The sequence below is a fragment of the Hypanus sabinus genome, unplaced genomic scaffold (assembly GCF_030144855.1).
Source record: "Hypanus sabinus isolate sHypSab1 unplaced genomic scaffold, sHypSab1.hap1 scaffold_1908, whole genome shotgun sequence".
Lineage (NCBI taxonomy): Eukaryota > Metazoa > Chordata > Chondrichthyes > Myliobatiformes > Dasyatidae > Hypanus > Hypanus sabinus.
In genome coordinates, this window is record NW_026780001.1 from 1 (window position 1) to 59638 (window position 59638).

At 54.7% G+C, this 59638-nt stretch overlaps 1 protein-coding gene across 1 annotated transcript; it reads right to left on the bottom strand.

The window, feature by feature from the left end:
• Positions 1 to 715: 715 nt before the first annotated feature.
• LOC132387483 (amyloid beta precursor like protein 1-like) lies at positions 716 to 52473 on the bottom strand (the record flags this gene model as incomplete). The annotated part of the gene is made up of 7 exons (XM_059959852.1): positions 716 to 852; positions 1670 to 1822; positions 7278 to 7377; positions 15001 to 15129; positions 17159 to 17317; positions 51144 to 51218; positions 52343 to 52473. Coding segments are annotated over 7 exons (788 nt in total), but the record flags the coding sequence as incomplete, so codon positions are not given.
• Positions 52474 to 59638: the final 7165 nt, after the last annotated feature.

Here is a 59638-nt window from a genome sequence, read left to right on the forward strand (position 1 = left end):
CTCTCTCATGGGGATTATCTGTACACTGACTAGTGAATCGCAGTCCCTCTCTCATGGGGATTATCTGTACACTGACTAGTGAATTGCAGTCCCTCTCTCATGGGGATTATCTGTACACTGACCAGTGAATCGCAGTCCCTCTCTCAGGCGATTATCTATACACTGACTAGTGTATCGCAGTCCCTCTCTCAGGGGGTTATCTATACTCTGACTAGTGTATCGCAGTCCCTCTCTCAGGGGGTTATCTATACACTGACTAGTGAATCGCAGTCCCTCTCTCATGGGGATTATCTGTACACTGACGAGTGTATTGCAGTCCCTCTCTCAGGGGGATTATCTGTACACTGACGAGTGTATTGCAGTCCCTCTCTCAGGGGGATTATCTGTACACTGACTAGTGAATCGCAGTCCCTCTCTCATGGGGATTATCTGTACACTGACTAGTGAATCGCAGTCCCTCTCTCAGGGGATTATCTGTACACTGACTAGTGAATCGCAGTCCCTCTCTCATGGGGATTATCTGTACACTGACGAGTGTATTGCAGTCCCTCTCTCATGGGGATTATCTGTACACTGACTAGTGAATCGCAGTCCCTCTCTCTCAAGCGATTATCTGTACACTGACTAGTGAATCGCTGTCCCTCTCTCTCAAGCGATTATCTGTACACTGACGAGTGTATCGCGGTCCCTATCTCTCTGGGGGAATTACCTGTACACTGACCAGTATTGCTTCCAGTTTGAGAAGGTGTAAACAGTACTTTGTCCAATTACTATTGGCTCATGCATCCACCAATGAAAACGATCTCTGATATCATTGTCGGACCTTACCTTTCTTGGGAGTGGGTCCGTCTCCTGGCAACATTGCAAGGCAGTCGTAAGGATTGAAGGCAGGTTGGAGAGAGGCGGGAGGTGGTGGAGGAAGAGGAAGGGAGGTTGAGTTAAAGGAAAAGGGAAAGAGGAGCAAAATTGGTTGAGGGTTGGAAGAGGGAAATGGAATGGGAAGGAATTGAGAAAGAGAGAGAAAGGGGGAAGCAGAGAGACGGGGAAATGGGAAAGAGGAGAGAAGGAGAAGGGAAACAAGAGAAAGGAAGAGTAGAAAAGGAGAAGGGAATAGAGGGAGACAGAGAGGTAGAAAGAAGGGTGAGTGTGGTAAGGGGAGAGGGGAAGAGAGAGAGAGAGAGAAAGGGAAAGAGGAATAGAAAAAGAGATGGAAGAGGAATGAAACAGTGAAGAGAGGAAACAGAAGGAGAGACAAAGAGAAAGAAGAAGGTAGAGAAGGAAGGAGGGAAAGAGACAAAAAGAAAGAAGAGAGAAGGGATGGGAAGAAAAAAAGAAAGAGGAAGGAGTGAGTGCAGAAGGAAAAAGGAGAGAAGTGTGGGGGAGGGATGGAGAATGTGGGAGAGTGGGCAGGTAGAGGGGGAGAGTGGTGGGGTTGGGGAGATATTTGGGGAGGGGGTGGAAAAAGAGAGGGAGTTGAGCGAGAACTGATGAACCATTGTCCCACCACCTATCCACCCCCACCCACCCTGGTGATCCCAGCCCCAGCCGCCTCCCCAACCTGCCCCCACCCCAAACAGACCGGGCAGCTGGAATCCACAGAAGGGCAGGGAGGTAGTGCGTTAACCCCTCCTGAACCAGTCCCTGGCCCAGCGCCAAGGACACAGCTCACCCTGGCTCTCAGAGTGAGGCTGCAGAGTATCGGTGGGGGACGCCAGGCTCACATCCTCCTCCTCCGACATCGAGTCCTCCTCCGATTTCGTCTCTGAGAGCGACGGCGCCAGCAGTTCACTGGCCTCCAGCCGATCAGCACGGAGGAGCTCCTCTGTGAGCGAGGGGAGGGAGAGGAGGAGGGAGAGGGAGAGGAGGGGGAGAGGGAGAGGAGGGGGAGAGGGAGAGGAGGAGAGGGAGAGGAGGAGGGAGAGGAGGAGGGAGAGGGAGAGGAGGGGGAGAGGGAGAGGTGGGGAGAGGGAGAGGAGGGGGAGAGGAGGGAGAGGAGGAGAGAGGGAGAGGGAGAGGAGGAGGAGAGGGAGAGGAGGAGGAGAGGGAGAGGGAGAGGAGAGGGAGAGGGGGAGGAGAGGGAGAGGGAGAGGAGGGGGAGAGGGAGAGGAGGGGGAGAGGGAGAGGAGGAGGAGAGGGAGAGGAGGAGGGAGAGGAGGAGGGAGAGGGAGAGGAGGGGGAGAGGGAGAGGTGGGGGAGAGGGAGAGGAGGGGGAGAGGGAGAGGAGGAGAGAGGGAGAGGGAGAGGAGGAGGAGAGGGAGAGGAGGAGGAGAGGGAGAGGGAGAGGAGAGGGAGAGGGGGAGGAGAGGGAGAGGGAGAGGAGGAGGAGAGGGAGAGGAGGGGGAGAGGGAGGGGAGGGGGAGAGGGAGAGGAGGAGGAGAGGGAGAGGAGGAGGGAGAGGAGGAGGGAGAGGGAGAGGAGGAGGGAGAGGGAGAGGAGGAGGAGAGGGAGAGGAGGAGGAGAGGGAGAGGAGGGGGAGAGGGAGGGGGGAGAGGGAGAGGAGGGGGAGGGAGAGGAGGGGGAGAGGAGGGGGGAGAGGAGGGGAGAGGGAGAGGGAGAGGAGGAGGAGAGGGAGAGGAGGAGGAGAGGGAGAGGAGGGGGAGAGGGAAGGGGGAGAGGAGGGGGAGAAGGAGGGGGAGGAGGGAGAGGGAGAGGAGGAGGGAGAGGGAGAGGAGGAGGAGAGGGAGAGGAGGGGGAGAGGGAGAGGAGGGGGAGAGGGAGAGGAGGGGGAGAGGGAGAGGAGGGGGAGAGGGAGAGGAGGGGAGAGGGAGAGGAGGAGAGAGGGAGAGGGAGAGGAGGAGGAGAGGGAGAGGAGGAGGAGAGGGAGAGGGAGAGGAGAGGGAGAGGGGGAGGAGAGGGAGAGGGAGAGGAGGAGGAGAGGGAGAGGAGGGGGAGAGGAGGGGAGGGGGAGAGGGAGAGGAGGAGGAGAGGGAGAGGAGGAGGGAGAGGAGGAGGGAGAGGGAGAGGAGGGGGAGAGGGAGAGGAGGGGGAGAGGGAGAGGAGGAGGAGAGGGAGAGGAGGAGGGAGAGGAGGAGGGAGAGGGAGAGGAGGGGGAGAGGGAGAGGTGGGGGAGAGGGAGAGGAGGGGGAGAGGGAGAGGAGGAGAGAGGGAGAGGGAGAGGAGGAGGAGAGGGAGAGGAGGAGGAGAGGGAGAGGGAGAGGAGAGGGAGAGGGGGAGGAGAGGGAGAGGGAGAGGAGGAGGAGAGGGAGAGGAGGGGGAGAGGAGGGGAGGGGGAGAGGGAGAGGAGGAGGAGAGGGAGAGGAGGAGGGAGAGGAGGAGGGAGAGGGAGAGGAGGAGGGAGAGGGAGAGGAGGAGGGAGAGGGAGAGGAGGAGGAGAGGGAGAGGAGGGGGAGAGGGAGGGGGGAGAGGGAGAGGAGGGGGAGAGGGAGAGGAGGGGGAGAGGAGGGGAGAGGGAGAGGGAGAGGAGGAGGAGAGGGAGAGGAGGAGGAGAGGAGAGGGAGAGGGGAGGAGAGGGAGAGGAGGAGGAGAGGGAGAGGAGGGGGAGAGGGAAGGGGGAGAGGAGGGGGAGAAGGAGGGGGAGGAGGGAGAGGGAGAGGAGGAGGGAGAGGGAGAGGAGGAGGAGAGGGAGAGGGAGGGGGAGAGGGTGAGGAGGGGGAGTGGGGAGAGGAGGGGGAGAGGGAGAGGAGGGGGAGAGGGAGAGGAGGGGTGAGGGAGGGAGGAGAGGGAGAGGAGGGGGAGAGGGAGAGGAGGGGGAGAGGGAGAGGAGGAGGGAGAGGGAGAGGAGGAGGAGAGGGAGAGGAGGAGGGTGAGAGGGAGAGGAGGGGGAGAGGGAGAGGAGGGGGAGAGGGAGAGGAGGAGGGAGAGGAGGAGGGAGAGGGAGAGGAGGAGGGAGAGGGAGAGGAGGAGGAGAGGAGAGGAGGGGGAGAGGGAGAGGAGGGGGAGAGGGAGGGGGGAGAGGAGAGGGAGAGGAGGGGGAGAGGGAGAGGGGGAGAGGGAGAGAGGGGGGAGAGGGAGGGGGAGAGGAGGGGGAGAAGGAGGGGGGAGAGGAGGGGTAGAAGGGGGAGAGGGAGAGGTGAGGGGTGGAAGGGGGAGAGGGAGAGGAGGGGGGAGAGGGAGAGGAGGGGAGAGAGGGAGAGGAGGGGAGAGAGGGAGAGGAGGGGGAGAGGGAGAGGAGGGGGGAGAGGGAGAGGAGGGGGAGAGGGAGAGGGAGAGGAGGGGGAGGGAGAGGGAGAGGAGGGGGAGGGAGAGGGGGGGGAGAGGGTGAGGGAGGGAGAGGAGGGGGTGAGGGGAGGGGGTATGGGAGTGGGGGGGATGGGTGAGGGGGGGGGGATGGGAGAGGGGGGATGGGTGAGGGGGGATGGGAGAGGGGGGATGGGAGTGGGGTTGGGAGAGGGGGATGGGAGAGGGGGGATGGGAGAGGGGGGATGGGTGAGGGGGGATGGGAGAGGGGGATGGGAGAGTGGGGGTGGGGTGTGTGGGGGATGGGAGAGAGGGGGGTGGGTGTGTGGGGGATGGGAGTGAGGGGGATGGGAGAGAGGGGGATGGGAGAGAGGGGGATGGGAGAGAGGGGGATGGGAGAGGGGGATGGGAGAGAGGGGGATGGGAGAGAGGGGGATGGGTGAGAGGGGGATGGGAGAGAGGGGGATGGGAGAGAGGGGGATGGGAGAGAGGGGGATGGGAGAGAGGGGGATGGGAGAGAGGGGGATGGGAGAGAGGGGGATGGGTGAGAGGGGGATGGGAGAGAGGGGATGTAAGAGAGGGAGATGGGAGAGAGGGGGATGGGAGAGAGGGGGAGGGAGAGTGGGGAGGGAGAGAGGGGGAGAGGGAGAGGAGGGGGGAGAGGGAGAGGGAGAGGAGGGGGGAGAGGGAGAGGGAGGGAGAGTGGGGATGGGAGAGAGGGGGATGGCAGAGAGGGGGATGGGAGAGGGGGGATGGGAGAGGGGGGGATGGGAGAGGGGGGGATGGGAGAGGGGGGGATGGGAGAGGGGGGGATGGGAGAGGGGGGGATGGGAGAGGGGGGGATGGGAGAGGGGGGGATGGGAGAGGGGGGGATGGGAGAGGGGGGGATGGGAGAGGGGGGGATGGGAGAGGGGGGATGGGAGAGGGGGGATGGGAGAGGGGGGATGGGAGAGGGGGGGATGGGAGAGGGGGGATGGGAGAGAGGGGGGGATGGGAGAGGGGGGGATGGAGAGGGGGGATGGGAGAGGGGGGATGGGAGAGGGGGGATGGGAGAGGGGGGGATGGGAGAGGGGGGATGGGAGAGGGGGGATGGGAGAGGGGGGATGGGAGAGGGGGGGATGGGGAGAGGGGGGGATGGGAGAGGGGGGATGGGAGAGGGGGGATGGGAGAGGGGGTGATGGGAGAGGGGGTGATGGGAGAGGGGGTGATGGGAGAGGGGGTGATGGAGAGGGGGATGGGAGAGGGGGGGATGGGAGAGGGGGGATGGGAGAGGGGGGGATGGGAGAGGGGGGGATGGGAGAGGGGGGATGGGAGAGGGGGGGATGGGAGAGGGGGGGATGGGAGAGGGGGGGATGGGAGAGGGGGGGTGGGAGAGAGGGGGGTGGGAGAGAGGGGGGTGGGAGAGAGGGGGATGGGAGAGAGGGGGATGGGAGAGAGGAGGATGGGAGAGAGGGGGAGGGAGAGAGGGGAGGGAGAGAGGGGGAGGGAGAGAGGGGGAGGGAGAGAGGGGGGAGGGAGAGAGGGGGAGGGAGAGAGGGGAGGGAGAGAGGGGGAGGGAGAGGGGGGGAGGGAGAGGGGGGGAGGGAGAGGGGGGGATGGAGAGGGGGGGGATGGGAGAGGGGGGGATGGGAGAGGGGGGGATGGGAGAGGGGGGGATGGGAGAGGGGGGGATGGGAGAGGGGGGGATGGGAGAGGGGGGATGGGAGAGGGGGGGATGGTGAGAGGGGGGGATGGGAGAGGGGGGGATGGGAGAGGGGGGGATGGGAGAGAGGGGGATGGGAGAGAGGGGGATGGGAGAGAGGGGGATGGGAGAGAGGGGGATGGGAGAGGGGGTTGGGTAGGAAAGAGGGAGGGAGAGAGATTGGTGGGGGAACGATGAAGAGAGAGAGGGAAGGAGGATGAGAGACGGAGAGGAATGAAGGTGAGATGAAAGGATGAGAAAGAAAGAATAAGTGAGAGGTGGAAGAAGGAATGAAAGAGGGAAGAGAATGTGGAAAGGGGGGAGGGAGAATGGAGAGGGAGGGGACAGAGGGAGGTGCAACAAGAAAGTAGAACGGAGGAAGATACACAGAAAGGAAGAGAGGGGAAGAGGGAGTAGATGAACGAAAGGAGGGTGATAAAGGGAGAGAGGAAGAGGAGGAGACAAAAATGTTAGACATAGAATGAGGCACCGTCCCATCACACACTCCCGGGGTCAGACACAGAGTGAAGCTCCCTCCACACCGTCCCATCACACACTCCCAGGGTCAGACACAGAGTGAAGCTCCCTCCACACTGTCCCATCACACACTCCGGGGTCAGACACAGAGTGAAGCTCCCTCCACACCGTCCCATCACGCACTCCCGGGGTCAGACACAGAGTGAAACTCCCTCCACACCGTCCCATCACACACTCCCGGGGTCAGACACAGAGTGAAGCTCCCTCCACACCGTCCCATCACACACTCCCAGGGTCAGACACAGAGTGAAGCTCCCTCCACACTGTCCCATCACACACTCCCGGGGTCAGACACAGAGTGAAGCTCCCTCCACACCGTCCCATCACGCACTCCCGGGGTCAGACACAGAGTGAAGCTCCCTCCACACAGTCCCATCACACACTCCCGGGGTCAGACACAGAGTGAAGCTCCCTCCACACCGTCCCATCACACACTCCCGGGGTCAGACACAGAGTGAAGCTCCCTCCACACTGTCCCATCACACACTCCTGGGGTCAGACACAGAGTGAAGCTCTCTCCACACCGTCCCATCACACACTCCCGGGGTCAGACACAGAGTGAAGCTCCCTCCACACCGTCCCATCACACACTCCCGGGGTCAGACACAGAGTGAAGCTCCCTCCACAGCATCCCATCACACACTCCCGGGGTCAGACACAGAGTGAAGCTCACTCCACACCATCCCATCACGCATTCTTGACACAATATTTGAGTCTTCAGTCCACCTTCTGCCCTTGTTCTTTAGATTTTTACTCAGGCTGCTGCACTTTCATCATCACTATCACCCTCCCTCCCTGAAACATCCAAGAAGCTCCCTCTCCCCTCCCATTTGCAGCCAGTGATGTCCGTGCAGGAAGGTGGTGCTGGGTTTTGGTGGAGAGAGGTTGCTGAGAAGTTGGGGAGGTGATGTCAGGAACTCACCCACGTCATTTCCCAGTGCCCTCGCCAGCTGGGGAATGTGAAAGAGCAGGGCCAGGCTCTGGTTCATCCGCTCCTCGATTACCCGCAGGTGGGTTAGGACCTGGGGAGGTGAGAGGGGAAGGGGAGAAATAGGAACGAGGGAGTGGAAAGGGGTATGGAGTGGGGAGGAGGGGAGAGTAGGGGATAGGCACAGAAGAGGGTTAGGGAATGAGGGAGGATGAGGAGGGAAAGGGTAGGTGGGAGGGAGACGGTGGGGAGGCAGCAGGGAAGGAGAGAGAGAAGTGGGGAGAGTGTGCGAGGTAGGGATGGGAGAAGGGCGAAAGGAGAGAAGAGGGATGGGGAGAGCGTGGTGGGGGAAAGGGGGAGAGGAGGCCGGGGTGAGGGGTGGTGGAAGGGGAGGAAGGAGAGGGGAAATGGAGAAAAGAGAGGGGGAAGGCCAGAGGGGTAGGTGGAGGAGGAGAGGAGGGAGAGAGGAGAGGGGGATGGCGAGAATGGGAAGGAGAAAAGGGGAGGGGGTAGAGGGGGAGGGGAGAGTGGGGCAGTGAAGGTGAGAGAGGGGGTTGAGAGAAATGGGGAGAGGAATGGTAAGGAGGAGGGGGGAGAAGGGGAAGTGAAGAGGGAATGGGTCGGGGGAGGGAGGGGGAGAGAGGAGGGGAGGTGGGGAGGGAAGGGAGGAGTGGAGGAGAGGGGTAAGAGGAAGAGAGGGTAGAGGATGAGGGAGAGAGGAGAGGCAGTGGGAATGGGGTGAGAGGGGCAGAGTAGAGAATGTAGAGGTGGGACATAGGAGAAGAAAGAGGAGGGAAGAAGAGAAAAGGGGAGAGGAAGGAGGGGAGAGAGTGAGAAAAAGAGGGGCGTGGGCAAGGGATGGGATGGAGTGGGAAATGAGATCGTGAGAGGAAAGGAGACAGATGGCGAACAGGTGAGAGAGAAAGAGCGAGAGAGATCATCACAATGAAGGGAGAATGAGGGAGGGGAAGGTGAGTCGGAGAGGGGTGAGTGTTATAGAACAGGGGAGGTAGGCGGGGACAGAGGGGGAGGGGGAAGAGGAAGGGAGAGAGTGGAGGGGGAAGGTGAGGGATGGCAAGTGTTTAAGAGGGAGATGAGGGTGAGGAGATTGCAAGGGAAGAGAAAAACGTGGTCAGGGAGGCCCAGAAGTGGAGTGGAGATGAACGAGATAGGGAAGGGGAGTGCGAGGGAAAGGGGTGGGAGAGGATGGGAAAGAGGTGGAGGGAGATGGGGAAGAGGTAAACAGGAGAGAGTGAGTGAGCTCTTCCAACCCCAAACAGACCCCCTCCCAAGCCTAACAGCTTCCTCCCCACTTTCCAACCATCCCCACCCTTCCCCAACAAACAGGCCAGTCCCACCAAAACCTCCAGCTGCCATGCAGTGTGAACATCGCTGTAACATCCTCTAGCCCCCTCCCCTTGACCCCCACTAACGTCCGAACGCCACCCACACAGGGGCACTGAGGTCCGGTCCCATCGCTGGACGAACAACTTGTCTTCTGAGGGAGGGTCAGAACAGAACAGAACATTCCGGAACAGCAGCGAGAGTTTAATGGCAGTTTAAACAGCTTTACATTCCTGACTGTGAACTTTGTGGGTGACCTGTCCCAGGGCCAAAGCACAAGGATGGTAGGCCAGCATCTTTATTTTGTCGGGTGGTTTAGCGTGGCGGTGAACACTAACCAACTTGTATGGATATCCTGTTGACAGATTGCATCATGGCCTGGTATGGCAGCTCTGGGTAGTGGTCTCAGCCCTTCAAACAATCAGCAGCATCTGGCTCAAGAAGGCGACATTCATCAGAGATCCCCACCATCCAGGCCACGCCATTTTCTCACAGCTCCCATGGGGCAGGAGGTACAGACGCCTGAAGTCCCACACCCCCGGGTTCAGGAACAGCGACTTTCCTCCAACCGTCCGTTCCTGAAACAACCGGCTCACCCCTAATCACTGCCTCAGTGTAGCAACGCTAGAACATTATAATGGACTTTTGACTTTTATTAACAATGTTCTTTCTGGATAAAAATATTATTTATGTGTAAAGTATGTTATTTCCCGGCAACGCTGCTTATATGATGCTCTGTGCCGGTGACGTTGCTCCATGTAAGTTTTTCGTAAGTTTTTCTGTGAAAACACATGTACTTATGCATCTGACATTAAGCTTGACTTTGACCTTCGAACATAGTACAGTATGGCACAAGAACAGGCCCTTCAGCCCACAATATTGTTCTAAACTAATTAAACTGGTAGTTAAATACCTAACTAAATTAATCTCTTTTGCCTGCACAAGTCCATATCCGTCCATTCTCTGCAAATTCATGGATGTATCTGAGAGCCCCGTAAACTCCTATATTACATGTGCCTCAACTAACTCCCAGTGTATCAACAAAAATACTTGCCCCACACATCTGCTTTGAACTTACTCCCTCTCAGAAGTGAGCGTAGCTACTATCACTATGGCGATGGTATCAGGGAATCACCGGGGCCAGATGGACTACACCCAAGGATTCTTAAAGAGGTAGCTAAAGAGATAGTGCAGGCATTAGTAATGATCTTTGAATAATCACTAGATTTGAGAATGGTTCAGTAATACCAGAAAATTTCACGTGTTACTGCCTTCTTTAAGAAGGGAGGAAGGCAGAAGAAAGGAATTTATAGGCCAGTTAGCCTGACGTCAGTGGCTGTGAAGATGGAGGGTCCATTATTAAGGTTTGGGGGTACTTGGAGGCACTGCAAAATAGGGGAAATCTTTCCTTAGGGGAAAACCCTGCCTTACAAATCTGTTGGAATTCTTTGGAGAAATAACAGGCAGGATAGGCAAAGTGGATGTTCACTTGGGTTTTCTGACCTTTGACGAGGAGCCGCACGTGCGGCTGCTGAGCAAGACAAGAGCCCATGGTATCACAGGAAAGATACTAGACGGACTCGTAGTCCACTGCAGTCAGGTCGCTTTCACTGTGTGCTATGTCTGTGAGGCTGGGTCTGACGAAGCTTTCACTGTGTCTGTGTCTGTGAGACTGGGTCTGACGGAGCTTTCACTGTGTCTGTGTCTGTGAGACTGGGTCTGACGGAGCTTTCACTGTGTGTTGTGTCTGTGAGACTGGGTCTGACGGGGCTTTCACTGTGTCTGTGTCTGTGAGACTGGGTCTGACGGAGCTTTCACTGTGTGCTGTGTCTGCGAGGCTGGGTCTGACGGAGCTTTCAGTGTGTGTTGTGTCTGCGAGGCTGGGTCCAACGGAGCTTTCACTGTGTGTTGTGTCTGTGAGACTGAGTCCGACGGAGCTTTCACTGTGTGTTGTGTCTGTGAGACTGGGTCTGACGGAGCTTTCACTGTGTCTGTGTCTGCGAGGCTGGGTCTGACGGAGCTTTCAGTGTGTGTTGTGTCTGCGAGGCTGGGTCCGACGGAGCTTTCACTGTGTGTTGTGTCTGTGAGACTGAGTCCGACGGAGCTTTCACTGTGTCTGTGTCTGTGAGACTGGGTCTGACGGAGCTTTCACTGTGTCTGTGTCTGCGAGGCTGGGTCTGACGGAGCTTTCACTGTGTGTTGTGTCTGCGAGGCTGGGTCTGACGGAGCTTTCACTGTGTGTTGTGTCTGCGAGGCTGGGTCTGACGGAGCTTTCACTGTGTGTTGTGTCTGCGAGGCTGGGTCTGATGGAGCTTTCACTGTGTGTTGTGTCTGCGAGGCTGGGTCTGACGGAGCTTTCACTGTGTGTTGTGTCTGCAAGGCTGGGTCTGACGGAGCTTTCACTGTGTGTTGTGTCTGCGAGGCTGGGTCTGACGGAGCTTTCACTGTGTGTTGTGTCTGCGAGGCTGGGTCTGACGGAGCTTTCACTGTGTCTGTGTCTGCGAGGCTGGGTCTGACGGAGCTTTCACTGTGTGTTGTGTCTGCGAGGCTGGGTCTGACGGAGCTTTCAGTGTGTCTGTGTCTGTGAGACTGGGTCTGACGGAGCTTTCACTGTGCTGTGACTGTGAGGCTGGGTCTGACGGAGCTTTCACTGTGTCTGTGTCTGCGAGGCTGGGTCTGACGGAGCTTTCACTGTGTGTTGTGTCTGTGAGACTGGGTCTGACGGAGCTTTCACTGTGTGTTGTGTCTGTGAGGCTGGGTCTGACGGAGCTTTCACTGTGTCTGTGTCTGTGAGGCTGGGTCTGACGGAGCTTTCACTGTGTGTTGTGTCTGCGAGGCTGGGTCTGACGGAGCTTTCACTGTGTCTGTGTCTGCGAGGCTGGGTCTGACAGAGCTTTCACTGTGTCTGTGTCTGCGAGGCTGGGTCTGACGGAGCTTTCACTGTGTGCTGTGTCTGCGAGGCTGGGTCTGACAGAGCTTTCACTGTGTCTGTGTCTGCGAGGCTGGGTCTGACGGAGCTTTCACTGTGTCTGTGTCTGCGAGGCTGGGTCTGACGGAGCTTTCACTGTGTGCTGTGTCTGCGAGGCTGGGTCTGACGGAGCTTTCACTGTGTCTGTGTCTGCGAGGCTGGGTCTGACGGAGTTTTCACTGTGTGCTGGATCTGCGAGGCTGGGTCTGACGGAGCTTTCACTGTGTGTTGTGTCTGCGAGGCTGGGTCTGACGGAGCTTTCACTGTGTCTGTGTCTGTGAGGCTGGGTCTGACGGAGCTTTCAGTGTGTGCTGTGTCTGTGAGACTGGGTCTGACGGAGCTTTCACTGTGTCTGTGTCTGCGAGGCTGGGTCTGACGGAGCTTTCACTGTGTCTGTGTCTGCGAGGCTGGGTCTGACGGAGCTTTCACTGTGTGTTGTGTCTGTGAGGCTGGGTCTGACTGAGCTTTCACTGTGTTGTGTCTGCAAGGCTGGGTCTGACGGAGCTTTCACTGTGTCTGTGTCTGTGAGGCTGGGTCTGACTGAGCTTTCACTGTGTCTGTCTGCGAGGCTGGGTCTGACGGAGCTTTCACTGTGTCTGTGTCTGCGAGACTGGGTCTGACGGAGCTTTCACTGTGTGCTGTGTCTGCAAGGCTGGGTCTGACGGAGCTTTCACTGTGTGCTGTGTCTGCGAGGCTGGGTCTGACGGAGCTTTCACTGTGTCTGTGTCTGTGAGACTGGGTCTGACGGAGCTTTCACTGTGTGCTGTGTCTGCGAGGCTGGGTCTGACGGAGCTTTGACTGTGTGCTGTGTCTGCGAGGCTGGGTCTGACGGAGCTTTCACTGTGTGCTGTGTCTGCGAGGCTGGGTCTGACGGATCTTTCACTGTGTCTGTGAGGCTGGGTCTGACGGAGCTTTCACTGTGTCTGTGTCTGTGAGACTGGGTCTGACGGAGCTTTGACTGTGTCTGTGAGGCTGGGTCTGACGGATCTTTCACTGTGTCTGCGAGGCTGGGTCTGACGGATCTTTCACTGTGTCTGTGAGGCTGGGTCTGACGGAGCTTTCAGTGTGTGCTGTGTCTGCGAGGCTGGGTCTGACGGAGCTTTCAGTGTGTGCTGTGTCTGCGAGGCTGGGTCTGACGGAGCTTTCACTGTGTCTGTGTCTGCGAGGCTGGGTCTGACGGAGCTTTCACTGTGTGCTGTGTCTGCGAGGCTGGGTCTGACGGAGCTTTCACCTTGTGTTGTGTCTGTGAGACTGAGTCCAACGGAGCTTTCACTGTGTCAGTGTCTGCGAGACTGGGTCTGACGGAGCTTTCACTGTGTCTGTGTCTGTGAGACTGGGTCTGACGGAGCTTTCACTGTGTGTTGTGTCTGTGAGTCTGGGTCTGACGGAGCTTTCACTGTGTGCTGTGTCTGCGAGGCTGGGTCTGACGGAGCTTTCACTGTGTGCTGTGTCTGCGAGGCTGGGTCTGACGGAGCTTTCAGTGTGTGCTGTGTCTGCGAGGCTGAGTCGGGCGGTGCCATTGAAGTCCATAGCGGGGGTATTCCCTTCTGCCGCCTGCATGGGATGACGTGTAAATCGGAACCCTGAGGACTTATGTGGTGGTTTCTTTCGAACTTATAGTCTTTTAACATCTTTGGACTGTGCTCATGGTCTGTTTTTTTTTAATCAGTTATGCTATTGTTTGCACTGTTGTAACCATGTGGTTTTTGTGCAGGTCTTGTAGCTTTAGTTTTTGGTCTTGTCTGTCTGGTGGATTTGGAGCTCCTTTCCAGGGAATGCGCTAAGATGGTAACGTGATATTAATACGCAGCAGCCTCTCCGGACTCTGGATTGGGGATTGCCAAACGTTGTGTGGATTTTCTGGTGTAGTCTGTTTTGTCGTGTGCTTTTGTGATATCATTCTGGAGGAACGCTGTCTCATTTTTTAAACTGCATTGCAGTTGTGGTTTCTAAATGACAATAAAACAATCTGAATCATTGATAGAAGATTGGCTGACTGGCAGGAGCAAAGAATGGGAATAAAGGTGGCCTTTCCTGATTTGCTGCCATCGCTAGTGGTGCTGTGCAGGTTCAGGGTGTAAATTGCTCTGGATGATGGAATTGATGGCTTTGTGTCTAAGTTGGGAGATGATGTGAAGCTGGGTGGAGGGGTAGGCTGTGTTGAGGAACAGGGAGTCTGTAGAAGGGTTTGGACAGATGGGCAAAGAAGAGAATACAGTGCAAGGAAGTGTCCAGTCATGCACTTTGGTGGAAGGAATAAAGGACTAGACTACTTTCTAAATGGAGAGGAAAGTCAGAAATTGGAGATGCAAAGGAACAGCAGGATTCCTGAAAGGTTCACTTGTGGGTTAAGTTGGTGGTAAGGAAATGTTAGCATTTATTTCAAAAGGACTAGAATAGAAAGCAAGGCTGTAATATTAAGGCTTTATAAGGCGCTGGTCAGACTGCACTTGGGAGTATCGTGAGCAGTTTTGGGGCCCAATTCTGCTCTTTTGTCTTATGGCATCTGGAAAGTGGGTAGTGAGTGGAGGACAGAAAGAAGGGTGGCAAGAAGAAAGGGAGACACACAACGCGCTGGAGGAATTCAGCAGGTCAGGCAGCATCCGTGGAAACGAAGAGTCAGGCTTGTGGATCTTGGGGAGGAGGTAAAGCCGAGCAGTGCAGGGTGTGGGAATTATGAGTTTATTGACTGAGGGAGGAAGGTCTCCAGGGTTGTTAAGGGTGGTGATGGTGCGGGAGACGGTGGATTGATGTTTTTTGGTGGGGTCCTGTTCCAGGGGTAAGCAAGAGGAGGTGTCGGAGAGCTGCCGTTTGGCCTCAGTGAGGTAGAGGTCCGTCCGCCAGACTACTACGGCACCACCTTTGTCTGTGGGTTTGTCGGTGAGGTCAGGATTAGTGTGGAGAGAGTGGAGGGCAGTGCGTTCAGAGGGAGTGAGGTTGGAACAGGAGAGAGGAGTGGTGAAGTTGAGGCGGTTGATTTCTCAGTGACAGTTGGAGATAAAAAGACTGACTGTTCGTTTCCATGGATGCTGCCCGACCTGCTAAGTTCCTCCAGCATGTTGTGCATGTTGCTTTGACCCCAGCGTCTGCAGAGTAGTTTGTGTGCAAGAGGAAAGGGAGAATGGGGGAAGAGGAAGAGAGAAAGGGCAAGCGGGTAATTTGGTGGAGTTAGATGAGAAGACGGAGAGGGAAGCTGGCAGTTTGAAGGAGTATATAAGGCTTTTAGACACACTCATGAACTGAGAATAGAGGGACGTGGACACACGAGAGGAGAGTGTTCAGTAGAAACTGACATCACAGCCTGGTGGGTCAAACGGCCTGCACAGTTCCCTGCTGATCTATCTTTGGTGTCCCTAGGCTGCCAGGTGTACCCTCCCCCTTGCCACTTCCCTGTCCCCCACCCACCTGGAACTTCATCTGCTGCGCACGGTTGGGGTCAGTGCTGAGCACGTGCTGGTAGTGGCGCACCGAGTGCCGGCGGTCCTTCTGTTCCGCGCGGACGTAACGCAGCAGGGCCTGGAGCACGTGGCTGGGCTGGAGGAGAGAGGCAGCTGGTCAGACTGAGAGGAGACAAGGCACGGAGGGAGGGAGGGACGGTGAGATGGGGAGACAGGGGGAGAAGGAGAGGAGGAAGGGAAGGGGGAAGGGGGATTTGGGGAGAGGGGAAGGGGGATTTGGGGAGAGGGGGAGGGTGAATGGGGAGGGAGGGAGAGGAGGGAGATGGGAGAAGGGTTAGAGGGAGGGAAATGGAGGAGATGGGGAGGGGGAGAGGGGAAGTACAGGGAGGGGTAGGGGAAAGGCTGAGGGGGCGAGGAGGAAGGAGTGAGTGAGATGGGGAGATGGGGTGAGGAGAGAGGGGGAGATGGGGAAGGGGAGGGGAACGGGGAGGGCGTGAGAGGATGGGGGAGATTGGGGAGAGGGCAAGATTGGGAGGGAAAGATTAGGGAGGGGGAGAAGAGGAGCAGGGGAAAGGGGAGGGGGGAGGGGAAGGGGTAGTGGAAGGTTGTGCAGAAAGGAAGGAGGTGTGAGAGGGAGGAGATGGGAAGATGGGAAAAGGGGGAAGTGGTGGGGAAAGGGGGAGGGCATGATGGGTGGGGGAGAGGGGAGAGAGAAAGGAGAGGGAGAGGGGAGGGGCTGGGAAAGGGAAGAGGAAATGTGGAGATGGGGAGAGGAAAGAGGAGGGGAGGGGGAGAGGGGGAAGGGGACGAGAAAGAGGTGGGCATTGGGTAGGAGAGGAGGAGAGGGGAGGAAGGGGTGGAGTGAGGATCAGGGGAGAAGAAAAGCAGAGTAGAGAGCTGGGGTGAGGGTGAAGGGGCTGGAAGGTGTGTGCAGAAGTGCATGAATGAGTGTGTTATTGGTGGGAGGGGTGAGGGCAATGGGATTGAGGGTATGAGGAGTTACAGAGGGTGGAGAGGGAGTGGGGAATAGGGAGTTGAGGCATGAAGCCTCACCTGTAGATGGTGGATCTGTGGGGGTCGGTGGATATCTGACTAGATGGAGGGAGAGGAGAGTGTGTCAATGTGAATGTAGAGGTGAGGGGAGCTGGGGGAAGGCGGTGTGTGGGAAGCATTGGGGATGAGGAGGAGGAGGGGCATTTCTGAGCTGAGGAAGCGATCTGCATCGCAGTTATGGTTGGGGAAAGGGAGGGGGTGAGGGGGCGTCTGGAGCATGATTGGGGGTGAAGGATGAGGGGGTGAGAGTTGAGGGTTGCAGGTTGAGGGGTTGAGCAGGGTGGGGATGGCTGTAATTGACCTGCGGGGGTGGGGTCTGCAGAGTGAATGGGGGTGAAGGATGAGTGGATTGAGTGGTTGAGCTGGTTGGGTGGAGGGAGGGGGTACCAGGACGTAGCTGACCTGCGGGGGGGGGGGGGGTCTGCGGTGAGGTTATGGTTGGGTGGAGGGAGGGGGTAAGGGGACGTAGCTGACCAGCGGGGGGTGGGGTCTGCGGTGAGGTTATGGTTGGGTGGAGGGAGGGGGTACCGGGACGTAGCTGACCTGCGGGGGGGGGGGGGTCTGCGGTGAGGTTATGGTTGGGTGGAGGGAGGGGGTAAAGGGACGTAGCTGACCTGCGGGGTGGGTGGGTCTGCGGTGAGGTTATGGTTGGGTGGAGGGAGGGGGTACCGGGACGTAGCTGACCTGCGGGGTGGGTGGGTCTGCGGTGAGGTTATGGTTGGGTGGAGGGAGGGGGTAAAGGGACGTAGCTGACCTGCGGGGTGGGTGGGTCTGCGGTGAGGTTATGGTTGGGTGGAGGGAGGGAGGGGGTAAGGGAATGTAGCTGACCTGTGGGGGGGGGGGGGTCTGCGGTGAGATTATGGTTGGGTGGAGGGAGGGGGTACCGGGACGTAGCTGACCTGCGGGGCGGGGGGGGTCTGCGGTGAGGTTATGGTTGGGTGGAGGGAGGGGGTAAGGGGACGTAGCTGACCTGCGAGGGGGGGGTCTGCGGTGAGGTTATGGTTGGGTGGAGGGAGGGGGTACCGGGACGTAGCTGACCTGCGGGGTGGGTGGGTCTGCAGTGAGGTTATGGTTGGGTGGAGGGAGGGAGGGGGTAAGGGGACGTAGCTGACCTGCGGGGGACGGCTCTGCAGCGCGGTGAGGTAGTTCTCCAGCGCCATGCGGCGGTCGTCATTGAGCAGTGCCAACACCCGCGAGAGGTGGGTTTCCGTCAGCCGCTGTCGCTCATTCGCTACCTGCTCCTCCAGGGTGCCCAAGATCTGCTGGAAATGCTGCGAGTGGGGACACATTGTCAGGGGTGGGGTACAGAGTACAGTCAGACGCACAGCCGTCACACCACACACACACAACCCACAAACTCACTGACTCTCGTTTGTCTTGACTGTCAATTGTAAAACTGCTGTTCCCTATCTCCACTGCATAAGGCTTCCCGTTTCAGAAGATCTGAAAGGTCCCCCTTCCTCAATGCTGCTCTCAGCCACATCTCCATTTCCCTGATATCCACGCTCACCTCATATCCCTGCCTCCATAATAGCGAAGGGGTTCCCTTCGTCCTCACCTGTCACCCACAAGCCTCCAAATCCAGCACAACATTCTGCCTTCTACAAAGGGATCCGACCACCAAACACGTCGTTATCTCCACCCCCACTCTCCGTAGGGATCGCGGTCTCTGTGATTCCCCTGTCCATTCGTCACTCCGCACTGGTCTCCCTCCTGGCACTTACCTCTGCGAGCAGCCAAAAAGCTACACCTGCCCCTACACATCTACTCAGGGCCCCAACCAGTCCTTCCAGACGAGGCAACACTTCGCCTGTCAGGGTCATCTACTCTATGGCTCCCGGAATGACCTCCGCTACCTCGGTGAGACTCAATTTCACTATTTCCGTTACAAAAGGCACGATTCCCAGTGGGTACCCATTTCAATTTGCCCATTCGCATTCTAAAGCCGCTACTGTCACGATGAAGCCAAGCTCATGTTCCATCAGGGAAACCGACAAACCAAGAATTGACAATCATTTCTCTAACTTCCTATAATCACTGCCCTCTGTCCGCCCCTCCCACTTTTCCCATTTCCCATTCTGGTTACCCACTCACCTCTTCTCTTTTCCTCACCTGCCCAGAACCTCCCTCCGGTTCCCCTTCTCCTTCCCTTTCTTCCATGGTCAACAATCCTCTTTCATTGGAATTATTCTTCCGCCCTTTACCCTTCCACTCACAGTTACACACACACTGACCCTCACTGGGGAACGGGTCACTCACAGTTACACACACACTGACCCTCACTGGGGAACGGGTCACTCACAGTTGCACACACACTGACACTCACTGGGGAACGTGTCACTCACAGTTACAGACACACTGACCCTCACTGGGGACCGGGTCACTCACAGTCACACACACACTGACACTCTCTGGGGAACGGGGCACTGACAGTTACACACACACTGACCCACACTGGGGAACGGGTCACTCACAGTTACACACACACTGACCCTCACTGGGGAACGGGTCACTCACAGTCACAAACACACTGACCCTCACTGGGGAACGGGTCACTCACAGTTGCACACACACTGACCCTCACTGGGGACCGGGTCACTCACAGTTACAGACACACTGACCCTCACTGGAGACCGGGTCACTCACAGATACACACAGACTGACCCTCACTGGGAACGGGTCACTCACAGTTACACACACACTGACCCTCACTGGGGAACGGGTCACTCACAGTCACACACACACTGACCCTCACTGGGAACGGGTCGCTCACAGTCACACACACACTGACCCTGACTGGGGAACGGGTCACTCACAGTTACACACACACTGACACTCACTGTGGAACGGGTCACTCACAGTAACACACACACACTGACCCTCACTGGGGAACGGGTCACTCACAGTCACACACACACTGACCCTCACTGGGGAACGGGTCACTCACAGTTACACACACACTGACCCTCACTGCGGAACGGGTCACTCACAGTTAAACACACACTGACCCTCACTGGGGAATGGGTCACTCACAGTTAAACACACACTGACTCTCAATGGGGAACGGGTCACTCACAGTTACACACACACTGACCATCACTGGGGAACGGGTCACTCACAGTTACACACACACTGACCCTCACTGGGGAACGGGTCACTCACAGTTACACACACACACTGACACCCACTAGGGAACGGGTCACTCACAGTCACACACACACTGACCCTCACTGGGGAACGGGTCACTCACAGTTACACACACACTGACACTCACGGGGGAACGGGTCACTCACAGTTACACACACACACACACTGACACTCACGGGGGAACGGGTCACTCACAGTTGCACACACACACACTGACACTCACGGGGGAACGGGTCACTCACAGTTACACACACACACACATTGACCCTCACTGGGGAACGGGTCACTCACAGTTGCACACACACACACTGACCCTCACTGGGGTACGGGTCACTCACAGTTACACACACACTGACCCCCGCTAGGGAACGGGTCACTCACAGTCACACACACACTGACCCTCACTGGGGATCGGGTCACTCACAGTTACACACACACTGACATTCACTGGGGAACGGGTCACTCACAGTTACACACACACTGACCCTCACTGCGGAACAGGTCACTCACAGTTACACACACACTGACACTCACGGGGGAACGGGTCACTCACAGTTACACACACACTGACACTCACTGGGGAACGGGTCACTCACAGTAACACACACACACTGACCCTCACTGGGGAACAGGTCACTCACAGTTACACACACACTGACCCTCACTGGGGAACGGGTCACTCACAGTAACACACACACACTGACCCTCACTGGGGAACAGGTCACTCACAGTTACACACACACTGACACTCACTGGGGAACGGGTCACTCACAGTAACACACACACACTGACCCTCACTGGGGAACAGGTCACTCACAGTTACACACACACTGACCCTCACTGGGGTACGGGTCACTCACAGTTACACACACACACTGACCCCCACTAGGGAGCGGGTCACTCACAGTCACACACACACTGACCATCTCTGGGGAACGGGTCACTCACAGTTACACACACACTGACCCTCACTGGGGAACGGGTCACTCACAGTAACACACACACACTGACACTCGCTGGGGAATGTGTCACTCACAGTTACACACACACTGACACTCACAGGGGAACGGGTCACTCACAGTTACACACACACACTGACCCTCACTGGGGAACGGGTCACTCACAGTTAAACACACACTGACCCTCACTGGGGAACGGGTCACTCACAGTTACACACACACACTGACCTTCACTGGGGAACGGGTCACTCACAGTTAAACACACACTGACCCTCACTGGGGAACGGGTCACTCACAGTTAAACACACACTGACCCTCACTGGGGAACAGGTCACTCACAGTTACACACACACACTGACATTCACTGGGTAAGGGGTCACTCACAGTTACACACACACTGACCCTCACTGGGGAAAGGGTCACTCACAGTTACACACACAGACCCTCACTGGGTAATGGGTCACTCACAGTTACACACACACTGACCTTCACTAGGGAACGGGTCACTCACAGTCACACACACACTGACCATCACCAGAGAACGGGTCACTCACAGTCACACACACTGACCCTCACTGGGGACTGGGTCACTCACAGATACACACAGACTGACCCTCACTGGGAATGGGTCACTCACAGTTACACACACACTGACCCTCACTGGGGAACGGGTCACTCACAGTCACACACACTGACCCTCACTGGGGAACGGGTCACTCACAGTTACACACACACTGACCCTCACTGGGAACGGGTCACTCACAGTTACACACACACTGACCCTCACTGGGGAACGGGTCACTCACAGTTACACACACACTGACCCTCACTGGGAACGGGTCACTCACAGTTACACACACACTGACCCTCACTGGGGAACGGGTCACTCACAGTTAAACACACACTGACCCTAACCGGGGAACGGGTCACTCACAGTTACACACACACACTGACCCTCACTGGGTAATGGGTCACTCACAGTTACACACACACTGACCCTCACTGCGGAACGGGTCACTCACAGTTACACACACACACTGACCCTCACTGGGGAACGGGTCACTCACAGTTAAACACACACTGACCCTCACTGGGGAACGGGTCACTCACAGTTACACACACACACTGACCCTCACTGGGGAACGGGTCACTCACAGTTAAACACACACTGACCCTCACTGGGGAACGGGTCACTCACAGTTAAACACACACTGACCCTCACTGGGGAACAGGTCACTCACAGTTACACACACACACTGACCCTCACTGGGGAACGGGTCACTCACAGTTACACACACACTGACCCTCACTGGGAACGGGTCACTCACAGTTACACACACACTGACCCTCACTGGGGAACGGGTCACTCACAGTTAAACACACACTGACCCTCACTGGGGAACGGGTCACTCACAGTTACACACACACTGACCCTAACCGGGGAACGGGACACTCACAGTTACACACACAATGACCCTCACTGGGGACCGGGTCACTGACAGTTACACACACACACACACACACACATTGACCCTCACTGGGGAACGGGTCACTCACAGTTACACACACACACTGACCCTCACTGGGGAACGGGTCACTCACAGTTAAACACACACTGAACCTCACTGGGGAACGGGTCACTCACAGTTACACACACACTGACCCTCACTGCGGAACGGGTCACTCACAGTCACACACACACTGACCCTCACTGGGGAACGGGTCACTCACAGTCACACACACACTGACACTCACGGGGGAACGGGTCACTCACAGTTACACACACACACACATTGACCCTCACTGGGGAACGGGTCACTCACAGTTGCACACACACACACTGACCCTCACTGGGGTACGGGTCACTCACAGTTACACACACACTGACCCCCACTAGGGAACGGGTCACTCACAGTCACACACACACTGACCCTCACTGGGGAACGGGTCACTCACAGTTACACACACACTGACATTCACTGGGGAACGGGTCACTCACAGTTACACACACACTGACCCTCACTGGGGAACAGGTCACTCACAGTTACACACACACTGACACTCACGGGGGAACGGGTCACTCACAGTTACACACACACTGACACTCACTGGGGAACGGGTCACTCACAGTAACACACACACACTGACCCTCACTGGGGAACAGGTCACTCACAGTTACACACACACTGACCCTCACTGGGGTACGGGTCACTCACAGTTACACACACACTGACCCCCACTAGGGAGCGGGTCACTCAGTCACACACACACTGACCATCTCTGGGGAACGGGTCACTCACAGTTACACACACACTGACCCTCACTGGGGAACGGGTCACTCACAGTAACACACACACACTGACACTCGCTGGGGAATGTGTCACTCACAGTTACACACACACACTGACCCTCACTGGGGAACGGGTCACTCACAGTTAAACACACACTGACCCTCACTGGGGAACGGGTCACTCACAGTTACACACACACACTGACCCTCACTGGGGAACGGGTCACTCACAGTTAAACACACACTGACCCTCACTGGGGAACAGGTCACTCACAGTTACACACACACACTGACCCTCACTGGGGAACGGGTCACTCACAGTTATACACACACTGACCCTCACTGGGAACGGGTCACTCACAGTTACACACACACTGACCCTCACTGGGGAACGGGTCACTCACAGTTACACACACACTGACCCTCACTGGGGAACGGGTCACTCACAGTTACACACACACTGACCCTTACTGGGGAACGGGTCACTGACAGATACACAGACACTGACCCTCACAGTGGAACGGGTCACTCACAGTTACACACACACTGACCCTGACTAGGGAACGGGTCACTCACAGTTAAACACACACTGACCATCACCAGAGAACGGGTCACTCACAGTCACACACACTGACCCTCACTGGGGACCGGGTCACTCACAGTTACAGTAACACTGACCCTCACTGGGGACCGGGTCACTGACAGATACACACAGACTGACCCTCACTGGGTAATGGGTCACTCACAGTTACACACACACTGACCTTCACTAGGGAACGGGTCACTCACTGTCACACACACTGACCCTCACTGGGGAACGGGTCACTCACAGTTACACACACACTGACCCTCACTGGGAACGGGTCACTCACAGTTACACACACACTGACATTCACTGGGGAACGGGTCACTCACAGTTACACACACACTGACCCTCACTGGGGAACAGGTCACTCACAGTTACACACACACTGACACTCACGGGGGAACGGGTCACTCACAGTTACACACACACTGACACTCACTGGGGAACGGGTCACTCACAGTTACACACACACACACACTGACCCTCACTGGGGAACGGGTCACTCACAGTTACACACACACTGACCCTCACTGGGGTACGGGTCACTCACAGTTACACACACACTGACCCCCACTAGGGAGCGGGTCACTCACAGTCACACACACACTGACCATCTCTGGGGAACGGGTCACTCACAGTTACACACACACTGACCCTCACTGGGGAACGGGTCACTCACAGTAACACACACACACTGACACTCGCTGGGGAATGTGTCACTCACAGTTACACACACACTGACACTCACAGGGGAACGGGTCACTCACAGTTACACACACACACTGACCCTCACTGGGGAACGGGTCACTCACAGTTAAACACACACTGACCCTCACTGGGGAACGGGTCACTCACAGTTACACACACACACTGACCCTCACTGGGGAACGGGTCACTCACAGTTAAACACACACTGACCCTCACTGGGGAACGGGTCACTCACAGTTAAACACACACTGACCCTCACTGGGGAACAGGTCACTCACAGTTACACACACACACTGACATTCACTGGGTAAGGGGTCACTCACAGTTACACACACACTGACCCTCACTGGGGAACGGGTCACTCACAGTTAAACACACACTGACTCTCACTGGGGAACAGGTCACTCACAGTTACACACACACACTGACCCTCACTGGGGAACGGGTCACTCACAGTTACACACACACTGACCCTCACTGGGAACGGGTCACTCACAGTTACACACACACTGACCCTCACTGGGGAACGGGTCACTCACAGTTAAACACACACTGACCCTCACTGGGGAACGGGTCACTCACAGTTACACACATACTGACCCTAACCGGGGAACGGGACACTCACAGTTACACACACACTGACCCTCACTGGGGACCGGGTCACTGACAGTTACACACACACACACACACACACATTGACCCTCACTGGGGAACGGGTCACTCACAGTTACACACACACACTGACCCTCACTGGGGAACGGGTCACTCACAGTTAAACACACACTGAACCTCACTGGGGAACGGGTCACTCACAGTTACACACACACTGACCCTCACTGCGGAACGGGTCACTCACAGTCACACACACACTGACCCTCACTGGGGAACGGGTCACTCACAGTCACACACACACTGACACTCACGGGGGAACGGGTCACTCACAGTTACACACACACACACATTGACCCTCACTGGGGAACGGGTCACTCACAGTTGCACACACACACACTGACCCTCACTGGGGTACGGGTCACTCACAGTTACACACACACTGACCCCCACTAGGGAACGGGTCACTCACAGTCACACACACACTGACCCTCACTGGGGAACGGGTCACTCACAGTTACACACACACTGACATTCACTGGGGAACGGGTCACTCACAGTTACACACACACTGACCCTCACTGGGGAACAGGTCACTCACAGTTACACACACACTGACACTCACGGGGGAACGGGTCACTCACAGTTACACACACACTGACTCTCACTGGGGAACGGGTCACTCACAGTAACACACACACACTGACCCTCACTGGGGAACAGGTCACTCACAGTTACACACACACTGACCCTCACTGGGGTACGGGTCACTCACAGTTACACACACACTGACCCCCACTAGGGAGCGGGTCACTCAGTCACACACACACTAACCATCTCTGGGGAACGGGTCACTCACAGTTACACACACACTGACCCTCACTGGGGAACGGGTCACTCACAGTAACACACACACACTGACACTCGCTGGGGAATGTGTCACTCACAGTTACACACACACACTGACCCTCACTGGGGAACGGGTCACTCACAGTTAAACACACACTGACCCTCACTGGGGAACGGGTCACTCACAGTTACACACACACACTGACCCTCACTGGGGAACGGGTCACTCACAGTTAAACACACACTGACCCTCACTGGGGAACAGGTCACTCACAGTTACACACACACACTGACCCTCACTGGGGAACGGGTCACTCACAGTTATACACACACTGACCCTCACTGGGAACGGGTCACTCACAGTTACACACACACTGACCCTCACTGGGGAACGGGTCACTCACAGTTACACACACACTGACCCTCACTGGGGAACGGGTCACTCACAGTTACACACACACTGACCCTTACTGGGGAACGGGTCACTGACAGATACACAGACACTGACCCTCACAGTGGAACGGGTCACTCACAGTTACACACACACTGACCCTGACTAGGGAACGGGTCACTCACAGTTAAACACACACTGACCATCACCAGAGAACGGGTCACTCACAGTCACACACACTGACCCTCACTGGGGACCGGGTCACTCACAGTTACAGTAACACTGACCCTCACTGGGGACCGGGTCACTGACAGATACACACAGACTGACCCTCACTGGGTAATGGGTCACTCACAGTTACACACACACTGACCTTCACTAGGGAACGGGTCACTCACTGTCACACACACTGACCCTCACTGGGGAACGGGTCACTCACAGTTACACACACACTGACCCTCACTGGGAACGGGTCACTCACAGTTACACACACACTGACCCTCACTGGGGAATGGGTCACTCACAGTTAAACACACACTGACCCTCACTGGGAACGGGTCACTCACAGTTACACACACACTGACCCTAACCGGGGAACGGGTCACTCACAGTTACACACACACTGACCCTCACTGCGGAACGGGTCACTCACAGTTACACACACACTGACCCTCACTGGGGAACGGGTCACTCACAGTTAAACACACACTGACCCTCACTGGGAACGGGTCACTCACAGTTATACACACACTGACCCTAACCGGGGAACGGGTCACTCACAGTTACACACACACTGACCCTCACTGCGGAACGGGTCACTCACAGTTACACACACTCTGACACTCACAGGGGAACGGGTCACTCACAGTTGCACACACACACACTGACCCTCACTGGGGTACGGGTCACTCACAGTTACACACACACACACATTGACCCTCACTGGGGAACGGGTCACTCACAGTTGCACACACACACACTGACCCTCACTGGGGTACGGGTCACTCACAGTTACACACACACTGACCCCCACTAGGGAACGGGTCACTCACAGTCACACACACACTGACCCTCACTGGGGAACGGGTCACTCACAGTTACACACACACTGACATTCACTGGGGAACGGGTCACTCACAGTTACACACACACTGACCCTCACTGGGGAACAGGTCACTCACAGTTACACACACACTGACACTCACTGGGGAACGGGTCACTCACAGTTACACACACACTGACACTCACTGGGGAACGGGTCACTCACAGTAACACACACACTGACCCTCACTGGGGTACGGGTCACTCACAGTTACACACACACTGACCCCCACTAGGGAGCGGGTCACTCACAGTCACACACACACTGACCATCTCTGGGGAACGGGTCACTCACAGTTACACACACACTGACCCTCACTGGGGAACGGGTCACTCACAGTAACACACACACACTGACACTCGCTGGGGAATGTGTCACTCACAGTTACACACACACTGACACTCACAGGGGAACGGGTCACTCACAGTTACACACACACACTGACCCTCACTGGGGAACGGGTCACTCACAGTTAAACACACACTGACCCTCACTGGGGAACGGGTCACTCACAGTTACACACACACACTGACCCTCACTGGGGAACGGGTCACTCACAGTTACACACACACTGACCCTCACTGGGTAAGGGGTCACTCACAGTTACACACACACTGACATTCACTGGGTAAGGGGTCACTCACAGTTACACACACACTGACCCTCACTGGGGAAAGGGTCACTCACAGTTACACACACAGACCCTCACTGGGTAATGGGTCACTCACAGTTACACACACACTGACCTTCACTAGGGAACGGGTCACTCACAGTCACACACACACTGACCATCACCAGAGAACGGGTCACTCACAGTCACACACACTGACCCTCACTGGGGACCGGGTCACTCACAGTTACAGAAACACTGACCCTCACTGGGGACCGGGTCACTCACAGATACACACAGACTGACCCTCACTGGGTAATGGGTCACTCACAGTTACACACACACTGACCTTCACTAGGGAACGGGTCACTCACAGTCACACACACTGACCCTCACTGGGGAACGGGTCACTCACAGTTACACACACACTGACCCTCACTGGGAACGGGTCACTCACAGTTACACACACACTGACCCTCACTGGGGAACGGGTCACTCACAGTTACACACACACTGACCCTCACTGGGAACGGGTCACTCACAGTTACACACAAACTGACCCTCACTGGGGAACGGGTCACTCACAGTTAAACACACACTGACCCTCACTGGGAACGGGTCACTCACAGTTACACACACACTGACCCTAACCGGGGAACGGGTCACTCACAGTTACACACACACTGACCCTCACTGCGGAACGGGTCACTCACAGTTACACGCACACTGACACTCACAGGGGAACGGGTCACTCACAGTTAAACACACACTGACCCTCACTGGGGAATGGGTCACTCACAGTTAAACACACACTGACTCTCAATGGCGAACGGGTCACTCACAGTTACACACACACTGACCCCCACTAGGGAACGGGTCACTCACAGTCACACACACACTGACCATCACTGGGGAACGGGTCACTCACAGTTACACACACACTGACCCTCACTGGGGAACGGGTCACTCACAGTTACACACACACTGACACCCACTAGGGAACGGGTCACTCACAGTCACACACACACTGACCATCACTGGGGAACGGGTCACTCACAGTTACACACACACTGACACCCACTGGGGAACGGGTCACTCACAGTCACACACACACTGACCATCACTGGGGAACGGGTCACTCACAGTTGCACACACACACACTGGCACTCACGGGGGAACTGGTCACTCACAGTTACACACAAACACACTGACACTCACGGGGGAACGGGTCACTCACAGTTGCACACACACACACTGACACTCACGGGGGAACGGGTCACTCACAGTTACACACACACACACATTGACCCTCACTGGGGAACGGGTCACTCACAGTTGCACACACACACACTGACCCTCACTGGGGTACGGGTCACTCACAGTTACACACACACTGACCCCCACTAGGGAACGGGTCACTCACAGTCACACACACACTGACCCTCACTGGGGAACGGGTCACTCACAGTTACACACACACTGACATTCACTGGGGAACGGGTCACTCACAGTTACACACACACTGACCCTCACTGGGGAACAGGTCACTCACAGTTACACACACACTGACACTCACGGGGGAACGGGTCACTCACAGTTACACACACACTGATACTCACTGGGGAACGGGTCACTCACAGTTACACACACACTGACATTCACTGGGGAACGGGGCACTGACAGTTACACACACACTGACATTCACTGGGGAACGGGTCACTCACAGTTACACACACACTGACCCTCACTGGGGAACAGGTCACTCACAGTTACACACACACTGATACTCACTGGGGAACGGGTCACTCACAGTTACACACACACTGACCCTCACTGGGGAACAGGTCACTCACAGTTACACACACACTGACACTCACGGGGGAACGGGTCACTCACAGTTAAACACACACTGACCCTCACTGGGGAACTGGTCACTCACAGTTACACACACACTGACCCTCACTGGGGTACGGGTCACTCACAGTTACACACACACTGACCCCCACTAGGGAGCGGGTCACTCACAGTCACACACACACTGACCATCTCTGGGGAACGGGTCACTCACAGTTACACACACACTGACCCTCACTGGGGAACGGGTCACTCACAGTAACACACACACACTGACCCTCACTGGGGAACGGGTCACTCACAGTTAAACACACACTGACCCTCACTGGGGAACGGGTCACTCACAGTTACACACACACACTGACCCTCACTGGGGAACGGGTCACTCACAGTTAAACACACACTGACCATCACTGGGGAACAGGTCACTCACAGTTACACACACACACTGACCCTCACTGGGGAACGGGTCACTCACAGTTACACACACACTGACCCTCACTGGGAACGGGTCACTCACAGTTACACACACACTGACCCTCACTGGGGAACGGGTCACTCACAGTTACACACACACTGACCCTCACTGGGGAACGGGTCACTCACAGTTACACACACACTGACCCTGACTAGGGAACGGGTCACTCACAGTTAAACACACACTGACCCTCACTGGGGAACGGGTCACTCACAGTTACACACACACTGACCCTCACTGGGTAAGGGGTCACTCACAGTTACACACACACTGACATTCACTGGGTAAGGGGTCACTCACAGTTACACACACACTGACCCTCACTGGGGAACGGTCACTCACAGTTACACACACTGACCCTCACTGGTGAAAGGGTCACTCACAGTTACACACACAGACCCTCACTGGGTAATGGGTCACTCACAGTTACACACACACTGACCTTCACTAGGGAACGGGTCACTCACAGTCACACACACACTGACCATCACCAGAGAACGGGTCACTCACAGTCACACACACTGACCCTCACTGGGGAACGGGTCACTCACAGTTACACACACACTGACCCTCAATGGGGAACGGGTCACTCACAGTTACACACACACTGACCCCCACTAGGGAACGGGTCACTCACAGTCACACACACACTGACCATCACTGGGGAACGGGTCACTCACAGTTACACACACACTGACCCTCACTGGGGAACGGGTCACTCACAGTTACACACACACTGACACCCACTAGGGAACGGGTCACTCACAGTCACACACACACTGACCATCACTGGGGAACGGGTCACTCACAGTTACACACACACTGACACCCACTGGGGAACGGGTCACTCACAGTCACACACACACTGACCATCACTGGGGAACGGGTCACTCACAGTTGCACACACACACACTGACACTCACGGGGGAACGGGTCACTCACAGTTACACACACACACACTGACACTCACGGGGGAACGGGTCACTCACAGTTGCACACACACACACTGACACTCACGGGGGAACGGGTCACTCACAGTTACACACACACACACATTGACCCTCACTGGGGAACGGGTCACTCACAGTTGCACACACACACACTGACCCTCACTGGGGTACGGGTCACTCACAGTTACACACACACTGACCCCCACTAGGGAACGGGTCACTCACAGTCACACACACACTGACCCTCACTGGGGAACGGGTCACTCACAGTTACACACACACTGACATTCACTGGGGAACGGGTCACTCACAGTTACACACACACTGACCCTCACTGGGGAACAGGTCACTCACAGTTACACACACACTGACACTCACGGGGGAACGGGTCACTCACAGTTACACACACACTGACACTCACGGGGGAACGGGTCACTCACAGTTACACACACACTGATACTCACTGGGGAACGGGTCACTCACAGTTACACACACACTGACATTCACTGGGGAACGGGGCACTGACAGTTACACACACACTGACATTCACTGGGGAACGGGTCACTCACAGTTACACACACACTGACCCTCACTGGGGAACAGGTCACTGACAGTTACACACACACTGATACTCACTGGGGAACGGGTCACTCACAGTTACACACACACTGACCCTCACTGGGGAACAGGTCACTCACAGTTACACACACACTGACACTCACGGGGTAACGGGTCACTCACAGTTAAACACACACTGACCCTCACTGGGGAACAGGTCACTCACAGTTACACACACACTGACCCTCACTGGGGTACGGGTCACTCACAGTTACACACACACTGACCCCCACTGGGGAGCGGGTCATTCACAGTCACACACACACTGACCATCTCTGGGGAACGGGTCACTCACAGTTACACACACACTGACCCTCACTGGGGAACGGGTCACTCACAGTAACACACACACACTGACCCTCACTGGGGAACGGGTCACTCACAGTTAAACACACACTGACCCTCACTGGGGAACGGGTCACTCACAGTTACACACACATACTGACCCTCACTGGGGAACGGGTCACTCACAGTTAAACACACACTGACCATCACTGGGGAACAGGTCACTCACAGTTACACACACACACTGACCCTCACTGGGGAACGGGTCACTCACAGTTACACACACACTGACCCTCACTGGGAACGGGTCACTCACAGTTACACACACACTGACCCTCACTGGGGAACGGGTCACTCACAGTTACACACACACTGACCCTCACTGGGGAACGGGTCACTCACAGTTACACACACACTGACCCTGACTAGGGAACGGGTCACTCACAGTTAAACATACACTGTCCCTCACTGGGGAACGGGTCACTCACAGTTACACACACACTGACCCTCACTGGGGAACGGGTAACTCACAGTTACACACACACTGACCCTCACTGTGGAACGGGTCACTCACAGTTACACACACACTGACCCTAACCGGGGAACGGGTCACTCACAGTTACACACACACTGACCCTCACTGGGGACCGGGTCACTGACAGTTACACACACACACACACACACACACACATTGACCCTCACTGGGGAACGGGTCACTCACAGTTACACACACACACTGACCCTCACTGGGGAACGGGTCACTCACAGTTAAACACACACTGAACCTCACTGGGTAAGGGGTCACTCACAGTTACACACACACTGACCCTCACTGGGTAAGGGGTCACTCACAGTTACACACACACTGACATTCACTGGGTAAGGGGTCACTCACAGTTACACACACACTGACCCTCACTGGGGAAAGGGTCACTCACAGTTACACACACAGACCCTCACTGGGTAATGGGTCACTCACAGTTACACACACACTGACCTTCACTAGGGAACGGGTCACTCACAGTCACACACACACTGACCCTCACTGGGACCGGGTCACTCACAGTTACAGAAACACTGACCCTCACTGGGGACCGGGTCACTCACAGATACACACAGACTGACCCTCACTGGGGAACGGGTCACTCACAGTCACACACACTGACCCTCACTGGGGAACGGGTCACTCACAGTTACACACACACTGACCCTCACTGGGAACGGGTCACTCACAGTTACACACACACTGACCCTCACTGGGGAACGGGTCACTCACAGTTACACACACACTGACCCTCACTGGGAACGGGTCACTCACAGTTACACACACACTGACCATCACCTGGGAACGGGTCACTCACAGTTACACACACACTGACCCTCACTGGGGAACGGGTCACTCACAGTTAAACACACACTGACCCTCACTGGGAACGGGTCACTCACAGTTACACACACACTGACCCTCACTGGGAACGGGTCACTCACAGTTACACACACACTGACCCTCACTGCGGAACGGGTCACTCACAGTTACACACACACTGACACTCACAGGGGAACGGGTCACTCACAGTTAAACACACACTGACCCTCACTGGGGAATGGGTCACTCACAGTTAAACACACACTGACTCTCACTGGGGAACGGGTCACTCACAGTTACACACACACTGACCCTCACTAGGGAACAGGTCACTCACAGTTACACACACACTGACCCCCACTAGGGAACGGGTCACTCACAGTTACAAACACACTGACACTCACGGGGGAACTGGTCAACCACAGTTACACACACACACACACACATTGACCCTCACTGGGGAACGGGTCACTCACAGTTGCACACACACACACTGACCCTCACTGGGGTACGGGTCACTCACAGTTACACACACACTGACCCCCACTAGGGAACGGGTCACTCACAGTCACTCACACACTGACCATCACTGGGGAACGGGTCACTCACAGTTACAAACACACTAACCCTCACTGGGGAACGGGTCACTCACAGTTACACACACACTGACCCTCACTGGGGAACAGGTCACTCACAGTTACACACACACTGACACTCACGGGGGAACGGGTCACTCACAGTTACACACACACATTGACCCTCACTGCGGAACGGGTCACTCACAGTTGCACACACACACACTGACCCTCACTGGGATACGGGTCACTCACAGTTACACACACACTGACCCCCACTAGGGAGCGGGTCACTCACAGTCACACACACACTGACCATCTCTGGGGAACGGGTCACTCACAGTTACACACACACTGACCCTCACTTGGGAACGGGTCACTCACAGTAACACACACACACTGACACTCGCTGGGGAATGTGTCACTCACAGTTACACACACACTGACACTCAGAGGGGAACGGGTCACTCACAGTTACACACACACACTGACCCTCACTGGGGAACGGGTCACTCACAGTTAAACACACACTGACCCTCACTGGGGAACGGGTCACTCACAGTTACACACACACACTGACCCTCACTGGGGAACGGGTCACTCACAGTTAAACACACACTGACCCTCACTGGGGAAAGGGTCACTCACAGTTACACACACAGACCCTCACTGGGTAATGGGTCACTCACAGTTACACACACACTGACCTTCACTAGGGAACGGGTCACTCACAGTCAGACACACACTGACCATCACCAGAGAACGGGTCACTCACAGTCACACACACACTGACATTCACTGGGGAACGGGTCACTCACAGTTACCCACACACTGACATTCACTGGGTAAGGGGTCACTCACAGTTACACACACACTGACCCTCACTGGGGAACGGGTCACTCACAGTTACACACACACTGACCCTCACTGGGTAATGGGTCACTCACAGTTACACACACACTGACCTTCACTAGGGAACGGGTCACACACAGTTACACACACACTGACCCTCACTGGGGAACGGGTTACTCACAGTTACACACACACTGACCCTCACTAGGGAACAGGTCACTCACAGTAACACACACACTGACCCTCACTGGGGAACGGGTCACTCACAGTTACACACACACTGACCCTCAGTGGGGAACGGGTCACTCACAGTTACACACAGACTGACCCTCACTGGGTAATGGGTCACTCACAGTTACACACACACTGACCTTCATTAGGGAACGGGTCACTCACAGTCACACACACACTGACCATATCTGGGGAACAGATCACTCACAGTTACACACACACTGACCCTCACTGGGGAACGGGTCACTCACAGTTACACACACAGACCCTCACAGGCTAATGGGTCACACACTGTTACACACACACTGACCTTCACTAGGGAACGGGTCACTCACAGTCACACACACACTGACCATCACTAGGGAACGGGTCACTCACAGTTACACACACACTGACCCTCACTGGGGAACGGGTTACTCACAGTTACACACACACTGACCCTTACTGGGGAACGGGTCACTGACAGATACACACACACTGACCCTCACAGGGGAACGGTTCACTCACAGTTACACACACACTGACCCTCACTAGGGAATGGGTCACTCACATTTACACACACACTGACCCTCAGTGGGGAACGGGTCACTCACAGTTACACACAGACTGACCCTCACTGGGTAATGGGTCACTCACAGTTACACACACACTGACCTTCACTAGGGAACGGGTCACTCACAGTCACACACACACTGACCATCACTGGGGAACGGGTCACTCACAGTTACACACACACACTGACCCTCACTGGGGAACAGGTCACTCACAGTTACACACACACTGACATTCACTGGGTAAGGGGTCACTCACAGTTACACACACACTGACCCTCACTGGGGAACGGGTCACTCACAGTTACACACACACTGACCCTCACTGGGTAATGGGTCACACAGTTACACACACACTGACCCTCACTGCGGAACAGGTCACTCACAGTTACACACACACTGACCCTCACTGGGGAACGGGTCACTCACAGTTACACACACACTGACACTCACAGGGGAACGGGTCACTCACAGTTACACACACACACTGTCCCTCACTGGGGAACGGGTCACTCACAGTTACACACACACTGACCCTCACTGGGTAATGGGTCACTCACAGTTAAACACAGACTGACCCCCACTAGGGAACGGGTCACTCACAGTTACACACACACTGACCCTCACTGGGGAACGGGTCACTCACAGTTACACACACACTGACACTCACGGGGGAACGGGTCACTCACAGTTACACACACACACACATTGACCCTCACTGGGGAACGGGTCACTCCCAGATGCACACACACACACTGACCCTCACTGAGGTACGGGTCACTCACAGTTACACACACACTGACCCCCACTAGGGAACGGGTCACTCACAGTTACACACACACTGACCATCTCTGGGGAACGGGTCACTCACCGTTACACACACACTGACCCTCACTGGGGAACGGGTCACTCACAGTAACACACACACACACTGACACTCGCTGGGGAATGTGTCACTCACAGTTACACACACACTGACCCTCACTGGGTAATGGGTCACTCACAGTTACACACACACTGACCTTCACTAGGGAACGGGTCACTCACAGTTACACACACACTGACCCTCACTGGGGAACGGGTTACTCACAGTTACACACACACTGACCCTTACTGGGGAACGGGTCACTGACAGATACACACACACTGACCCTCACAGGGGAACGGGTCACTCACAGTTACACACACACTGACCCTCACTAGGGAACAGGTCACTCACAGTAACACACACACTGACCCTCACTGGGGAACGGGTCACTCACAGTTACACACACACTGACCCTCAGTGGGGAACGGGTCACTCACAGTTACACACAGACTGACCCTCACTGGGTAATGGGTCACTCACAGTTACACACACACTGACCTTCACTAGGGAACGGGTCACTCACAGTCACACACACACTGACCATATCTGGGGAACAGATCACTCACAGTTACACACACACTGACCCTCACTGGGGAACGGGTCACTCACAGTTACACACACAGACCCTCACAGGGTAATGGGTCACACACTGTTACACACACACTGACCTTCACTAGGGAACGGGTCACTCACAGTCACACACACACTGACCATCACTAGGGAACGGGTCACTCACAGTTACACACACACTGACCCTCACTGGGGAACGGGTTACTCACAGTTACACACACACTGACCCTTACTGGGGAACGGGTCACTGACAGATACACACACACTGACCCTCACAGGGGAACGGTTCACTCACAGTTACACACACACTGACCCTCACTAGGGAATGGGTCACTCACATTTACACACACACTGACCCTCAGTGGGGAACGGGTCACTCACAGTTACACACAGACTGACCCTCACTGGGTAATGGGTCACTCACAGTTACACACACACTGACCTTCACTAGGGAACGGGTCACTCACAGTCACACACACACTGACCATCACTGGGGAACGGGTCACTCACAGTTACACACACACACTGACCCTCACTGGGGAACAGGTCACTCACAGTTACACACACACTGACATTCACTGGGTAAGGGGTCACTCACAGTTACACACACACTGACCCTCACTGGGGAACGGGTCACTCACAGTTACACACACACTGACCCTCACTGGGTAATGGGTCACACAGTTACACACACACTGACCCTCACTGCGGAACAGGTCACTCACAGTTACACACACACTGACCCTCACTGGGGAACGGGTCACTCACAGTTACACACACACTGACACTCACAGGGGAACGGGTCACTCACAGTTACACACACACACTGTCCCTCACTGGGGAACGGGTCACTCACAGTTACACACACACTGACCCTCACTGGGTAATGGGTCACTCACAGTTAAACACAGACTGACCCCCACTAGGGAACGGGTCACTCACAGTTACACACACACTGACCCTCACTGGGGAACGGGTCACTCACAGTTACACACACACTGACACTCACGGGGGAACGGGTCACTCACAGTTACACACACACACACATTGACCCTCACTGGGGAACGGGTCACTCCCAGATGCACACACACACACTGACCCTCACTGAGGTACGGGTCACTCACAGTTACACACACACTGACCCCCACTAGGGAACGGGTCACTCACAGTTACACACACACTGACCATCTCTGGGGAACGGGTCACTCACCGTTACACACACACTGACCCTCACTGGGGAACGGGTCACTCACAGTAACACACACACACACTGACACTCGCTGGGGAATGTGTCACTCACAGTTACACACACACTGACACTCACAGGGGAACGGGTCACTCACAGTTACACACACACACTGACCCTCTCTGGAGAACGGGTCACTCACAGTTAAACACACACTGACCCTCACTGGGGAATGGGTCACTCACAGTTAAACACACACTGACCCTCACTGGGGAACGGGTCACTCACAGTTACACACACACTGACACTCACAGGGGAACGGGTCACTCACAGTTACACACACACACTGTCCCTCACTGGGGAACGGGTCACACACAGTTACACACACACTGACCCTCACTGGGTAATGGGTCACTCACAGTTAAACACAGACTGACCCCCACTAGGGAACGGGTCACTCACAGTTACACACACACTGACACTCACGGGGGAACGGGTCACTCACAGTTACACACACACACACATTGACCCTCACTGGGGAACGGGTCACTCACAGATGCACACACACACACTGACCCTCACTGAGGTACGGGTCACTCACAGTTACACACACACTGACCCCCACTAGGGAACGGGTCACTCACAGTTACACACACACTGACCATCTCTGGGGAACGGGTCACTCACAGTTACACACACACTGACCCTCACTGGGGAACGGGTCACTCACAGTTAAACACACACTGACCCTCACTGGGGAACAGGTCACTCACAGTTACACACACACACACTGACCCTCACTGGGGACCGGGCCACTCACAGTTACACACACACTGACCCTCACTGGGAACGGGTCACTCACAGTTACACACACACTGACCCTCACTGGGGAACGGGTCACTCACAGTTGCACACACCCTGACCCTGCCTGGGGAACGGGTCACTCACAGTTACACACACACTGACACTCACTGTGGAACGGGTCACTCACAGTTACACACACACACACACACATTGACCCTCACTGGGGAACGGGTCACTCACAGTTACACACACACTGACATTCACTGGGGAATGGGTCACTCACAGTTACACACACACTGACCCTCACTGGGTAAGGGGTCACTCACAGTTACACACACACTGACATTCACTGGGTAAGGGGTCACTCACAGTTACACACACACTGACCCTCACTGGGGAACGGGTCACTCACAGTTACACACACAGACCCTCACTGGGTAATGGGTCACTCACAGTTACACACACACTGACCTTCACTAGGGAACGGGTCACTCACAGTCACACACACTGACCCTCACTGGGGAACAGGTCACTCACAGTTACACACACACTGACCCTCACTGGGGAACGGGTCACTCACAGTTACACACACACTGACCCTTACTGGGGAACGGGTCACTGACAGATACACAGACACTGACCCTCACAGTGGAACGGGTCACTCACAGTTACACACACACTGACCCTCACTAGGGAACAGGTCACTCACAGTAACACACACACTGACCCTCACTGGGGAACGGGTCACTCACAGTAACACACACACTGTCCCTCACTGGGGAATGGGTCACTCACATTTACACACACACTGACCCTCACTGGGGAATGGGTCCCTCACAGTTACACACATACTGACCCTCACTGGGGGATGGGTCATTCACAGTTACACACACACTGACCTTCACTAGGGAACGGGTCACTCACAGTGACACACACACTGACCATCACTGGGGAACGGGTCACTCACAGTTACACACACACACTGACCCTCACTGGGGAACAGGTCACTCACAGTTACACACACACTGTCCCTCACTAGGGAATGGGTCACTCACAGTTACACACACACTGACCCTCAGTGGGGAACGGGTCACTCACAGTTACACACATACTGACCCTCACTGGGGGATGGGTCATTCACAGTTACACACACACTGACCATCACTGGGGAACAGGTCACTCACAGTTACACCCACACACTGACCCTCACTGGTGAACAGGTCACTCACAGTTACACACACACTGTCCCTCACTAGGGAATGGGTCACTCACAGTTACACACACACTGACCCTCACTGGGGAACGGGTCACTCACAGTTACACACATACTGACCCTCACTGGGGGATGGGTCATTCACAGTTACAAACATACTGACCCTCACTGCGGAACGGGTCACTCACAGTTACACACACACTGACACTCACAGGGGAACGGGTCACTCACAGTTACACACACACACTGACCCTCACTGGGGAACGGGTCACTCACAGTTAAACACACACTGACCCTCACTGGGGAACGGGTCACTCACAGTTACACACACACTGACCATCACTGGGGAACGGGTCACTCACAGTTACACACACACTGACCCTCACTGGGGAACGGGTCACTCCCAGTTACACACACACTGACCCTCACTGGGGAACAGGTCACTCACAGTTACACACACACTGTCCCTCACTAGGGAATGGGTCACTCACAGTTACACACACACTGACCCTCAGTGGGGAACGGGTCACTCACAGTTACACACATACTGACCCTCACTGGGGGATGGGTCATTCACAGTTACACACACACTGACCATCACTGGGGAACAGGTCACTCACAGTTACACCCACACACTGACCCTCACTGGTGAACAGGTCACTCACAGTTACACACACACTGTCCCTCACTAGGGAATGGGTCACTCACAGTTACACACACACTGACCCACACTGGGGAACGGGTCACTCACAGTTACACACACACTGACCCTCACAGGGGGATGGGTCATTCACAGTTACACACACACTGACCCTCACTGCGGAACGGGTCACTCACAGTTACACACACACTGACACTCACAGGGGAACGGGTCACTCACAGTTACACACACACACTGACCCTCACTGGGGAACGGGTCACTCACAGTTAAACACACACTGACCCTCACTGGGGAACGGGTCACTCACAGTTACACACACACTGACCATCACTGGGGAACGGGTCACTCACAGTTACACACACACTGACCCTCACTGGGGAACGGGTCACTCCCAGTTACACACACACTGACCCTCACTGGGGAACGGGTCACTCACAGTTACACACACACTAACCCTCACTGGGGAACGGGTCACTCACAGTTACACACACACTGACACTCATGGGGGAACGGGTCACTCACACTTACACACACACTGACCCTCACTGGGAACGGGTCACTCACAGTTACACACAAACTGACCCTCACTAGGGAACGGGTCACTCACAGTTACACACACACTGACCCTCACTGGGGAACGGGTCACTCACAGTTACACACACACTGACCCTGACTAGGGAACGGGTCACTCACAGTTAAACACACACTGACCCTCACTGGGGAACGGGTCACTCACAGTTACACACACACTGACCCTAACCGGGGACCGGGTCACTCACAGTTACACACACACACACACATTGACCCTCACTGGGTAAGGGGTCACTCACAGTTACACACACACTGACCCTCACTGGGTAAGGGGTCACTCACAGTTACACACACACTGACATTCACTGGGTAAGGGGTCACGCACAGTTACATACACACTGACCCTCACTGGGGAAAGGGTCACTCACAGTTACACACACAGACCCTCACTGGGTAATGGGTCACTCACAGTTACACACACACTGACCTTCACTAGGGAACGGGTCACTCACAGTCACACACACACTGACCATCACCAGAGAACGGGTCACTCACAGTCACACACACACTGACATTCACTGGGGAACGGGTCACTCACAGTTACCCACACACTGACCCTCACTGGGTAAGGGGTCACTCACAGTTACACACACACTGACATTCACTGGGTAAGGGGTCACTCACAGTTACACACACACTGACCCTCACTGGGGAACGGGTCACTCACAGTTACACACACACTGACCCTCACTGGGTAATGGGTCACTCACAGTTACACACACACTGACCTTCACTAGGGAACGGGTCACTCACAGTTACACACACACTGACCCTCACTGGGGAACGGGTTACTCACAGTTACACACACACTGACCCTTACTGGGGAACGGGTCACTGACAGATACACACACACTGACCCTCACAGGGGAACGGGTCACTCACAGTTACACACACACTGACCCTCACTAGGGAACAGGTCACTCACAGTAACACACACACTGACCCTCACTGGGGAACGGGTCACTCACAGTTACACACACACTGACCCTCAGTGGGGAACGGGTCACTCACAGTTACACACAGACTGACCCTCACTGGGTAATGGGTCACTCACAGTTACACACACACTGACCTTCACTAGGGAACGGGTCACTCACAGTCACACACACTGACCCTCACTGGGGAACAGGTCACTCACAGTTACACACACATTGACCCTCACTGGGGAACGGGTCACTCACAGTTACACACACACTGACCCTTACTAGGGAACGGGTCACTGACAGATACACAGACACTGACCCTCACAGTGGAACGGGTCACTCACAGTTACACACACACTGACCCTCACTAGGGAACAGGTCACTCACAGTAACACACACACTGACCCTCACTGGGGAACGGGTCACTGACAGATACACAGACACTGACCCTTACTGGGGAACGGGTCACTGACAGATACACACACACTGACCCTCACAGGGGAACGGTTCACTCACAGTTACACACACACTGACCCTCACTAGGGAACAGGTCACTCACAGTAACACACACACTGACCCTCACTGGGGAACGGGTCACTCACAGTTACACACACACTGTCCCTCACTAGGGAATGGGTCACTCACATTTACACACACACTGACCCTCAGTGGGGAACGGGTCACTCACAGTTACACACAGACTGACCCTCACTGGGTAATGGGTCACTCACAGTTACACACACACTGACCTTCACTAGGGAACGGGTCACTCACAGTCACACACACACTGACCCTCACTGGGGAACGGGTCACTCCCAGTTACACACACACTGACCCTCACTGGGGAACGGGTCACTCACAGTTACACACACACTAACCCTCACTGGGGAACGGGTCACTCACAGTTACACACACACTGACACTCATGGGGGAACGGGTCACTCACACTTACACACACACTGACCCTCACTGGGAACGGGTCACTCACAGTTACACACAAACTGACCCTCACTAGGGAACGGGTCACTCACAGTTACACACACACTGACCCTCACTGGGGAACGGGTCACTCACAGTTACACACACACTGACCCTGACTAGGGAACGGGTCACTCACAGTTAAACACACACTGACCCTCACTGGGGAATGGGTCACTCACAGTTACACACACACTGACCCTAACCGGGGACCGGGTCACTCACAGTTACACACACACACACACATTGACCCTCACTGGGTAAGGGGTCACTCACAGTTACACACACACTGACCCTCACTGGGTAAGGGGTCACTCACAGTTACACACACACTGACATTCACTGGGTAAGGGGTCACGCACAGTTACATACACACTGACCCTCACTGGGGAAAGGGTCACTCACAGTTACACACACAGACCCTCACTGGGTAATGGGTCACTCACAGTTACACACACACTGACCTTCACTAGGGAACGGGTCACTCACAGTCACACACACACTGACCATCACCAGAGAACGGGTCACTCACAGTCACACACACACTGACATTCACTGGGGAACGGGTCACTCACAGTTACCCACACACTGACCCTCACTGGGTAAGGGGTCACTCACAGTTACACACACACTGACATTCACTGGGTAAGGGGTCACTCACAGTTACACACACACTGACCCTCACTGGGGAACGGGTCACTCACAGTTACACACACACTGACCCTCACTGGGTAATGGGTCACTCACAGTTACACACACACTGACCTTCACTAGGGAACGGGTCACTCACAGTTACACACACACTGACCCTCACTGGGGAACGGGTTACTCACAGTTACACACACACTGACCCTTACTGGGGAACGGGTCACTGACAGATACACACACACTGACCCTCACAGGGGAACGGGTCACTCACAGTTACACACACACTGACCCTCACTAGGGAACAGGTCACTCACAGTAACACACACACTGACCCTCACTGGGGAACGGGTCACTCACAGTTACACACACACTGACCCTCAGTGGGGAACGGGTCACTCACAGTTACACACAGACTGACCCTCACTGGGTAATGGGTCACTCACAGTTACACACACACTGACCTTCACTAGGGAACGGGTCACTCACAGTCACACACACTGACCCTCACTGGGGAACAGGTCACTCACAGTTACACACACATTGACCCTCACTGGGGAACGGGTCACTCACAGTTACACACACACTGACCCTTACTAGGGAACGGGTCACTGACAGATACACAGACACTGACCCTCACAGTGGAACGGGTCACTCACAGTTACACACACACTGACCCTCACTAGGGAACAGGTCACTCACAGTAACACACACACTGACCCTCACTGGGGAACGGGTCACTGACAGATACACAGACACTGACCCTTACTGGGGAACGGGTCACTGACAGATACACACACACTGACCCTCACAGGGGAACGGTTCACTCACAGTTACACACACACTGACCCTCACTAGGGAACAGGTCACTCACAGTAACACACACACTGACCCTCACTGGGGAACGGGTCACTCACAGTTACACACACACTGTCCCTCACTAGGGAATGGGTCACTCACATTTACACACACACTGACCCTCAGTGGGGAACGGGTCACTCACAGTTACACACAGACTGACCCTCACTGGGTAATGGGTCACTCACAGTTACACACACACTGACCTTCACTAGGGAACGGGTCACTCACAGTCACACACACACTGACCATCACTGGGGAACGGGTCACTCACAGTTACACACACACACTGACCCTCACTGGGGAACAGGTCACTCACAGTTACACACACACTGACATTCACTGGGTAAGGGGTCACTCACAGTTACACACACACTGACCCTCACTGGGGAACGGGTCACTCACAGTTACACACACACTGACCCTCACTGCGGAACAGGTCACTCACAGTTACACACACACTGACCCTCACTGGGGAACGGGTCACTCACAGTTACACACACACTGACACTCACAGGAGAACGGGTCACTCACAGTTACACACACACACTGTCCCTCACTGGGGAACGGGTCACTCACAGTTACACACACACTGACCCTCACTGGGTAATGGGTCACTCACAGTTAAACACAGACTGACCCCCACTAGGGAACGGGTCACTCACTGTTACACACACACTGACCCTCACTGGGGAACGGGTCACTCACAGTTACACACACACTGACACTCACGGGGGAACGGGTCACTCACAGTTACACACACACACACATTGACCCTCACTGGGGAACGGGTCACTCCCAGATGCACACACACACACTGACCCTCACTGAGGTACGGGTCACTCACAGTTACACACACACTGACCCCCACTAGGGAACGGGTCACTCACAGTTACACACACACTGACCATCTCTGGGGAACGGGTCACTCACCGTTACACACACACTGACCCTCACTGGGGAACGGGTCACTCACAGTAACACACACACACACTGACACTTGCTGGGGAATGTGTCACTCACAGTTACACACACACTGACACTCACAGGGGAACGGGTCACTCACAGTTACACACACACACTGACCCTCTCTGGAGAACGGGTCACTCACAGTTAAACACACACTGACCCTCACTGGGAATGGGTCACTCACAGTTAAACACACACTGACCCTCACTGGGGAACGGGTCACTCACAGTTACACACACACTGACACTCACAGGGGAACGGGTCACTCACAGTTACACACACACACTGTCCCTCACTGGGGAACGGGTCACACACAGTTACACACACACTGACCCTCACTGGGTAATGGGTCACTCACAGTTAAACACAGACTGACCCCCACTAGGGAACGGGTCACTCACAGTTACACACACACTGACCCTCACTGGGGAACGGGTCACTCACAGTTACACACACACTGACACTCACGGGGGAACGGGTCACTCACAGTTACACACACACACACATTGACCTTCACTGGGGAACGGGTCACTCACAGATGCACACACACACACTGACCCTCACTGAGGTACGGGTCACTCACAGTTACACACACACTGACCCCCACTAGGGAACGGGTCACTCACAGTTACACACACACTGACCATCTCTGGGGAACGGGTCACTCACAGTTACACACACACTGACCCTCACTGGGGAACGGGTCACTCACAGTAACACACACACACACTGACACTCGCTGGGGAATGTGTCACTCACAGTTACACACACACACTGACCCTCTCTGGGGAACGGGTCACTCACAGTTAAACACACACTGACCCTCACTGGGGAACGGGTCACTCACAGTTAAACACACACTGACCCTCACTGGGGAACAGGTCACTCACAGTTACACACACACACTGACCCTCACTGGGGACCGGGACACTCACAGTTACACACACACTGACCCTCACTGGGAACGGGTCACTCACAGTTACACACACACTGACCCTCACTGGGGAACGGGTCACTCACAGTTGCACACACCCTGACCCTGCCTGGGGAACGGGTCACTCACAGTTACACACACACTGACACTCACTGTGGAACGGGTCACTCACAGTTACACACACACACACACACATTGACCCTCACTGGGGAACGGGTCACTCACAGTTACACACACACTGACATTCACTGGGGAATGGGTCACTCACAGTTACACACACACTGACCCTCACTGGGTAAGGGGTCACTCACAGTTACACACACACTGACATTCACTGGGTAAGGGGTCACTCACAGTTACACACACACTGACCCTCACTGGGGAACGGGTCACTCACAGTTACACACACAGACCCTCACTGGGTAATGGGTCACTCACAGTTACACACACCCTGACCTTCACTAGGGAACGGGTCACTCACAGTCACACACACTGACCCTCACTGGGGAACAGGTCACTCACAGTTACACACACACTGACCCTCACTGGGGAACGGGTCACTCACAGTTACACACACACTGACCCTTACTGGGGAACGGGTCACTGACAGATACACAGACACTGACCCTCACAGTGGAACGGGTCACTCACAGTTACACACACACTGACCCTCACTAGGGAACAGGTCACTCACAGTAACACACACACTGACCCTCACTGGGGAACGGGTCACTCACAGTAACACACACACTGTCCCTCACTGGGGAATGGGTCACTCACATTTACACACACACTGACCCTCACTGGGGAATGGGTCCCTCACAGTTACACACATACTGACCCTCACTGGGGGATGGGTCATTCACAGTTACACACACACTGACCTTCACTAGGGAACGGGTCACTCACAGTGACAAACACACTGACCATCACTGGGGAACGGGTCACTCACAGTTACACACACACACTGACCCTCACTGGGGAACAGGTCACTCACAGTTACACACACACTGTCCCTCACTAGGGAATGGGTCAGTCACAGTTACACACACACTGACCCTCAGTGGGGAACGGGTCACTCACAGTTACACACATACTGACCCTCACTGGGGGATGGGTCATTCACAGTTACACACACACTGACCATCACTGGGGAACAGGTCACTCACAGTTACACCCACACACTGACCCTCACTGGTGAACAGGTCACTCACAGTTACACACACACTGTCCCTCACTAGGGAATGGGTCACTCACAGTTACACACACACTGACCCTCACTGGGGAACGGGTCACTCACAGTTACACACCTACTGACCCTCACTGGGGGATGGGTCATTCACAGTTACACACATACTGACCCTCACTGCGGAACGGGTCACTCACAGTTACACACACACTGACACTCACAGGGGAACGGGTCACTCACAGTTACACACACACACTGACCCTCACTGGGGAACGGGTCACTCACAGTTAAACACACACTGACCCTCACTGGGGAACGGGTCACTCACAGTTACACACACACTGACCATCACTGGGGAACGGGTCACTCACAGTTACACACACACTGACCCTCACTGGGGAACGGGTCACTCCCAGTTACACACACACTGACCCTCACTGGGGAACAGGTCACTCACAGTTACACACACACTGTCCCTCACTAGGGAATGGGTCACTCACAGTTACACACACACTGACCCTCAGTGGGGAACGGGTCACTCACAGTTACACACATACTGACCCTCACTGGGGGATGGGTCATTCACAGTTACACACACACTGACCATCACTGGGGAACAGGTCACTCACAGTTACACCCACACACTGACCCTCACTGGTGAACAGGTCACTCACAGTTACACACACACTGTCCCTCACTAGGGAATGGGTCACTCACAGTTACACACACACTGACCCTCACTGGGGAACGGGTCACTCACAGTTACACACACACTGACCCTCACAGGGGGATGGGTCATTCACAGTTACACACACACTGACCCTCACTGCGGAACGGGTCACTCACAGTTACACACACACTGACACTCACAGGGAAACGGGTCACTCACAGTTACACACACACACTGACCCTCACTGGGGAACGGGTCACTCACAGTTAAACACACACTGACCCTCACTGGGGAACGGGTCACTCACAGTTACACACACACTGACCATCACTGGGGAACGGGTCACTCACAGTTACACACACACTGACCCTCACTGGGGAACGGGTCACTCCCAGTTACACACACACTGACCCTCACTGGGGAACGGGTCACTCACAGTTACACACACACTAACCCTCACTGGGGAACGGGTCACTCACAGTTACACACACACTGACACTCATGGGGGAACAGGTCACTCACAGTTACACACACACACTGACCCTCACTGGGGAACGGGTCACTCACAGTTACACACACACTGTCCCTCACTGGGGAACGGGTCACTCACACAGTTACACACACACTGACCCTCACTGGGGAACGGGTCACTCACACAGTTACACACACACTGACCCTCACTGGGGAACGGGTCACTCACACAGTTACACACACACTGACCCTCATTGGGGAACGGGTCACTCACAGTTACACACACACTGTCCCTCATTGGGGAACGGGTCACTCACAGTTACACACACACTGACCCTCACTGGGTGATGGGTCATTCACAGTTACACACACACTGACCCTCACTGGGGAACGGGTCACTCACAGTTACACACACACTGACCCTCACTGGGGAACGGGTCACTCACAGTTACACACACACTGACCCTCACTGGGTAAGGGGTCACTCACAGTTACACACACACACTGACACTCACTGGGGAACAGGTCACTCACAGTTACACACACACACTGACACTCACTGGGGAACGGGTCACTCACAGTTACACACACACTGACCATCACTGGGGAACAGGTCACTCACAGTTACACTGACACTGTCCCTCACTGGGGAACGCGTCACTCACAGTCACACACACACTGTCCCTCACTGGGGAACGGGTCACTCACAGTTACACACACACTGTCCCTCACTGGGGAACGGGTCACTCACAGTTACACACACACTGTCCCTCACTGGGGAACAGGTCACTCACACAGTTACACACACACTGACCCTCACTGGGGAACGGGTCACTCACACAGTTACACACAGACTGACCCTCATTGGGGAACGGGTCACTCACAGTTACACACACACTGTCCCTCATTGGGGAACGGGTCACTCACACAGTTACACACACACTGACCCTCATTGGGGAACGGGTCACTCACACAGTTACACACACACTGACCCTCATTGGGGAACGGGTCACTCACAGTTACACACACACTGTCCCTCATTGGGGAACGGGTCACTCACACAGTTACACACACACTGACCCTCACTGGGGAACGGGTCACTCACACAGTTACACACACACTGACCCTCACTGGGGAACGGGTCACTCACACAGTTACACACACACTGACCCTCATTGGGGAACGGGTCACTCACAGTTACACACACACTGACCCTCACTGGAGAACGGGTCACTCACAGTCACACACACACTGACCCTCACTGGGGAACGGGTCACTCACAGTTACACACACACTGTCCCTCATTGGGGAACGGGTCACTCACAGTCACACACACACTGTCCCTCACTGGGGAATGGGTCACTCACAGTTACACACACACTGTCCCTCATTGGGGAACGGGTCACTCACAGTCACACACACACTGTCCCTCACTGGGGAACGGGTCACTCACAGTTACACACACACTGTCCCTCACTGGGGAACGGGTCACTCACAGTTACACACACACTGTCCCTCACTGGGGAACGGGTCACTCACAGTTACACACACACTGTCCCTCACTGGGGAACGGGTCACTCACAGTTACACACACACTGACCCTCACTGGGGAACGGGTCACTCACAGTTACACACTCACTGTCCCTCACTGGGGAACGGGTCACTCACAGTTACACACACACTGTCCCTCATTGGGGAACGGGTCACTCACAGTCACACACACACTGTCCCTCACTGGGGAATGGGTCACTCACAGTTACACACACACTGTCCCTCATTGGGGAACGGGTCACTCACAGTCACACACACACTGTCCCTCACTGGGGAACGGGTCACTCACAGTTACACACACACTGTCCCTCACTGGGGAACGGGTCACTCACAGTTACACACACACTGTCCCTCACTGGGGAACGGGTCACTCACAGTTACACACACACTGTCCCTCACTGGGGAACGGGTCACTCACAGTTACACACACACTGTCCCTCACTGGGGAACGGGTCACTCACAGTTACACACACACTGTCCCTCATTGGGGAACGGGTCACTCACAGTTACACACACACTGTCCCTCACTGGGGAACGGGTCACTCACAGTCACACACACACTGACCATCTCTGGGGAACGGGTCACTCACAGTTACACACACACTGTCCCTCATTGGGGAACGGGTCACTCACAGTCACACACACACTGTCCCTCACTGGGGAATGGGTCACTCACAGTTACACACACACTGTCCCTCACTGGGGAACGGGTCACTCACAGTTACACACACACTGACCATCACGGGGGAACGGGTCACTCACAGTTACACACACACTGTCCCTCACTGGGGAACGGGTCACTCACAGTTACACACACACTGACCCTCATTGGGGAACGGGTCACTCACAGTTACACACACACTGTCCCTCATTGGGGAACGGGTCACTCACACAGTTACACACACACTGTCCCTCACTGGGGAACGGGTCACTCACAGTTACACACACACTGTCCCTCATTGGGGAACGGGTCACTCACACAGTTACACACACCCTGACCCTCACCTTGTTCAGTGCCATCCGGTCGTTGTTGGGAGCGTTCTTCGCCCGTCGATCCGCTGCTGCCCACTCTCTCATCACCTGCGGGACATGACACGCACATTCTGTCAGCCATGGCACCTTCACCTCACCCCCACTTCCCCCTACCCATCTGCCCACTATCCATCCTGCTTCAGTCCCCACACATCCACCTTTCCCTTGCAACAGGGAGACCACTGGAGCCTGGGGTGGTTCAACGAGCTGTCCTGGCGAAGCGGAGAGTGTATTGAGGTACTTGGAATCAGGAAGAGAGGAGTTTGGCCGTGACATGAGCAGAATTAGGCCAGTCTGCCCATTGAGTCTGTCCCTCTATTCCATCATGGCTGATTTCTTATCCCTCTCAACCTCATTCTCCTGCCTTCTCCCTATAAGCTTTGAAACCGTGACTAATCAAGAACCCATCAATCTCAGCTTTAAATAAACCCTGTGGACCACAGTTCTTTGTGGCAATGAATTGCACAGATTCACCACTCTCTGTCTGCAGTGACTCCCGAGTACTCAGAGGCTTTGCCCTCTTCTCCACGCCCACTCCACCTGGTCCTTCCAATATTCGATAGCTTTTCAGTAAGATCCCTTCTCATTCTTCGGAACAGTCAGCAAAGTCCTCATTCCTTAACCCCTTAATCTCCATTATCATTCTCATGAACTCCCTCTGGGCCCTCTCCAATGGCAGCACATCCTTGATAAGGGGCCGAAAATGGTTCACAATACTCCAAATGTGAGTCCAATTAACACCTTAGAGAGCCTCATTAGTACATCTTTGTTTTTGTCCCAGTTTTTTAATGCAAGTATGCATTCATATTTTAATTCGGGCTTAGCCATTTACAAGGTGTGGTGAGTGAGGGTGTTGGTGAATAGGTATGAGGCTGAGGTTGGGAGGGTGAAGAGCTTCAGGTTCCTAGGGCAGAGCATCACCAATTGCCTGGGCTGATCCAACGACGCAGTCGCCTTGACCAAGAAAGCCCGCCAACGCGTCCGCTTCCACAGGAGGCAAAGGACACCTGCCACGTTTTCGTTACTCTCACCGGTTTTTACCATACGGGTGCATGGTTCAGCGACTGCCCTGCCCTGCCCTGCCCGTGACTGCAGAGTGTTGTGGACACGGGAGCCAGCCTCCCCTCCATGTCCCTACCCCCACCCCCACCACCCCACCCTGGGGTGCTCACTTCATTGATCCGGTTCATGCGCCGCTCCTCCAGGTCCATCTTGGCGCGGAGGAAGTGGGCGTGCTCGTTCTCATCACCCGGGCTCTCAAAGTACACGTCCACCCCATCGGTGGGAGCAAGGGTGGGGGGCACTGCGGAGGGCAGAGGAAACAGTTGGGTTTGAGTCACCACAGGACATGCGCGTGGGCCGGCAGACACACACAGACAGACATACACACACATTGAAATATATGAAAGTCCAGTTATTCCTAAATCTGATACAATTATTTATTCTAAATTCAAGTTCAAAGTAAATAACCACATAAACATACAACAGCAAGGAAGCAGGCCATCTCGGCCCTTCTAGTCCGTGCCGAACGCTTACTCTCACCTAGTCCCACTGACCGGCACTCAGCCCATAACCCTCCATTTTTCTCCTGTCCATATACCTATCCAATTTATTTTTAAATGACAATATCAAACCTCCCTCTAAATGTGTTATCAATGTACATATGTCACCAAATAACACCAAGATTCATAGCAGAACGCAGTACATCAGATCATTGAAAATCTACAGACAGTTGTAACACTCACAAAATACTGGTGATACACAGTAAGGGTGCTCAACACTGATTAGGTTTGTAGGATGGATACAATTACATGGAGATTGGGTTATCTGTTCCATTGGCTGCGGTGTTTGGATAATTGGTTTTCTTTGTTGAAGCTTATCCCAAACTGGAAATAAGAGTCCAAAATGGGATAACACACTGTAATGTATGATCTGCAAACATTTTTTTAAAAAGTGAGGAGTGAGGAATGAATACAAGGCAGTCTCAGTGTTCATCAGGAGATGACGATGTTCTCAGTGAGTCACCAATAACATCATGTGCCATTGAGTCCATCGATTCTGGATTCATGAACCGTTTTCATTTGCTGTGAGAGGTGCAAGTGGGTCTTCTAAATTTAGAGAGATTGTCTACAGAGCTGTAAATATCAAGGTCAAGTAGGAAGAGAATGTTCAATAATGGATGGAAGCAAACTTCGACCCTCACACACACATACACTGCAATAACTGGTTCATTTTGGTAGGTCAAATATGAAGGCAGAATATAGTATTAATGGTAAGACTCTTGGCAGTGTGGAGGATCAGAGGGGTCTTGGGGTCCGAGTCCATAGGACGCTCAAAGCAGCTGCGCAGGTTGACTCTGTGGTTAAGAAGGCATATGGTGTATTGGCCTTCATTAATCGTGGAACTGAATTTAGGAGCCAAGAGGTAATGTTACAGCTATATAGGACCCTGGTCAGACCCCACTTGGAGTACTGTGCTCAGTTCTGGTTGCCTCACTACAGGAAGGATGTGGAAGCCATAGAAAGGGTGCAGAGGAGATTTACCAGGATGTTGCCTGGATTGGGGAGCATGCCTTATAAAGACAGGTTGAGCGAACTCAGCCTTTTCTCTTTGGAGCGATGGAGAATAAGAGGTGACCTGATAGAGGTGAATAAGATGATGAGAGGCATTGATCGTGTGGATAGTCAGAGGCTTTTTCCCAGGGCTGAAATGGCTAACACCAGAGGATACAGGTTTAAGGTGCTGGGGAGTAGGTACAGAGGTGATGTCGGGGTAAGTTTTTTTACTCAGAGTGGTGAGTGCGTGCACGGTGGTGGAGGTGGATACGATAGGGTCTGTTAAGAGACTTTTGGGTAGGTACATGGATCTTAGAAAAATAGAGGGCTATTTTTCTAAATTAATTTTTCTAAATTACTAAGCCTAGTAATTTCTAAGGTAGGGACATGTTCAGCACAACTTTGTGGGCCGAAGGGCCTGTATTGTGCTGTAGGTTTTCTATGTTTCTATGAACAATGTCAGCAGTGGTGACCCTCTCTGGGACATATAGATCACACACACACCCCCTTTCCCCACTGGGAGTGGATTAATTTTTTTCACAAAATACACAAAGTACAAACATAAGTATTTACAAGTGAATAAATTCAAATTAAAATATGGTTATTACTGTCTATAAAACTATCGACTTTTCGTTGGGGGGGGCCACCACTCCCAGAAATCCCCATTGTTCCCATTGTGATGGCATGTCCCCTCTCCAGAACAGCTGGGCACGAGCTTATCCTCAGAAGAGGGGTTTGCTGTCGGCCCTGGCAGAGCCCTCGACTGTCTGCCACCTCGACCCTAATGCGAGTGGCCATCTTGGCCAGGCCCAGGAGCTCGCTCCTCGTGACCTGCCCCCTCCGTACTGGGTGCCCGTATATAAGGAGCCTGGGGCTGCAACCTCACACACTCCATATAAACGTGGTACACCGACTCCTCCTGGTCACAGAGTGGATTGTGGATGGAGTGTCAGTGAACCTGCTTAAAAATCTGTTGCACGGTACTGCCCTATTCAACAGGGTCCCCTCTACACAGAAGGACCTCAGCACAAGAGGGATTCCCACCGGGGACCTCCTCCACCACTCGATGGTAAAGCAGAATGCCACGGCGAGTCTGGTCAGCAGATGAAGGCGGGGAAGTGAAAGGTGTACAGGGCCAGCCCGTACAAGAAATGCGTTGGAGCGTCACAGATTGGCATGATGTGCCTGTGAGAGGCCTCATATTCTGCCAGACCTTCTCCTGGGCCCGATGAGCAATTCCGGCCAATCAAGTGTTGGTGCAGCAGGAACCCCTCTACTTCCCTGAGCCCTCTCGACACCCACCACGATAGGATTGTGACCGGCGCAGGGACCCTGTCTGGTCGAGACTAGACCCTATACCCGCAGCAGCTCTCAATAAGACCGAGGCAGCACGGCTGGGGCTTGCCACGGGAAGCCACGTGCCCTCCCGCGGGCAATGTCCGCATCACCAGCGCATGCCATCTCCAAGGGCGGTTGCTGTACAAATCTCTCTGAGGTGGAGAGCCACCGGCTGGGTGCATACAAACAAACACAGGAGCCCCCCAGGGCTGTGTCCTAACCTCCCTCCTTTACTCTGTGTACACCCATGACTGTGTCGCCAACCACCACTCCAATCTGCTAATTAAAGGCCAATCACCTGCGGATGACCGGCCTTATCTCAAAGCTCAGCCAGGCAGCCTACAGAGAAGAGGACACAGTGGTGTCAAGATAACAATCTCTCCATCAATGTCAAAAAAAACAATGGAGCTGGTTGTGGCCTACAGCAGACAGGCTGACACCTATTGAATTAATGGATCTGGGGTTGAGAGGACGAACAGCTTTAAATTCCTCGCATCCACATCACTGAGGACCTCCCGTGGTCTGTACAGACCGGCTGGGTGGTGAAGAAAGCACAACAGCGCCTCTTTCACCTCAGATGGTTGGAGAAGTTCAGCACGAGTCCCCAAATCCCAAGGACTTTCTACAGGGACACAACTGAGAGCATCCTGACTGGCTGCATCACTGCCTGGTATGGGAAATGTACCTCCCTCAATCGCAGGACTCTGCAGAGAGTGGTGCGGACAGCCCAGTGCATCTGGAGATGTGAAATTCCCACTATTCAGGACATTTACAGCGACTGGTGCATAAAAAGAGCCTGAAGGATCATTGGGGACCCAAGTCACCCCAACCACAAACTGTTCCAACTGCTACCGTCTGGGAAACAGGACCAACAGGCTCCAGGCCAGCTTCTTCCACTAGGCCAGACTGATAAATTCATGCTGACACAATTGTATTTCTAAGCTATATGACTCTCTTGTTGTATATCTTACTGTAAATACTATTTATTTCAAATTACTATAACTTGCACATTCAGACTGAGACGTAACATAGAAACATAGAAAGCATAATACAGGCAAATCGGCCCACAAAGCAGTACCTCCCATGTCCTTACCTTAGAAATTACTTAGTGTTACCCAAATCCCTCTATTTTTCTAAACTTCATGTACCAATCCAGGAGTCTTTTAAAAGACCCTTTCTTATCCGCCTCCACCACCATCGCCGACAGCCCATTCCACACACTCACCACTCTCTGCATAAAAAACTTACCCCTGACATCTCCTCTGTACCTACTCCCCAGCACCTTAGAACTGCACCCTCTCATGCTGGACATTTCAGCCCTGGGAAAAAGCCTCTGACTATCCACACAATCAATGCCTCTCATCATCTTGTACACCTCTATCAGGTCACCTCTCATCATCTGTCCTCCTTGGAAAAAAGGCCGAGTTCACTCAACCTGTTTTCATAAGGCATGCTCCCCAATCCAGACAACATCCTTGTAAATCTCCTCTGCACCCTTTCTACGGCTTCCACATCCTTCCTGTAGTGAGGTGACCAGAACTGAACACAGTACTACAAGTGGGGTCTGACCAGGGTCCTATACAGCTGCAACATTACCTCTCGGCTCCTAAACTCAATCCCATGGTTGACGAAGGCCAATGCACTGTATGCCTTCTTAACCACAGAGTCAACCTGCTTAGCAACCTTGAGTGTCCTATGGACTCGGATCCCAAGATCCCTCTGATCCTCCACACTGCCAAGAGTTTTACCATTAATACTATATTCTGCCATCATATTTGACCTACCAAAATGAACCACTTCACACTTATCTGGGTTGAACTCCATCTGCCACTTCTCAGCCCAGTTTTGCATCCTATCAATGTCCTGCTGTAACCTCTGACAGCCCTCCACACTATCCACAACTCCCCTGACCTTTGTGTCATCAGCAAACTTACTAACCCATCCCTCTACTTCCTCATCCAGGTCATTTATAAAAATCACAAAGAGTAGGGGTCCCAGAACAGTTCCCTGAGGCACTCCACTGGTCACCAACCTCCATGCAGAATGTGACCCGTCTACAACCACTCTTTGCCTTCTGTGGGCAAGTCAGTTCTGGATCCACAAAGCAATGTTCCCTTGGATCCCATGCTTCCTTACTTTCTCAATAAGCCTTGCATGGGGTACCTTATCAAGTGCCTTGCTGAAAACCATATACACTACATCTACTGCTCTTCCTTCATCAATGTGTTTAGTCACATTCTCAAAAAATTCAATCAGGTTCATAAGGCACAACCTGCCTTTGACAAAGCCATGCTGACTATTCCTAATCATATTATACGTCTCCAAGTGTTCATAAATCCTGCCTCGCAGGATCTTTTCCATCAACTTGCCAACTACTGAAGGCTCACTAGTCTATAATTTCCTGGGCTATCCCTACTCCCTTTCTTGAATAAGGGAACAACATCTGCAACTCTCCAATCCTCCGGAACCTCTCCCATCCCATGATGATGCAAAAATCATCGCCAGAGGCTCAGCGATCTCCTCTCTCGCCTTCCACAGTAGCCTGGGGTACATTTCGTCCGGTCCCGGAGACTTGTCCAACTTGATGATTTCCAAAAGCTCCAGCACATCCTCCTTCTCAATATCCACTTGCTCTAGCTTTTCAGCCCACTGCAAGTCATCCCTACAAATGCCAAGATCCTTTTCTGTAGTGAATACAAAGTATTCATTAAGTACCTCCGCCATCTCCTCCAGTTCAATACACCCTTTTCCACTGCCACACTTGATTGGTCCTATTCTCTCATGCCTTATGTAAAGATTTTTACTCCACGTGTATGTGAAAGATGTAAGAAATAATGTAAATTTAATCCAATGACTGACCACCCTCTGCAATCAGAAGGCAGGACCGCAATGGAGACCCAAAGCCTCCTATTGCCTTGTTAGAAGTCCACCACCCTCTTCTTGGTCCTGGAGACAAAAGCAGAGGGCAGGACTAATCAGCCTGTACCAGCTGATTTATTACTAATGCCCTATCTCAGTATGAGATTGCACGGAGAAGGCGTGGCCGGCGTCCTAGCTGGGCAGAGATTTTGGTCTCCAAATCCCACCAGTTCGCTGGCCAGTCCCACTCCATCGAGCTCAGGTTGTGCCGAAATACAGGAGTAGCCTGGTGCTCCATGCAAAGGGGCTCAACCTCTACAGCAGTGGGTCCACCTGCCACCGACTCACCAAGAGGCCAGCTCACTTCTCCCACACAGCCAAGAAGATCTTCTCACACACACACACACACACACACACACACACACACACACACACACTCACACACACACACACACACACACACACACACACCCTTCATCAGTGTCTGTAGGCGCCGAGGAGGGGAGAGAGGTGGAGAGGGCTGAAAGGGGAGGGAGAAAGTGAAAGAGGAGACAGAACGGGGCAGGGGAGGATGGAAGAGGTAAGGACACACAAAATGCCGGAGGAACAACATATCAGGTAGGATCTATAGAGGGGAATAAATAGTCATTTTTGGGCTGAGAACTGTCATCAGGACAGGAGGGGGTGGGAGGAGAGGGCAGAGAGAGAGACAGAGGCACAGAGCAGAGAGGTAGGGGGTGTGGAGGAGTGTTGGGGGGCAGAGGGACAGGGTACAGAAAGGGAGAGGGGTGCATGGAGAGAGGGTAGAGAAGGAGAGGGGTCCAGAGAGGGAGGAAGAAAGAGATGAGGAAGGCAAAGAGGAACAAGGAGAAAGTGGGGGGGAGATAGCGGGAGATAGAGAGGGAGAGGTGGAGAGAGGCAGTGAGGGAGAGGTGAGAGAGGGAGGGGGAGTGTGGAGGGGAAAGGAGTGGTGGAGGGGAGAGGAGTGGTGGAGGGGAGAGGAGTGGTGGAGGGGAGAGGAGTGGTGGAGGGGAGAGGAGTGGTGGAGGGGAGAAGGGGAGTGTGAAAGAGGATGAGAGGGAAAAAATAGATTGAGGGGGAGTAAGGGAGAGGGGGAGGGGGAGGGGGAGGGTGGAGCAGGTCCAAGATGGGAAAGGGGTGAGGGCGAGAGGAAGGAAGGGGTGTGAGAGGGGAGAGAGGGTGAGGTGCGGAGGGAGAGGTGGAGGGGAGGGGGAGACAGCAGAGGAGGGGGAGAGGGGGAGGGAAGAGAGGGGAGAGGAGGAAGAGGAGAATGGGGAAATAGAGAGAGCAGGGAAGGAGAAGGGGGAAGGAGGGAGGGGGAGAAGGGGTGAAGTGAGGAGAGTGTGGGAGAAGAAGAGAGGAGGAAGGGGGAGAGAGGTGGGAGGAAGGGGGAGAGAGGTGGGAGGAAGGGGGAGAGAGGTGGGAGGAAGGGGGAGAGAGGTGGGAGGAAGGGGGAGAGAGGTGGGAGGAAGGGGGAGAGAGGTGGGAGGAAGGGGGAGAGAGGTGGGAGGAAGGGAGAGAGAGGTGGGAGGAAGGGGGAGAGAGGTGGGAGGAAGGGGGAGAGAGGTGGGAGGAAGGGGGAGAGAGGTGGGAGGAAGGGGGAGAGAGGTGGGAGGAAGGGGGAGAGAGGTGGGAGGAAGGGGGAGAGAGGTGGGAGGAAGTGGGGAGAGAGGTGGGAGGAAGTGGGGAGAGTGG